This window comes from Phalacrocorax carbo, chromosome 2, assembly GCF_963921805.1.
Source record: "Phalacrocorax carbo chromosome 2, bPhaCar2.1, whole genome shotgun sequence".
In the NCBI taxonomy this organism is placed as follows: Eukaryota; Metazoa; Chordata; class Aves; order Suliformes; family Phalacrocoracidae; genus Phalacrocorax; species Phalacrocorax carbo.
The window spans coordinates 26,988,923-27,061,011 of NC_087514.1; positions in this window are offsets into that span (position 1 = coordinate 26,988,923).

Genomic DNA, 72,089 nt, shown 5'->3' on the forward strand with positions numbered 1-72,089 from the left:
TGGGAAATCTACTTTTTGCCCTTCAAAATTGTAGCTGAATTAACAGGATTTGTATTAATATAATTTATTCTGGGGGGAAAAAACCAACTTGTGTAAATATTAGGAGCTACCTGATGTCTCTGTCCCCTCTCAAAAGTGACCATAAAAACAGAGGGAGAATCAGTGCTCAGAGCAAGAGTCAGTGTTCTCAGTTGCCAAAGTGGAAATTTAGAGTAACTCGGGAATCATGCTGGGGTGTCTGAGAGGAAAATTTCAGAAGACCAGGGGAGGTCTGAATGAGATCTGAACTGTGGGAAGGAGAACTCCTAAAACTATGTCACTATCCCACTACCCTCCTGCTACTGATCACTGGTAATGAGAGAGGATGCAGGCTAAGCATAAATATCAGCTAGGAAATATGATTGCTTTGGAGAAGACATACGTGAGCCATCTTTAGTTTAGGTACAATATATATACGGCCTATATGTATCAAACAGCTGCTGAGAAGCACTCAGCTTCTGACTCAGAGAATTCACTTGCTTCGCAGAAGCTATTGAATCTTATTAATGGGGTGCAGCGTATCAGCCTGTCTAGTTCCTTTCTAGCACAGCTGCCATTGCAAAAGATTTCATGTTACAGGAATGGGAGTAATTTAGGAGCTTTGGACTGCAAAGGAAGATCTCAGAGAAAGTGGAAACAGCCTGGGACTTACTAGGGTGGATGTATAATATTTACAAATAGAGGTTGGCATGAAGGCTTGAAGGAGGTCCTATTAGCTCAAGTTGCTCAGGACCATGCCCAGTCAAGTTTTGAACAACTCCAAAGATGGAGGATCCACAATCTCTTGGGACAACCTGGTCCAGTATTTAACTGCCTTGTAGTGGAAAAGATTTTCCTAATCTGTAATGGGAATTTTGCATGTTCCAGCTTGTGTCTGCTGCCTCTGGTTGCATCACCATTCACCTCTGTATCCTCCCATCAAGTAGCTGAAGATAGCAGTAAGATGCCCCACTGAACCTTCTTTTCTCTAGGTATCCTCTCCTCATACATCTTGTGCTCCAGCCACAACCATATTGATGGCCTTTCACTGGCCTTGCTGCAGTAAGTCCATGTTTTTATTTTACCAGGAGCCCTGACTGGACTCAGTCCTTCAGATGTGATCTCACTAGTGCCAAAGAGTGGAAGAATCACTTGATTCCACCTCCTGGCTACAGTCCTGCTAGAATAGAGTAGGATGTGTTGGCCTTCTTTGCCGCAAGGCCATGCAGCTGCTGGTGTTCAATGTACTGCTCACCAAGACACCTAGGTCCTTTTTGGCAAAGCTGCTTTTTTACAGTTTTTTCTCCGCTTCTACTGTTGTATGGGATTGTTATACCTCCATTGGAAGATTTGGCATTTGGCTTCTTTGAATTTCATAAGATTTCTGCCAGCCCTTTTCTGAAACCTGTTGAAGTCTCTGCATAGCAGCTCTACCTGCAGCACATCAACCCCTCCTCTCAGTTTGATCTCACCAGTGGATTTACAGAGAGTGTCTTCTAGGTTTTTTATAAATACATCAAACAGCACTAGCCTCAGTATCAATTCCTGAGGGATGCCACTAGTAACAAGCTGCTGGTTGGGCTTTGTGCCACTGATCACAACCCTTTAAGCCTGGCAGCCCAGACAATTTTCTGTCCATCATCCACTTATCCAGACAATATCTCACCAACTTGGCCATAGAAGACCATGACACAAGCCTTGCTAAAGTCAATGTATAAATCATCCTACTGCTTTCTCCTTGCCCAGTGTGCCTTATTTCATCATACACAGATATCATGTTAGTCAGGCAGAATTTGCCTGTGGTAAATCCATGCTGGCTGTTCCTAGGCATGTTCCTGTCCTGCATGGTTTTGAACATGTGTTTACATATTTGAATTGTTTCCTTGTGTTGTCTGGAGTACTTACTAATTAAAGAATCATCTTTTCCCCCTAATTAAATGGTGAATCACTCTATAGAGGCATTAGCATAAACAACAAGAAACCATTAAGTATATTAGGAACAGCAAACCTATAAAGGAAGTGATGGCTTTTACCAGCTTTCAAAGAATAAAACAAATGGTTATTATAGATGAACAGGCTGCCAAAAACCTGAATAATTTCTTTGTATAGGTCCTCCCTTCAGAAGATGTCAGGGAGTTAGTTCACTACATTGATCTTACTTGTGTCAAATAAAGATGGAACACTGTCAGGGAACAATTTTTCAAAGGAAAAGATAAAAAAAAAGCCCAGGACTGTGTGAGAGAACACCCAGGAATTGCAAAGACACCCAGTAATGAGGACCGTGGTTAAAGCTTCCAGCACTGACACATGACTTGGATTGAAACTGCCACTGATTAAAACCACCATGCAAGGGAAGAGAATAGTAGCAAATTTGGGGATGATCCTAAGAAAGTCAATAAAACTTATATTAGATGAACTGGATGAAATGCTAGCTAGAAATAGTTATAAAGCATCCAGCTGACATACTATGACAGAACATGAATAATGCTTATGTAAAGGAAAATCTTGCATCTGTAGAGGAGGACTCCTTTAAATACTTTGACAGAAGAACAGATAAACAGAATTCATAGCCGCAATTTGCTTGGATTTTAAAAGCTATTGGTATCTATTGAAGTACTGATGAAGTAAAGAATTATTAGTGATGAGTTAGTGTGACCAGATTTAAACAATTAAAAGCTAAATTTAAATTAGTCTATAATTTATTTTAAGTCAGTAGGCTGTAGGCTAAGTAGTCTGTAGCTGGCATAAGCAAAAGCTAACATAATTTATGGTTGAACCTTCCTCCCCCTGTCCTAATGAAGAAGAGTAGCTGTGGCTGTTGCGTTATCTGAGACTCCCTAAACAAAACAGAAGGAGATCAGGAAAGCAGAAAAAAGCCTCCTTGGAAAGATAAAGAAAGGAATGCAACAGCTGAGGGAGAAAAAGTGACTGCTGAGGTAAGCAGAGACATTACCAGCCTTAAACAAAGAACTGGAAAAAAATTATAAAAGGTGACCAGAACAGAGAACTTGTGAATGCTTTGAACTTGTGAATGCTTTGAACTTAAAGGAGTTGAATCTGCATGATCTCTGCTGTAGACCATCTCCAGATTCTCAAGACTCGCAGGACATCTGGCCAACAGACTGGTGAGATTTTATTAACAGAGGCTACATATCACTGCTTAGCTCTGCATAGATGTGTATGTTCCAGTAAAGCTTGTCTGTTAGAGGGTGGACTTTTTTATCTCAGCTGTTGACTGCCCACTACCCACATTTATCACTTTGGCAACTGATTTGGCATTTCTGGGTGGGCTTGAAGCTTAAGTAAACTGAGAGAGATAACCTTCCAGGAGTAGAGGTTTGAAGGATCGCAATTTCCTTCTCTGAATGTAAGGAAGGTGCAAGTGCTAAGATAACTTTGTTTTGAAATAGGAGCAGTTATCTCCTCATACTTTACTATAAGAGCGATTGGAAGTAACTGGAAGTTAGCAATTCATGCTTCAGATGTATATCCCTCCCATCTGGTCACCTGTGGTATATCAGGGGCATAGCTGTGGCATACCTGGTGACACAGCTGTTGTCAGGGAAGGCTAATGAGGGTCATGCATCAAACCCTGGGCTAACCAAGTGGTCACTGTCTCTGCTGAACAAAGGGGTGGCAGTAGGAGGTCAGAATCTATCGCTGTCTCTGTCTTTGATTCAGTAATGGATGAAGCAAAAGCAATAGAGGACCAATGCTTCCTACTCAAACCAAAACCCCAGAAACCACTCTTTTTGGATGGGACCAAGTATTGTAAGCACAAGATCTAACCTTCTTTGATTTAGTGGAAGAGGAGGAAAGTTTGAGATGGAAAGTGGTAGGGCGTCACAAGTCTATAGACTTACATAAAAGCTAGACAGTGCCAGAACATGCACAGATGAGGTTGATAGTATGAGCTTATGCTCAGGGAAATTCGGGAATAAACAAAGCCTTGACAAGATTACACAGTAGTGCATGATGGTCTAAGATAAGAGAAGATGTAGATGTGTGTTAGGAAGAACATAACTTACATGACCAGCAGTCCACATAAAAAAGTAACAAACTCACTAGAGAATTTCTGGACTACAGAGCAGGTTGTGAGATGGACCCTTCTTATCCCAAACTTATGATGGTTTCACCAACTGACAGAAGTGTTTCCAACTTACAGCAAGAGAGCCAGCACAGCTGCTCAGACGCTGATAGGACAGATGTTTCTCTGACAGAAACTGGCTATGGCTTGGGCCTGTATGTCACAGGAAAAATTATAAATGATTGCATCTGGCATTAGGGTTTGCACAAAGGCTTTGCATTGCTGGACATCCCCAGGGAGGACTGCTGAATGCTGAAGATGGCTCTGAGACAAGTTGTAAAGCAGCAAGGAAAAGCCTGAGATATGAATCTCCCAATAATCCTAATGCTGGAATGAGGAACTGCTGCATCTCCTGGAATAGCAGAGACTTAAGGATGCTCCATTTGCGATTAGGAGCGTGGCTGCCAAATAAATTGCAACCATATGGTCCAACAGACAGATGGATTCAAGGCATGTTAAAGACAGTGTCAGCTACACACCACCAGGTAGCCAGGCGTACATTAGAAGCAAGTGTTCAAAAGATGGATAAAGTAGCATGCATGTTGCACCTGGTAGAATGAAATATTGGAGAGTGATTAACAGAGAGTCAAATGGAAAAAAACCCACATGCTGAGACTTCAGAGGATGTGACCTCTGAGAAATATTAAGTGGGCCATCCCCACCCGCTAAAAGTGAGAATGGGAAAGAAAGATCGGAAAAAATATTCAAATTTTGAAATCTAAATGCATGGCAAAAAATACTAATGAAGCTGAGGATTTGAGTTTTATTTTGCAGAAAAATGATAATGGAGCCTGACTGGTACTGAGAAAATTATAAACCTCTCAGCATCTCTGGCCTTGTTGGAGCACAAGTACTTTCAAACATGTAGTTTCAGGGTTTCCTTTGGTTGCTGGTAGATGTATAGCACTGAGTACAGAATGCACCTGACCAAACTTACACACCTGTGAGAAGTTTAGAGAGAACAGTAATAGTTCCAAGTTGAAAAGACACTCTGACAAAGGAGTCAGAGTCCAGTGCAAGTTTAAATAAAAGACAGACAAAGAGTGGCACAGATTGGCCAAGGTATGAAAATCACATGAAAAAATATTGGAAATATGAGAATAAAATCCAAAAATAGTTTAAACGTGTCCAATGTTCAACACTCAGGCTACATGACACGTCCTTTCTGTCTGCTCTACACACAGGGTAGTTGACTTGGCTTCACAACTGCTTCATATATGAAGTCTGGCTGATCCTACTTGCTAGCCATGGGATTGAGAGGAGCAGGACTGGAGAACTCTGGCAACTCAGCTACATGAATGCTGGAGCCCTTGCCAGTTAGCTGGAGGCTGCAGTGTTGTACAAGATCTCTGAGTCCTCCTAACTGAGTAATAGCCAAGTTATGGTACTGGAACAGTTGTTGGTAGATGTGTTGCCTGTCTGGAAAAAAAATTATAAAATTAAAAGATTGGGTGTTACTGAGTATATTAGAAATTAAAAAAAAAATCCCTTGTTCTTGGTTGCGTACAGTACTTGCAGTAGAATCACTGGGATGGAGACAGAGTCCTCCCAACAGAGATCAGAATGATTGTGTTGGATTCAGCTATGGATAAAGAGTGTCAAGTACAGACTTGATGGAAACTATTCACTTTTATCCAGGATCAAGTCCTCAGTTAAGTGATTGCCTGGTGTGTCGTTTTAAGATCACTCTGCAGAAGTATAAGAAAACAGCATTAGCTTATGTATGAGAAGGATATGTGTGTTTCAGAACAATGTGTGAATATGATTTAATTAATGACATTTCCAAGAAAACTGTGGTTACTGACTGCAATGTAGCTGTTACTGGATGCTATTTTTTTTTGTATAAACCACCTGTGTTTTCTAGTCGATTACTCATTAAATACTGTACCCGGTATTAAAATATAACCCCAAATGCAAGTGATACAAAAATTGTCTCCTGTAAGAGAAATATTAGAGCATGCAAATTTTCAGTAACTATGAGAAATTCTATGGAAGCAGCCAGAATGGCCTCAATAATTGTATATCACAGTGGCAATGCCGGAATGAACTGAAAGAAGGAAGAGAATGACTGGTGGGGTTTTATTTGGGTGGTCACCCACAGCCACTGGAATCTTACATGCATCATTGTCCTACTAACAGTGCTAATAATGCTAATGATGTTGCTACTGATGTAAAATGGCTCATTACTGGTTGAGGAAAGCAAAACACCAAAGTGACAGCCTGTTGGGTAGACCAAGACTGTATAGGTGCCTCCTGTCTTGGTCAAAGACAAGGCCTCTGTCTTGGCCATCAAGAAGGGTTGGCTCTGTTACTGGCCATCATTCAGTAAGCCTTAAATGGCACAGACACGTGCCATGCCAGGTCTTGATGTTGATAATGGTGTCATTTATTACAAGAGGGCCTTCAAGGAAGGTGTGACAAACAGGTGGCAGCTGACATGGGCTATAGTTAGCATAGTAACCTTTTCTTGAGCATTTTTTTCTTGAGCTTTTTTCTCTTGCAAAGTCAAGCATAGGTGCTGGCCCGTTGTTATGTGACACAGGGAACAGAACAGAAAATTTGGGGAAAATGTCCTTAGAAAGATAGAGAATGTATTTAATAGCTGAGAGAGGAAAAACAACTGCTGAACTGGGCCTCAGAGAAAGAACTGGGAAGAAAGTTAGAAGGTGTCCAGAAGAAAGAAGCAGTGAACAGTTTGAACTTAAAGGAGCTGAATCCACATGGGTCCCTGCAGGTGACCATTGCCAGGCCCCCAAGACTCCCAGAACGTTTGAGATTGGTGAGAACTGCTACAAAAGAGTGCTTGGCTTTGTATAGTTGTGGATGTATCTTATGGAATTAATGTCTCTTGTGAAATTAATCTCTCTCTATCTCAGGTGTGAAGTGCCTGCGATGCAGATATAGCACTTAAGCAACAAGGGCTGATTCTGCTCTCAAAAGCACTTGAGTCTCAGGAAAAATACAGAGTCAAAACAGAGTAAATCACATCAGAACCCGTGCTGCATCAGCTCTACTAACTTTTGTGAAATAAAGAGGATATTGAAAATGGTATGAGTTTTCAGCGTAGAATATGTTCTTTTCAATATGTTCTTTTCAATTGATGTACTGGGAACCGACAGTTTATACCAATAAAGCACTTGTTAACTTGTTGCATGTACAAATTAATTATTACACTCTCTTCTATTTAATTGTTTTCTGTCTTCTATCAGTTTTACAGTCTCTGATTTACTCTTGGGGTGATGTCCCTTCTCAAATACATTTGATATTATATCCATTAATATGTATTTTTCTCTTTAACTCACTAAGTTTCTGTTTAGACCAGTTTCTTCCTGGGATTGTTCCGGCATGGGTTTTCTGCAAGTTTCATCTTTGAAAGGTTATTTAGGGCTTTCATAGTGAAAGTTCAGTTTCATTGCTTAAAAAAGGCTTTGTTATATAAGAACAGAAAACAACTGATAAGCTAACCTCCCCGCCCCGCTCCCCGGTTATTAAACAGGTCTTCTGGGGTTTATATAAGTTCAGAGATTCTTGAACATCTGCCAGAACCATGGTACACTTCCAGTGGGTATATATAACTCTTTAATGCCTAGAATGCAGCTGGATATGTTGGGTTTACACATACCCAGAGTCTAATGCATGTTGTCTGCTCCAAAACTGATTTGCTCTTTTGCTGTAACTCTTACTAGATTGTTATACAGTAAAGAGCCAGGTGCCAACAATCTTAGCAACGATGCCCCAGCTAAATCTGCTTTAGATGAAAATGCACCTGCCAGAAGTATTTCCCAGGACATGCAGTCATTTAGGCTACAAATTCAAATAATGCTTATTCTCTTGGTTAAATTACACCTAGAAGTCTAGTCAGATACATAAAGAAAACTTGGTAGATATGCCAAAAAATTAATAAATTGCAGTCTCCGATTACTGATACAGATTTTATAGCCCTGGAGCTCCATGAATTCCAGTGGTGTTACTTCAAATTTATCCCATTTAAGCATGAAAGTCTTGGAATCACTTGTAAGAATTTTCTATTATTCTATGGAAAAATATTTAGTAAGGTGCATTCTTCTGCAAGTTTATTGAATCGTGTGCAGTAGTAATGGGTATGTGCTTCTGAGCCTGCCCTGAACCCTAGTTTTCAGATTTTGGGGCTGGATAACTTTCTAACCATTGACTATTGAATGTTGTCAGGGTATGCAGAGATGCAATGAGGAAGGCCACGCCCACTTGGAATGAAATCTGGCTGTGCATGTCAAAGATAACAAGAAGGGCTTCTTTAAATACATCAGCAGTAAAAGGAAGACTGGGGACACAGTGGGCCCACTGCTGAACAAGGAAGGGACCCTGGTGATGCGGGATGCAGAGAAGGCAGAGTTACTGAATGCCGCCTCCACCTTGGTCTTTACTGCTAAGGCTGGCCCTCAGGCATCCCTGCCCCCAGAGAAGAGAGGACAAATCTAGAGAAAGGAAGACTTACCATCGGTTGAGAAACAATGGGTCAGAGATCACCTAGGCAAACTGGATCCTCACAAATCCATGGGCCCCAATGGGATGCACCTGTGAGCGCTGAGGGAGCTGGCGGATGTTCTTGATGAGCCACTCTCCATCATCTTTGAAAGGTCATGGAGGACAGGAGAGGTGCCTGACGACTAGAGGACAGCAAATGTCACTCCCATCTTCAAAAAGGGCAAGAAGAAGGACCTGGAGAACTACAGGCCAGTCAAGCTCACCTCCATCCCTGGAAAGGTGATGGAGCAGTTCATCCTGGAGGTCATCTCCAGGCATGTAGAGGACAAGAAGGTTATCAGAAGTAGTCAACATGGATTCACCAAGGAGAGATCATGCTTGACCAACCTGATAGCCTTCTATGATGGCGTGACTGGCTGCGTCGACGAAGGGAGAGCAGTGGATGTTGTCTATCTTGACCTCAGTAAGGCATTCGACACTGTCTCCCATAGTATCCTCACAAGCAAGCTAAGGAAGTGTGGGTTGGATGAGTGGACAGTGAGGTGGACAGAGAACTGGCTCAACAACAGGACTCAGAGGGTCATGATCAATGGGGCAGAGTCTGGCTGGAGGCCTGTCACTAGCGGTGTTCCCCAGGGGTCTGTGCTGGGTCCAGTCCTGTTCAGCATATTCATCAGTGACCTGGATGATGGGATAGAGTGTACCCTCAGCAAGTTTGCTGGTGATACCAAGCTGGGAGGAGTGGCTGATAGACCAGAAGGCTGTGCTGCCATCCAACGAGACCTGGACAGGCTGGAGAGCTGGGCCAAGGGGAACCTGATGAGATTCAACAAGAACAAGTGCAAGGTCCTGCACCTGAAGAGGAACAACCCGATGCACCAGTACAGGCTGGGTGCTGAACTACTGGAAAGCTGCTCCACTGAGAATGACCTGGGAGTGCTGGTGGACAGCAAGCTGACCACGAGCCAGCAATGTGCCCTTGTGGCCAAGAAGGCCAACGGTATCCTGGGGTGCCTTAAAAGAAGTGTGGCCAGCAGGTCGAGAGAGGTTATCCTCCCCCTCTACTCTGCCCTAGTGAGACCACATTTGGAGTCCTGTGTCCAGTTTTGGAACCCCCAGTTTAAGAAGGATGTGGAACTGCTTGAGCAAGTCCAGTGGAGAGCTACCAAGATTGTCAGAGGGCTGGAGCATCTCCCTTATGAGGAAAGGCTGAGAGACTTGAGTTTGTTCAGCCTGGAGAAAAGAAGACTGAGGGGGGATTTAATAAATACCTATAAAAGTCTAAAGGGTGGGTGTCAGGATGATGGTACTAGGTTTTTTTCATTAGTGCCCCGTGATGGGACAAGGGGCAATGAGCACAAGTTGGAACACAGGGAGTTCCACCTCAATATGAGAAAAAACTTCTTTCCTGTGACAGAGCAGTGGCACAGGCTGCCCAGGGAGGCTGTGGAGTCTCCTTCCCTGGAGACATTCAAAACCCGTCTGGACACATTCCTGTGCCCCCTGCTCTGGGTGTGCCTGCTCAAGCAGGGGATTGGGCAAGATGATCTTCAGAGGTCCCTTCCAACCCCCACCATTCTGTGATTCTGTGACTGTTTCAAAGCTCACTGACTGAAAGGCTGTGTGCACTGCAGGGGGAACTTATTGCCTTTAATGGGTGCAGAATTTCCCCACTGACTTGCTGTGTAATAATGTGGGGTACCAAGTCACCAAAGGTAGTCTGCCTTTTGTTAGAGCTTTTGTTGAACAGTTACAACTTGGGTCTGGAATATAGTATTCAAAGCCTAAATGCTTCTTTCTGTAAACTGGTGTAAATCATATGTTATTCATCAGAAATCACCCTTCTGAAGAGCCTGTTTACTTCCACTGAATATAATAGGAGTTCACCTTAATTTAGGTGGCAAAAGTACACACTGTTAAAACTGGCTGGGACAGTAGATGCCTTACAGAATTAAGGAGTACAGAGAACTTTGCAGATCTGTTCAAATCTGGATTCTGGATGACTGAAAGTTGTTATTGTCACATAGCCATGGAACATTAGATCATCTTACGTAATTTCCTGCACAGGCTTAAGCTAACCAGAGTTGTCTAAATTAGGACGCCTGCTGGGATGTCCAGAAGGGAAGGACTGGCTGGCAGACAGACTGGTTTAACTTCTCAAGCCTTATTGCCATCATAATGTTTGCGATTGAAAGTACATTTGTAGACTACTGTGGGGAACCCTTCTCTGCTTTTGCCCACACTGCAGAGGAAGGCTGTGCCCCTCACGCAGAACAGTCCTTTTCTGTCTGAATTTGACGGTTTTGCTTGTCAGCTGAAAGCCAGTTTTATGCCGTCTGCACAGTGTGTGCACACATGGTCTTAAGTTATCTAATGGCATAATTAGGAATTCTAAATACAGAGGTTATCCCAGTTCAAACTTCAGATAATTTTAACATTTCATTTTTCAAACCATTACAGAGGCTTCAGAAGTCTTTGCTTCTGAATGAAATAACAACATATTTTCAGAAGCTGTGAACACAGCTTTTTGAATAAGGGATAATATAGGTATAATAGTAAATGTTTCCATGATCATAAAAAACTAATTAAAAAATTAATAAATGGGTTTTCTCACATAAGTTTAAGTAAGTGGAGCGTTGCTTGCTGTGATAGCCAGCAGTGGCTGTGCTCTAGGTACACGCAGAATTTTCTGCTGAGGAGTTGGACCAGTCTGCCTTCTAATTAGTCTTATCTTGGGTTCTTCTCGCTTCCAACATCTGCCTAAGTGAAACACAACTGTTGATTTTCATCTGCAGACAAAAGAATGAAAAGTAATTAGTTAAATGGTTTCTGGCACATGGCTCAGGGCCTCCAGGCTATGTTTAGTATCTCTGATACATAGAAATGAGTTGAACAGTGAAAACTGTGGACACCCTCATGGTCTGTGAAAAGCTTTGAGGGGTGACCATGCTCTGTGGATGCCAAAGCATGGAAGCTACTGCACTAGCTCGTGTCTGTACAACATTGGTTAGTGACTTCTCCTTTCAGCTATCCTCTGTAACCCATCTCATGGACTGCCTTTATGTCCAGAGGAGAGCTTGGGGTGGGTTCCTTCACCTGGGTCTGGGTACCTTGTTTTGCCCCAGCAGCACAGAAAGCCTGGCCCTCACCTGAGGTGGTGTTAGTGTTAGAAGTGTAGGATCAGCATACCTGATTTCAGGCCAAGCTCCTTCCCCTCCCAGAGACAGGATTATGGGACCTTTGTGAATGAGGAGGTTCTGCTATGCGGGGGTTGCCCTTGACTAGCAGATGTTCCCTGAGGTCTTAGGCCAGCAAATGTAAAATCTGAGTGGCCCTAAGTGTCTTTTAATGGAGCTGGAACTGAGAGTGGGGTAGAAATAGAACCAGATTCAGGGGGTCAAAACTGATTTCTTTGCAGCAGCTTTTCCTTAGCTGTACCCAGCGTATCCTGTGCACAGCTGAGAATATAAAAAGCTATAAACATGTTAATGCTGGTAATATTGCCTGTTCTTTTGGCCCTTGGCTTCCCTCTTGGAGGAAAGCCAGCTCATCTTTTGATTTTTTATGTGCTATAGATTCTCCTGAGATGCTACAGGCTTCAGGTCAGGCTTTGTGATTTGTGTTGAAGTGGTGTAACTGAGAGTAATCTATTAATTCATTTCGATGTAGCAAGTAAGAATCGTAACCCTTACTGCTATTGCTGAATCAGTAAACAGTGGTTAATAAATTGTGCCACTCTGTAGGCTTTTTCTGCAGACAGGAACCCAGGAAAAACTTAAAGGTACTTGTGTGACATTAAGTATGAGTGGGTTCAATGTAATTTTAAAGTTGCAGTCTTTCAGGTAACAGTGTGGAAGATAACAGATATTATAGTTTTTTTTTTTTTTACTGTAATTCTGAAGATGGGGACATGAAACCATCTTTGAGGGACTAAGTTTTGTTGTGAAACCCAACAGGTATCTATTGCAGATTAGGGTGATTTTGCAAAACAAGCTTAGCAATGACACAAAAGTTATATCTAAAAGTTATAAAAAATACATAATCTACAGGAGACCAGAAGTAAAACATCACAAAGGTGAGAAAGAAATGACTAAGCCAGGAATGAAAAAGGGTATAGTTTGCCGGGAAAGTAAGTGTTGAGTGGTCTAGGCATCTGCGCAGTGCAGATGGACTGATGTGCTTTAAGCCGTCGTACATATTGAGAGATATTTAAGATTGCAAAGGTTGCTGCTATATAATTTTTTTTTTCTGGGAGTACTGTTACAAAATGAAAATTCACAGCTGGATTGGAGACATAAGTAGATTTGTTTAGAGAGGTAGATGTATGATGTTGGTGGGCTGCAAATTGTCTTGGTAAGGAAAAAAATGGAAGGAGAGGGAGCTTACTGAGTGGCACGGTGTGGCAGGAGACTAATAATTGGAAGGGTGTCAGTGACCAAGAGTTAAAAGAATGAAGCTAAACACAGTATAACTTTTTGGCAAAACCTGTAGTGCCACCAATCCAGATCTGGGTTTGGGAGACTTCAGCACTGTAGGTCAGAACAAGTGCTAGTTAACAGATCCTGCCTTCCACTAATGGGAGCAATGTAGTATTCACCCTTGTTGCCTGAGCCCGAACACCAAACAGGTGTCTGCAGTCATTTTTGTTATTAGCTCTTACAGTTGGTACAGGATTTAGACAGTGGTTCTGGTGTATACGGTGAATAATAAGGGTGATATGTAAAAGAGAGGTGACGGTGGCAAGCAACTGGGTACTGTTATACAACCAACCATTTCCCTACATAAAATAAAGCTGATATGAGTGCAATCTATTTAACTGAAGACATAATCTGAGTCTTGTACAATTTGACTTAGAGAGCAGAAAAGGAAGAAGAAATTGTACAAGAAGAGAAAAAATTAAAGGGGAAGGAGCATGAACAACTCGATATATGGGTCTAGTAATTTTAGTGCAAAAGGAAGCAAATGGAATGTCAGTTTGGCTTTCTGAAGTGTTTTAGAGACTCCCAGAGTTACAGAAAGGTAGGGTTTTGATTAAAGTAATAGGATTCATTATGGTGTGGTTGTTGGGAAACATTGCTGACTTCGCTAAAGTGCAGAATAGATAGAGAAGACGTATATAAAAGCTAAAAGAGATCAATATTTAAGCAGTGGCATGGGGCGGGGGGGAATTTGGCTATCAAAATTTGTTAGGATTGTCCAGCTTTTCCAAATCGTATCTATGACAAGAAGAAAAACAAGTTGGAAAAATATTTTACGTACAAATGTTTTATACAGATACCAGACTCTTATTAGTAAGATCACTGAAACTAGAAGCATCTGTTTCAAATGGGAAATATATTTGGAATGACAGAGTTGTGTTTTATTAAGATGTCAGTTAGAAGATAGAATTATGGCTGAGGGTCAGGAAAGGAAAGTCAAAACAAAAGAAAAGGAAGATGGCAATTCTACATCAATATGGTGCAATAGGGTGCTATTTAAATAAAAAAAAAACCCTAGGCAACCCACAGGTCACTTTCATATCTTGGCTTATTTCAGAATTCTGTTACCAAAACCAAACAAAAGAATTTAATTTAATAACTCACTTGTCCAAAGCAGAATGCAACTGCAACAACTAACTTAATACAGCCAAAAAGGGGACTTCTTTTATGCAGGAACACAATTTATATTTATTTCTTTGCTACTAATAACTTAAGTATATGACAAGGTGTCACTATCAAAAACTGCTAAGAGAATTAGGAGGTTATGGGTCTGTTTCTGTACACAAATCTGTCTCTTTGGCTATCACCATGCTTTAGGACAGCCTAGACACAACAGAAACCATTTGGCTCCCAAACAGAAAAGGCAAATGCTTTTACACCCTAGCTCGTTCTATCATTCTTTGGCAGTTGCAAGGATAGAATTCCTGCTGTTTGGACAGAGAAATACTTTTGTAATGACAGAGACATGTTCTATTAAGACATCAGCTAGAAGGTGGAAACTTCCTGGACCTCCATCCTTGCCTTGTCTAGGAAACATATAGCAGGTTGGATGGAAAACACAAATGGACTGGACCTGAGACACAGGCTGCTAGTTGGACTTCAGGTCTGGATTACTGAGAACAGCATGTGAAGTGAAGATTATAGGTAAGTTCAGGAGACTGTTTGGTGGCACAGAGGAAAGTTAAATCTCATGGTGAAGGTGTACTGATGGTAAGCAAATACGGTGTGTGAGATATTGGGAAGGTACCTGGTGTTCTTATGATTAGAAAGGCAACATCTTCTGAAGTGTTGTCACTCAGACTGGGTGTTTAGTAAGTATGGTGTGTGCAGCTTGAGAAGTGCACCAAAAGAATTGCTACTTTTCTACTTCATAAACTCATTTCCGTTGTCATCATTACAGGCTCCAGCCCCAGCCCCTCATTAATCACAATCAAAGAACTTTGTAGTTCTCACACCAGGAGAGGAAACCAGGTTTTTATTTCCCAGTGATCTTCTCTTGTTCTTAAATATTTTTGTTAGTTTTGTGGGGGAAAAAAGTTATCTTTCTGCTCCTCTATCCTTGACCAAACATTACTTCCAAAGGAGTGCAGATACTATTAGTGATAATGCTTGAATCTAAGCGGGCAAAGAAACCTCAATAATCATGTTTTTCAATTTTCTTTTGTAAGCAACAAGACGACAATGCATGCTTTCAAGACAGACAAGTACAAAATTGCTAAAAAGTCTTCAATGATGAGACAAAGTAACATGGAGAACTGGGTACATTCTGCTCCCAGCTGCTCTGAAGTCCTGAAGGATGAAACTAATTTCAGGTTAGTCTAGATTTTCACCAGAAATAGCAAAATCTTGCACATTTTTAAAAGCTTTTGCCAGGCTTATGAAATAAAAATTTTCAGAGAAAAATGCTCCATTGTCAGGTCTTAGAAAATCCTGATCATGCAGAACTCTGCAAACAGAGCTGGAGCTTAAAGCATGACAGGTGCACATTTATACATCTAGTAATATTGGGACCTTAGATTTAGTTTTTGCTGTTGATTGAACTAAATAATATTAAAATATTGTATAATTGTGTAGAGTAATTTTTCTTTTATTTTTTCTGTTTCTATTACATATTCTATTTCTATTATATTTTTTCTAATTATTTTAAACAACTGAGATGTACCTAGCATTTCAAAGCAACAGTATTATTTTACAAACCTGTTTAAATAAAACTGGGATATAAACAGAAGATAAAATAAAACGCGTATTTTTCTTGAAATGTCTGCATCTCTTAAGCTCAGATCTGTAACTTTCCTAGAAAGACCTTTCCAAAACCGGTGGTAAATCAAGGATATTCTGTCTTATAAGAGGTCAGTTCTTTCAGTTGCATAATTCTTCCTCCAGAAATTTTTAAAAGTTTCACAATAAACTCAGTCAAGAGGCTTTTCTATTCAAATCTAATGCTTTCTGGCACATATTTTGCCCGAAGACTGAGGACTTGGCCAGCCATACCCGGAGGCAGGGCAGCAGAAAATATGCACAGTGACTGTAAGTGGAAGCGAATGACTGGTGACTACCCAGCACGGGACAAGCAGGAGGGCTCAGCCTAGGCTGAGGCATGCTCGCAGGGTTGCCTTGTTGTTCCCTGAAGAAGTCCTTTGTGACCCCTCTCCTCTCCCTTTTCCTGGGGCGAGGGGCCCTGGCAGGCAGGAGCAAGGGCAGGGGAACACGGCAGAACCGGAGGCGGGGGCTGAAACAGGGCTGTCTGCGCTCTCCCGGCAGCGACTGGGGATGGAGCAAAAGCCTTGTCTTGCACCTGCTCTTGAAGGGGGGCTGCTTTTGGGGCACCCTTGTGCACGCTGAGGTGAAAAGGAATGTCCTCACATGCAGATGAGGATGGCAGAGAGCGCTTCTGCCGTGGTGCCCGGATGCTCTGGCAGTCTGCACAAACAATGGCAATTTATCTGCTCTCCAGACACTTTTATTGAGTGGGGAGGAGGGCTGAGCACTTGCAGGACAGCAAAGTAGAGGAATTAATAAGAGGCTTAGAGAATTAATAATGTAATGTGTAACTATTCCTTATTTAGTTACCAGATGAAAGGTGGCTCAATCAACTAAACAGCCATCAAACTGTCCAGTGGTTGGCTGGCCTCAGTGAAAGTAGTTTGTGTGAAATCCAATTTTGAGTGTACAGACATCACTCCCATTAAGATAATTTACCCTGTTAGTGGAGACTGGGACTCCTGTTTTCCCTCTCAAGGATCAGACTAGTAACGAAATAGCACCAACGAGCAACTTTTCTACCCAGGCATCATTGTGTTAGTTCAGTTTTTGGACTTAGGACCTGTCTAAAAATTCTGGGAGATGCCTATATTTTAATACAATAAAGTTATTGCAGAAAGGAGAGATGGGGATTTGCAGGTGCACACAATGTATGCGTTAGCGAGAGAGACGGCCGGTTCTTCATGTAGATGTCCGTGCAATACAGCAAACCTCTGAAGTTGGTGGAATCAAATGACATCTAGCATTGTGCAGTGCAAGCGAGCTTTTTTTTTTGTGTGTACATAATTATTTAAATGAGATTTTTTTGGACATCAGACCAAAAGGCTGTGTGAGTGCAGGCTGAACAGGGCATGTGAGGCACAGGCAGCAGCTGCAGCTGTTCTGCTGTCATTGCTCAGCCTTTCACCTTGCGTGAGCTTACTGTATTGTAAAGGTAATTGTAAAACAATAACAATTTCTCCCCTCACTCTTTCTTCTCCTGTAAAATACTGAGTGACAAAGTAGTGTCTGAAGAACAGACATTTTTGAGATTGGGAAGCAAGAAAAGAAGGTACGATTGGTAAAAGTGAGAAAACTCATGGTTAAGATAAAGACAGTTTAAGAATTAAAAAAAAAGGCAAAAAATAAACAAGGAAAAAAAGAGGGGGAAAAAAAAGCTCAAGAAAAACAACTGATGCAAAAGAAAACAATTTTGCACCACCAACCAACTGGTGCCCTGAGCAACGGCAGCCCCCACCAACTTCTACTACCCCCAGTTTTATTGCTGAGCACAAAGTCATGTGGTATGGGATATCCCTTTGGTCAGCTGGGGTCAGCTGTCCCTGCTGTGTCCCCTCCCAACTCCTTGTGCACCCCCAGCCTCCTCGCTGGTGGGGTGGGCTGAGAAACGAGAAACACCTTGACTCTGTGTAAGCGCTGCTCATCAGTAACTGAAACATCCCTGTGTCATCAACACTGTTTGCAGCACAAATCCAAAACACAGCCCCATATCATATGAAGAAAATTAACCCTGTCCCAGCCAAAACCAGTGCAAATGGTTAGGGATGCTGAACCACTGCGTTGGCCCCAATCAGCGTTCCTGTGTTCAAGGAATAGGTTTGAGGTGCTGCTGTTGCACAGAAGAAAGTATGCCTCAGTGCTTGCTCTGACGCTGGTCCTGATCCTTCAGCCAAGGCTTCCATAAATCTCGCCCCCAGGCTGGTGAAATTTTTTGATGTATACAGGCAGGGGGAGGGGAGCCAGTGTAATTAGAAGAAAAAAAAAAAAGCTGAAGGAGATCTAATTACTGCAGTTATTTTTTTCTGGCTTTGTTAATGAGGAAATGGAATTGGGAAACAGAGATACTGTATATGAAACACTTTGACAGTTTAAAAACTGTTAGCCATATCTAGTGAGACTGCTTAATTTTTAGTACTAATAGCAGAGCCATTCCCAGAACAACAGTTCTCTGAGCTGCAGTGGTACTCTGGGGATGCTGCTGCTATTTGTAACAATATTACTCCGCTTCTTTTTTTTTTTTTTTTTTTTTTTAAAACATCATCACTCCCCTTTTATTGTGGTACTTGCTGTGTGTGATGAGAACAAGGGAGCTTTGCACATTTGGAGCAGCTCCTACGAGTCTCAGCACATCTTATTTGGCTCTCCTGAGGGTCCGGGGAACAGGCAGCTGCCTTCTTCAATCCCCCTTGTGCGGATACTTCAGCAGTCACCAACTTTCACCCAGCTTCAAAGTCAGGTGAGGGGCAGTTCACTGCTGACTCTTCGTGCAATGAAAACCACCTAACAAAGAAATGTGTGTAAATGACTATCCTTTCCCAGGATTTCGCACAATGTTCAATACAATAGTTGATAAGATCATGTGAAAGTAACACACTTGTAAAGGGAAACATATTGCTTTGTAGCATTGACCTTTTTGCTGCAATACAGTTTTCTTAGCAACTTGGTTGAAAAAGCCATGTATCTGCCGCTTACCCTGAAACACACAAAAATTAAAAGAGAGAAGATTTGGTGAACTGTTTTATTTTTACCTTTATACTTTCTTCTCAAAAGTAATCCCAGCATTTCTATCTTACAATACGGCATCCACTTACACTTTTTAGTGCAGGCATTTGGCATAGATCCATTTGTAAACATTGCTTGGGAATGCCAAGCTCATGTTGAAGGCAATGGGATTTGAGATGTATAGGATTAAGCCCACTCCACTGTTCTGTAGATTTGCTGATTTACATGAAAACTCACATTAATTTGTTCCTGTGTCCAGCCACTCCCTTTTTTTTGCATAAAAATAAATTGTTTCTTAAGCATGTATGTTATTTTTTCCTCATAAATCTACAGCTGTTGAAATCCAGGCTGCACCCGAATGTGGTCCTTACTACCTCATTTTTGCTTCTGAAATGGAGGTTGTGTTGTATAGACTAATATGTTTGTAAGTATCCACAGTGGAAGAAAACAAAGAATTTTCCATTTGGGAGAATGTGAGAGAATGTGAGAACCTTTACTTGCTACAATAGAGTATTTACTCCAAAGGGCATCGCACTGGCCAGCTTTCATTATAAACATGAACATTTGACTCTGCTCCATGACGGGCCAAGTTCAGAACTGGTATTAGCTCCAGTTTGTCTATAAGGGTTGGGAAGGAGGTGATTTCTTGCTTTACTAGAGATAAAGGGATTTGCTTTCAGTGTAAAAATATGCAGTGAACACAACCATCTCTTGAGCTGTGCTTTCTGCAACAGGTCAGAATTTGGCCTAGTGTGCAAATACAGTTTTCACAAATTTGGGACTGAAAGGGTAATCCTGGATTACAGTGTGCAGCCCCCTCTTCTTAGATGAAACAGGTTATGGAATTTCTTTATCAAGCTCCAATTTACCCCAATGATGTATTTTTTTGCTCCACTGTAATATTAGAGGGCTGTTAAAGAAACCTACTCCTCCAAAGGCTCAAAACCTTATTCTAAATCCTGCCTTACATATTCAGGAACAATTTATACCCATTTGTTCTCATACCAGCAGTTTTCTTTAGCTCAAATAGCTCTTTCTTCTCTGTGTGTTTACCTCCCCCCAACGTATTTATAGGCAGCAATCATAACCCCCATTGTTTATCACATCTCTATTTACTATTTTAATTAGAAATAGCAGCCCTAATTTCTTCCTTTTTCTTTTCTTTATAAAATAAAAGATTGATTATCAGATATTTGATGCCGCCAATTTTCCTTCTTTTTTTTGTGTTAATTTTAAATGGCATCAATTTATTTAACTTGCTGCTCATACTGAAAAAGAATGTTATGCCTAATTGGCTGCATTTTCGTAGCTACACAAAGGGGACATTGCATAAAGGCAAAGCAATTGGATTCTCTGTCAAAACAAATTAGAAAGTATATTTTGGTTCTTATTAGGGTAACAAAAAATACTTGGTTCCTCTGCAAGCTGCATAATCATTTGACCTATTTATGACCTCAGGTGCTCTTGGTTCACCTCCAAAGACCAAATGAAGTGATAACTGTAGCTAGTCAATAATCCAGGACTTAGCTGGCCCAAGAGACATTAGTGTTAGTGTCCTATGGGTGATGTCTAAATTAGATGGCAGCCAGGTATGTGTACACTAGAGTGGTCATTAGAGTGGGCAGATGTGCTCAACTAATGGGTTACAGTGGGGATTGCTGCAGGGGGAATTCCTTGAGAAAAAAGTGAGTTAATATGAGACAATAGGCTATACAAAAGGGTGCTTTTTGGTGAGCTGTGATGAATATTTTCAACATACAGACTTGTTATGGTTACTTGACGGACAAAATATGTGAATTATTAATTTAACATGAAAGATGAAACTAATCTGGGTGCATAAACACTGGCCAGTAATACCATTCAAAGTAAGCTTTTCATTCTAAATATGTAAAAACACTGGACTAAACCAGGAATGCAACATAGAGCCCTATGCACAATGGAATAAAGCTCTACACGTGTAAGCAAAAAATGTCTATGATCTCATTACAGCACTGAGAGCTAACCATCATTACTCCCAGATCACAAAGAAAACTAAGTGCACAAGTGACCTATGTACCAGCATCTATGCAAATCTCAGGCAGATGCAGAGATTTATACACACTTTACACACCCCTGAGGAAATACCCATTTTATATCACTGATGGAGCAGATGCATTTTCCTCTGTGAAATGTGCATAGAATCTAATCAGAACAAAGTGTTTAATGTATTCAAAACAAGCACACACCATCCCTTAACTTTACAAGTAAACTGGAATAGTGAGCAATGTCATATCTGAACTAATTAGAGGTTTTATTGTATGCTATGACTACACATTTGCATGAGTGCATTAGCAGAATCTTGTGCTATTCCAACTGCACTACAAATTCTTACTCAGGCAGAAATAGCTTTTATTCTGATTATAATTGGCAGTGTGATGAAAAAGCTGCCAATGACAGATATTATGATCCCTTGAAAATTTTGATTTAGATTTCCAGTACTTTCTCCTGCCCCCCAAACCTTTTAACTTTGTGGATATGGAAGAAAGAAAAGTGAGAAAGGTCTGGGCAAAAGTTGTCCCAAACAGAGCCTTCCAGAGCGCTCAGCCCACTCCTGCAGCTGTACGTTTTGCAACAGGAAAGTGAGTATTGTGCTGCAAAATTTGAACTTGTAGGCTCTTAACTGTTTTCATGTCATACCATCAGAATAAAAGAACATGGTGAAGTTAATGTCTGTGTAATCCTAAACAGTATGAAATGAGATGTATATTTGAAGTGTCAAGGCATTTGAATGTATCATCTTGTGCAATGGTCATGGACAATTATGTAAGGATCCATGAATAAAATATTTTTAGTACATAAACAGAGTAGAAACATAGGAAAAAGAAACAAAACATGCAGTAATGATTCAAGAAGGAAATTAATCCTTCAGTCTTTTTCAGACTTTGGATCATAGCACTCCAAGTAAAGCAGAATTACTCATAGTAATGTCCAGAGGAATACGTAATTTATAATCTATGCACTGCAAAGATTTTAATCCTCCTTTTTTTTCTTTTTTTCTTTTTGCGAGCCCTGCAGATGGAGAAATTATTGTTAGCGTTTCTAAGCCTTTGGTACATCAGTGAGGAGATCCAAAAAGGAGTGCGTTAGTGTCCGTAGATTTAAACACAGGATTAGCAAGATGTTAGTGTTGAATTCAGGACAATGAAAGCCAGCTTCACAAAGCAAACAAATCACTCATCCTGCTTCTGGCATCAGCTGGCAATAACATTGCAAGGAAGACTGCTTGTTCTGAGGAACTTGTAGCTCACGTAGTGACACAGATATTTGTCAGTCTAGGAAAGCCTAGGAGAAGGGAAGATATAATTTGGAAATGATTTAGGTAGCTGAGTTATTGAGGGGTTAAATATAATACAATTATTTCAACATGTCAGATGATATGGCAGCCAATTTTGAGATGTGACTTTTTAATGATAAATGTGTTCCTGAGATTATTCAGGATGTTATTGCTGAATGCTAGTGAGATAGGTTTTGGCGTGCGTTAGCTGAAAACCCAAGATCTGTCAGAAGCAGAGTACTAAAGAGATCATTTATACTGACTAATAAAAATGAAGTGTTCTGGCTCTAGAACTGATTCTTATTAATATCATTTTGTAACTGGTGAAGTGATACAAGGAAGATCTAAAATAATGAACAAACAGAACATCAAGGCCCTTCTCAAAGTGCAAACCTTTCTGTTTGTGAATTAAAAATTAAGCTTTATTTTGCTGATTGGGCTTTATTTGGATGATCATCTGGAGGTGCAGTAACTACGGGCTAGATTTTCCTCTGGTTCATAGATTGGCATTGGTCCAGCGCGTGAGCGGAGCTACAGTGAGCCCCAAAGCTGAGAATCCTCATTCAATGCTGTATCCGACCGAGTTTAAATAGTTTTAAAGTTTTAAGAGCTTATGATTCTCCAAACTTTTTCATGGATTTAATGCAGGCTTGCTAAATGTAACTCCCTGGACACAAGCGTGAGTTCAGTGCTGTAGAATCGTGACTGATGGTAAAGCAGGGAAGGGTTAATTCATTGATCAGATTTGTTGAAGATATTTGTCATCTTTGAGAAATTCCAGGGTCTGGAAAAATAGCTAAGTTGGTTTGGGGAGTACAAAGAGGGAATCTGAGTGTTTCCCACTTAAGAGAAGTTCTGAAGAGTTTTGTTGAGAAAGAATAAAAATATTTTATTTAAAAAATTGGAAATCTTGGTTCGACCATAGTTGGGTACAGGTCTATTAAAAGGCTTGGTGGCTCCGTACTGGTAAGAAGCCAGTTTTGAAAGACTCTTGAGGCCTGTGCATTTACATGGACTGTTTTTCTACATTTCCTGATGGTGATTGAGAACTACTGACTGGTCTCAGAATGGGCATAGCACTAAGGATAGTCAAAGAAACAGGACTGGTGGCACAGAGTCCCCATGTGCAGAGCCCCTGTGGTGAAAAGGTGGAAGAGAGAACTGATAATGGATTGGAAGAAAGAAAAACTGGCAGAAGCAAGATGAGAGTTTTGAGAAATCAAATTTTCTAATAGAAGAGGAGATGTAGTTTAAAAGCTTAAGCATGGCCAGAGAAGCATTATTCATTTTTACCCTCTTCTTCATTTAAAATGACATTTTTTGGCAGTTAAATTTTGCTTGTTTCCAAAAGCCCATCAGTCTGTATTTTACTTTATCTATTATTTGACTGGAGAAACAATACTGACTGAACATTTGCCTACCTTCGCAGTAAGAACAAGGTCAATCCTACATACTGCTGTTTCTGCTGAAAATAGTCTTATTTTATCACCAACCATTTCTAAGTTGCAGCAACATTTTAATATCACTCTTCCTGAAAACCCTTCAGATTCCTTGCACCTGTGTGACAATCAGGAGAGAGACAGCACCCAAGAGAAAAGTGTGAACCAAGGCTGAGGGGAGTAGCTGGGGCTGAGTGGATGAGGATGCTGCTCAGCTCTGGTCTTTTGGAGATGGAGAGAGCTGTGGCAGAGGTGCAGGGCAGAGAAGGGCTCCTTTCTCCAGCAGGGCTGGTTGCTAGTAGCCCAGGGGCAGTGGTGATGCCCATCCTCCCCTTCCCCCTCTAGGGTTGCAGCTGATGGAAACATCAAATGGCAAGAAGGAAAAGCATCGGTATGAAAAGAACATGTTAGAAAGAAGATACAGGCATGCCAAAAGAGGCAGGATGCCCTGGTGGAGCTGGAGGTGAGAGGGGAAGCCCCTGTATGCGAGCTCCTTGGAAGTCTTCCTTGGCCTGCAAGACCTCTGCAGATGAAAGGAGCCTGCTGTTCTGGGCTGGATGCAACAAAAACTTTTCAAAGGTTTTTTTTTTCTTCTAGAAAAAATAAAAGAGACATATGTGTATGCCTGTGAAATGTGTTTAAGGTGCTGTGTCTGGCTGGAAGAAGCTCACCTTTGTCCGTCTGCAGTGCCAGGCTGCCAGCTGAGAGCTTCACCCATGGGGCTGCTGCTCCTGTGCTGGTTCAAGGAATGTTTCAAACTTCTGAATATTCAGCTTTTTTACAGAGATTGAAACATCTTCAGTGAGGCATGCAGAGATTCTCAATCCCCGCGGCCACTCCTGGGGCATGAGAATTTCAGCTCTAAGGCTCTTTCAAGTGCCTGCCTTTCTTTTGAGTCAGGCAGAGCAGGTCTGGAAGTGGGGGTTTTGCACAATTCCAGGTGTCCCTGCTACAAGCTCAGATACAACATTCTTTTCTTGGTTTGTCCAGAAATTATATCCTGCTGATGAAAAGGATTTGCTGGCAGAAATTTTGGTGAGACTCAGACAAAGCCCATGAAAGTTTTTGTGTAGATGAAGTAGTGTTTTCCAACTGCTTTTCCAGAAAACTTCCAGTTAACCCCTATTTTGTAGCAATGCACCTTGTATTGGAGACTTACAGGGAATGCCTGCAGATTTGTACACATGAAGCAATAGCTAAGGCTGGATTCAGAGCCTATGAAAGCCGATGAGGATTTTCCCTTCAATCCATCTTCCCCTTGGTGGGTCTTTCCATGTACTCATGCAGCACCGGTTTGGTGGGAACCCAGACATTCCCAGTTGCTCTTTAAATTCTCCTTCGCACAACACACATAGTTTACTTGGAATGAGTCAATTATATTAGCAGTTTATCTTAGCTAACTCACTTTTAAACTCCTCAACTGTATTTGCAGTCCCTAGGGCAGCTTCACAGATGCTGATCACACTGGACAGGAGATAGCAAGGTTGGGGTGATGGGCAGCCCATGCTGAAACAGAGCACCTAGCTCAACTTGTCAGCATTTTCAGCCTTGAGGATGAAAATTATTGCTGCAAGTGCAGCAGCTCCTGTGGGAAGAGTTTTCTTCTCACATTATCCACCAGAGGCTCTTTTAAAATTAAAATTTGTTCTCCAGGGAGACTCCAACAACCCACAAGGATACCGAGGAGGAGAAACACTATAAAGAAGTGCAATTGCCCTGAGAGGGACTATTTCACTAATGCACACTCCTTTTTCACTTCTGTGGCTGCAGCCTGGACTCGCCATGCCGGTACTGGCAGACACTGACGATGGGGTTGCAGGGTCTGACGCTGTGCTTGACCACACTGACCAAGGGGGGATCAGCCAGGAGCTCGGCAGCCGCCAGCCGTATCTACAGCTGGCTTTCCGTACAGCACAGACTTCAGCACATGGCCTCTACAGGCACTGCTGTCTGCTTTGACACCAAATGAGACGTGGTGTTTGGCGTACGAGCCTGGCTTTACTGCCTGCTTTGGCCTGTCTTTGCGTGAGGAATAGGAATGAAAGAATCAAGCTCTCCGACTTGGGCTTGAGTTTCTGTTCTAACACTAGCTTATTCTCTGTTTCTTTTGTAATTAGTCTCACTGAGAGGTGCTGGAATTGTTGAGAAGGTCTTGGAGGAGATAACAGTGTTCATATGCCTTTTGCCCAAAGCACAAGGGGGAAAAAACCCTCCTGTGTTGGCATTCCTGGAAATGTTGCCCAAATAATTATTTTATTCATGTTTGAACACAAATGATTTTTTGAAGCTTAGAACACATGGGGATACAGCTACTTATTTTCTTTGGGGGCTGTGGACAAAGAATGACAGGGTAACTAAAGAGAGGGCATTTCGAGTTGAATGTAGTCCTGAGACCCTGAAAGCACGTTGATACTCAGAGCTTTTCCCATGGTGGTTCTACAGCTTTTATCTGTTTTGAGGCCAATTACAGTGGATTTGCGGAGATGTTGAAATTCCCCTTTAGGCTTGATTTGGGGAGCCGTCTGATTACTGAATTGATTTCTGCCTTTCTGAAAATTCTTGCTGATCATACCGTTAGCTGAAGTGACTGGAGAATGTGAAACAAGATGGTGCAGAAAGCTAGGTAAGCCATGTTTATCTTTCGCTCCCTCTGATGGCCCGTCTGTACCAGATTACCCTCTATGTGCACAGAGCCTTTATGCTGGTCATTTACAATCTTAAAAGCGACAATAATAATTCAGGCCTGGGCCTAACAAAGCATCTATAAACATTCATATCTTCTGGCATGTGAGTAGCCCCTGTGAACATTAGGAGTTTTATTACCCTTCTGGTTTTGTGAATAAGAGAGTTTCCATGTGTCTCAACAGGTATGAGCGATCAAAGAAAAGAATCAAGGAAGTGAAAACCAGTTTTGAAACGGTTTTTGTTTTTCCAAGTGGGTGAAAGATACGTGTATCCGTTTGATTTTGATTCTCTTAAACGGTTAGGCATCAATATAGAATATTAGATATATTTATACTAAATGTATTTATTTACACACTTTAAACATAAACCTAAAGGGAGTGTTTTGATCAATATTTCTGTATTTATTTCATTAGTCATGGAAACCAATTAGTTTTCCTAGCAGTATCTGTGATACAGATGCTATCCACTGGGAACTTTGATGAAACTAAGCTCATTTCTCATCGGTCACTCGATGCCCAGGAGAACAGCAATATCTTTCAGGACCACTACTGACCCGGAGTGGCAAGACCATGATGAAAGGTGCCACGTCCCACTTTGTCCTGTCTTTGCCTTGTGAAGAGGAACGAAGGAATAAAGATTGAAACCTCTGGATTTGTCAGTCTCTGGAAATGTCCTGTTTTCCCGCTATGAAGGGCTGTAAATGAAACACAATTTACTAAGACAAAAAGGTATTAGATGTAAATATATATATTTCAGCCAGGGTTTTCTCACAAGCCTGGTTTCTTGGAAAGGATGATTGACTGACTACCTTGCTTATTTCCTGTAGTGCTATTTGAGCTTCTTTTTTAGCAATTGTATGTTTTTATTTGAACTACAAGTAATTTCTTGCCAATTATGCTGATGAAGTGTGAAGCTCATTCACAATTCCTTTTTTCAGATTCCAGTTCAGTGCACAATAATGTTCAAACTACCTACGGCTGGATTGTCAAGGTAGAAGTAGGTTATTTGCTGCTGACATGATTTGACCTACATTAGAAGGAGGAAAGAACAGCCTCTCCCCTCTTTGTTGGTTCCATAATCTGTATCTACAAAAATGTAAAAAGTCCAACTTCAAGGAAAGAATTGGTATCCCAGGCCAAAGCGTGTCATCGTAACTCCAGCTAACTGATATTGAAGTGACTTCACTGCAGATGTAAGAGAAAATAATTTAGTCTAGTATTGGCAAAAACATGTTTTAATTTGAAATCTGTGTGCACATATGTCCTGCAGAGGAGCTGATTCAAAAGAAATAGGTGAAGACTAGTCATAGCCTGAAGGATAGGGAATTCCCTTGGGGTGGTAGCAGTCACAGTTTGAATACTGCAGACTGGAAAAGGACTCAAACACAATTCTCTTGCTATTCAAGTGAATGCTTTAACATGCCTAAGCTGACTGCTGCTGGCACTTTTTACCCCAGCATGTTTTTCAGTGACTGGCAAGGGCTGGTGCATTCAGGGATGAACCCAGCGCTGCTGCTGTGCGTTACGTGTGGTCTGTTTGCCTGATGGAGAGGAATCTCTTGTACCACCTCTCCAAATTACAAGATTAACCAGGATGTGGGAGTGAGTCTGTGCAGACCTTGTGCTTCTGAGTGAGATCAAGCATCTGTGTTTAGGGGTCTGGGTAATGGTATAGTTCAAAAAGATTTTTTTTTTTTTGAAGCATGACCAGGGCTAGAAAGCACTGGAAAGAAAGTCTTGTTAATCACCCTCCCAGTCTTATGGCTGCCTGGGTCCCAAGCTTAGCTGAGCATTTTATCTTTCATATCTACACTCTATAACTGAAAGTTATTGTACTTGGCTTTGTGTAGTTATGTTTTCAGACCAGATTATGTTTACATTATGAACTGCCTGAGAATAACCTTCTGATAAAAGGCTGTTCTCACTACCAGCAAAATTACTCCGGATGGACAATGGCATGACAGAGGTCAAAATTTATCTTATGGGAATTTAGTAGCAGACTTGTTTTGCAGAGAAAATCAGTTTGTACTCTGGAAGCTCAGCAGCTGATGTAGAGTAGGTGCTTTAGCAATCAGTTTTTTTGTGGCTGGTACCTAGCCGGTTACTTAGCCAGCCTTAGTGCTAATAGACCCATGTGAAACAGTTTTTACAGAAGTTCAGGTTACAATCATCTTACTTGGAATAGTATTTGACTCCAAAGACAAGCCCACTGCAAGCAGTCAGGCTGTTTGCAGACTAAGGTACTCCTCAGCATCTGTGTGAGAAACTTGGCCTATACTATCACACTGAATGTGATTCTGAGACAGGAATAATTCAAGAAGAAAAAGAAATAAAACTCCTAAGATTGCACTACCACTTTCTCAGTCATATAACTGTACCTCGTATGTTTTTTGTGGACTTTCACCTGGCAAATGAAGCTGCATGATCTGCTAAGGGGTTAATCAGTTTGGTTTACTTAAAAATTCTTAGCCACGATGAAAATATTTTAGCACCTAAGAGGAGAGATTGTGGGTGAAAAACTGAAGATACATGATTTATCACTCTCCTCACAAATAAAATTTATTCATTGCATCCACCAGCCATCACACAGATGGTCAGAAAATTGGCTTTGTGTAGGGATGTGGATTCAGGCATGAATATTAATATGAGACAGATGTAAACGCATATTAATATGCATTTGCTTTGCATGGACTGACATTACAATATTTTCATTAAAGAAACCGCATTTGAAATGGAAAGTATAGGTCACCTTTTAAAGACACAGAATAGTAGGGTACAATGTATTTACACTTTCCTGGAAAAACAGAAACAACTGAATAAATAAATATATTAAAAAAAGGTGTGTGTGACAGTTCTTGTAGCAAAATCTGTTGGATGAAACATAATAATTAATAAATCAGGAAGACATCTCTCACTTTGCAGTTAAAACACATTTCCTCCTTTTTGCCTGCCTTGTTACGCTGGCAGTAATGCACCCCATAACGTTCAGGTGATAGATACAGGGCTGCAGATCGGCATGCGGTAAAGTTAAACTAAGTTAGGTTGACTTACTACACTCATCCTGTCTCAAAATGCACCATTCAATATGTTGTTGTTTTTCCAATGGCAGCAATGCATAAAACCTGTAAGATTTATGAAGATACAGTTCTTCATATGTTGTTTTTTTTCTTTTTTGTAGGGGACAGCATTTATGTTCACAGCAGCGTTCACATCTGTGCATTGTTAGTATTTGCTCATGGTAACATCATGCATTTGCCCAAAGAGAAACACGGTGTCATTCTATATGTCATATTACAAAAGACAATTTCACAGATATTTGCTAACCATTTTTTGCAAAGGCTCGGTAACAGAAATATAATTTCAAGGGGGAAATGAAGTCAATTTTGTTCTTATAGAAAGCATTCAGGTGCTTTCTAGCTGGTAGCCATAATGCTTGAGTGTCTGAATAAACAGTTTTATAATTATAAATATTCCACAAGGAGAGGTTGTTGAAGTTCAGATGAAAGGTGTCAGCAGGCTGTCCGGTGTCTTCTCAAATCCCATGCATCTTTTGAATGTAACCGTGGGGTTATAAATCTGTGGGAGCACCTGGGCTGGCCTCTGCTTTCATTGCAAAGCAGGTAGGTAGCCCTCTGCATCCTGCACGTGCATGTGTGAACTCAGGCAGCTCACTCAGTCCTCTGCAACTGTGTAATTTAAAGATGGCACAAGTGCTGGTGTAAGCAAGACAGAGCTTTTTGTCCATGTCCTATCCCTGTGGCTAGTGGTGAAAACCCCATGTATAAGGTGGAGATAATAATTACACTGCTGTGAATTGCTTTGAGTGATGAAACCCACAGCATCCTATTGGCCAGGGACACACTGCTTGCTGCCAAGTGCGGCGTGTGGCACAGAAGTGGTAGCCCCATGGGCTCCTTGTGTGTTTCCCTGCTGTTGAGGATACTTGGAGCAGGGCAGAGGAGCCCTGTGCTCTGCTCTGGATGTGGCACATGCCTCTGGGTGGGGAAATACCTTGGGAGAGGTGCTGTAGAGGCACTTTTGGCTAGCTTTTTAGAGTAACCCACCACCCTGGCTAGTAAGGTACTGGGAAGGATCTAATGCCCAGTGTATTTTGGAAGCCTCTATGAAAATGGTAGCCTGATAGCTCTTCATGCTGCCAGATGCCAATGGAACCTTTCTGTACTTCTTGCAGCAGATGCTGGGTAAATAAATGTGTACTCTGTGACCTTTGCTCCAGCCCTCCCAGGTGCTTGAAAGACTCTGAGGCTCCTCTGCATGTGTGTGCGCGTGCGTATGTCAGTTTAATGATGGAAGGAGAGAAGGAAAGTTTATATTTGCTTTACTTTTTTTTTTTCCTTTTCAGCTTCCTAAGTTTCAGAAAGTTGCACACAGAAGACTGCTTTGTAGCTCCTGAGAGCATGCTGCCCTTGTTTTCCCCGTGGCTGACTCGCTCCAGCTCAGCTGTCAGTCAAACAGAGCATCTCCAGAAAGGTAATGCAGAGGGGACCCAGCTCCCGGCTCATTATACACTTCTGTCAATAGAATATAAGAGATCTCATTCACATAACATATTTTGTATTACAGGTAACTTCCTCAAATTCCCAGTCATAAATCTTCCTAATTCAATATTCTGTGGTCTGATTTAGCTGGTAAACCAGCAGAGGTTTCAGCAAATCTGGCAGCTCCCTGCAACACTTTTCTCTCCTGACTTCCCCCTCCAGCTTGACATCTGATGTGCCTCTTCTCTCTTTCGCTTTGGTTCCCCCCCTTCCCCCACCCCAAATCCCAGAGAATCAGTATCCTTATTCAGCAAGTTTCTTCAGGAATTATTTTCAATGGAAAAATTTGGATTAAAGAAAAAGTTGTGAGATTTCTTTTTTTTTTTCTAAATTAAAATAGTTGAGTTTGTTGAACAATCGTAGCTTATTTCTGGCCCAAATCAGCTCAGTATTCAGTCAAATCTCCTTAGGACAGCTGGGGAAATTGTTATCACGGAGTCCAGTTCCTTGCGTCTCACACATGACAAGAGTCTGGCCAGATGAATTGTCACAAAGCAAGGATGGTCACCCCTTACTGGCATCATTTGCTCTCTGAAAGTGTTCAGTATTCACGCTTCTCATCCAGATTCAGGTTAAAATAAAACACGGAAAGTGCTTAAGTTTTCACTTAAGCACAGCCAGGCCAATGGGTGGGCAGTGGAAGGTGGGAAATAGGCTTGGGTGTGACAGGTTGGAGACCTGTCCCCAGAGGAGAGCTTGCCCTCTCGTTCTTAGAAGACAGGAGACTGATACAAGCCTCGATAGCCGGCACCTCACCCCCATGCCTGCCAGCATTGCTCTTTAGTCCATTAGTAGGATCAGGGTGATCCACCAAACTCGTTTCTTTCTAAGACAGACAGACAATTTCTCTGAGTAAAAGCAGCTGCTGTTTCCCTACCAGGGAGGTGCCAAGACATCATCCCCATTGCTTAACTGATCTCTATCACTCACTGAGTCAATGAGGGTAAAACTTACCTCCCTTGCTCCTCTGCACACCCTACTAAGGAGTAATAGATAAGTTTTGACATAAAATATGGCTTCTATTCAACCTTGAGTTTTAACTCCATCTGTACTTTGTCAGCCACACTCTTACAAATGTCTAAATGGGGTGAAGCCATTTTGTGGTGAAATAGTGTTGGGATGATTTGACCCCAACACCTTTTTCTTTGATGGGTACTGAAATAACCATGTATTTCTGGTTCAAGTCAGTCAGGATTGTTTTCTGTCTGCATTGGATTTGCGAGGACAGATGGCTTCCAATGTCTAGAGCTCAATCCAAGTTAAAACTGGAGGGGGAAGTTGTTTGATTCTTTGCAGGAATTACTGTCTAAACAAAGCCTGACTTCAACAGATTTCTATGCAAAACCCTTTGATTCCCATTTTCCATCTGTGAGAAATTTGGGATGTTATTGTTGGATTTGTGTCTTTCCTTTGATAAACATATTAAAACATGGTTCAAAATAGCTTTTTATCTTCTAAAAGATATAATGTGAATGAAATCCCCTCTGACTCCTGTGGGTTTGGAAGCAGTTTTCCTGCTTTTGTTACATTTGCACCAGGTTTCTGTAATTCTTTGCTTGTGGCTCTGCTCACGTTGCTAGTGCAGAGTTTGTATTTGGCTCAGAAGGCAGCCATAAAATGCAGTCCGGTACCTGGAGATGTTAATATTTCCCTCACCTTGACATTTTGTCCAATTTTTGCTTTTGATTGCTACCTCCACCAAGAGTGAATTCAGAGCCTTGGCAGGAGGCTGTTGGGAGAGATGCTGAATACCACACTTGTGAGGTCAGGCTTGAAAGTGTTCTCACGATCCTTTTGCTTTCTCAGCAGAGGACTTAGCTCTCAGACAGCGAGAGCTCAGAGCTTTCAATCTTTAGTCTTATTATTTGTGTCTTCTCTTGTTGAGCAACCCGTAGCTGCAAAAACAGACATCACAGTTGTCAAGAGCTTTTGGTCCATATGGTGATCATAAAATCATAGTATTATTTAGGTTGGAAAAGACCTTTAAGATCATCAAGTCCAACCATTAACCTCAGACTGCCAAGGCCACCACATCTACATGTCTCTTAAATACCTCCAGGAATGGTGACTCCACCACTTCCCTGGGCAGCCTGTGCCAATGCTTTATAACCCTTTTGGTGAAGAAATTTTTCCTAATATCCAATCTAACCCTCCCCTGATGCAACTTAAGGCCATTTCCTTTTGTTCTATCACTTGTTACCTGGAAGAAGAGACCGAACCCCACCTCACTACAACCTTCTTTCAGGTAGTTGTAGAGACCAAGAATGTCTCCCCTCAGCCTCCTCATCTCCAGCCTAAACAACCCCAGTTCCCTCAGCTGCTCCTCATAAGACACGTGCTCTAGACACTTCACCAGCTTCATTGGCCTTCTTTGGACATGCTTGAGCACCTCAATGTCTCTGTTGTAGTGAGGGGCCCAAAACTGGACACAGTATTCGAGGTGTGGCCTCACCAGAACCAACTACAGGGGAATGACTGCTTCCCTACTCCTGCTGGCCACACTATTCCTGATATAAGCCAGGATGCTGTTGACCTTCTTGTCCACCCAGGCACACTGCTGGCTCACGTTCAGCCAGCTGTTGACCAATCCCCATTCATAGTATAAAAGTTACACCTTTTTTTCCAGAGTAGCTTGGATACCATAGGATGGTTACAGACAAAATAAGCAACACCTCTTCAACTCTGATCTACTCAGACTTAATCCCAGTTCTTTCCCTGTGATAATATCCTACTTTTTAACCTTCTCTTAACTGCTATTATTGTCAGTAAAGGTATCATCTTTGTTACCAGTAACAGTATTATTGTCATCTACCAACATCTGTGTAGTTGATGAGTCCAGTAATCTCTGCTGTTGGTCTGTAGCTGGCAATGATGCTGTGTTTGGCTGGGGCAGCTGTGGGCATCCAGCTTCCCACTGCAAAAGAACCCACCAGCAGTAGCAGCTGCCCCTCGCAGTGCCGCAGTGCCCTGCCAGACCTGGGCGCTGTGTCTGGGTGCCCGGGGTCTTTCGTTCCCTGAAAGCCCCTACCCATCATCAGCCTGCACTGTTACCCATGTTTTCCTATGGTTGTCTGGCTGGCTGGGGAAGGCAAAATGTGAAGAGGGTTTTCTTCTGTGTCTTCGTCCTGCTTGATATGGTTTTCTTTCAGTCTTCCTTCCCAGGCTGTGGCATTGGGGTGGTAGAGTTGAAACTGTTACTATATTCTCTTGATTTGAAGAGTGGCATTCATTGCTTCAGCAAAATTAGAATATAACCCTAAAATAACTGATTTAACAGATGATATTTTGCCTGCAAGATATTTTGTCCCATATCAAATACTGAATTGTCTGCCCTTGGGACAGGCAAATTTCTCACACATCTCCTATACTGAGAAATAGAAAGATCCCCCAGAGCAATTCCCTCTCCCTGGTGTAGGGTTGGGCTGGACGACCTCAGCATGGTAAGGATGAAACTCTCCCGATGCAGCCCCAAAATCAGCCACAGGACTGTGTCAGGCTTAGTGAGGTTACATGAATGGATCATCCTGGTTGTTTATTGCCTTGCTAAATTTGGGTTTGAGAATCAGATTCAAACCCAAGCTCAGCAGTTTTCATCTTGCTAAGCTTTTGGTTGGAGTTGACACACTGCACATTTTTGCTTCAGTTAATGGGTTATTTCTGTTGCACAGCAAGGATTAATTGTACTGTGCTTATTTTACAGTTAGAGTGTCATGATATTAATCAATCTGAGTCTGGAAAAATATGAGTATTGATCTGTGATATTTGCTAGAAGTACACTGCCACATTTTCGCCTGAGAGCTCCCTTCTGAAACGAAGCAGCAGCATTCCCACTGAAGTAATTTGGTTGTGCAAGCTTGCAATGAAAATTCAGTCACGAGAAGAGCTAATTAAAATAATTGCTTGTTACTATTTTAATATTAATTAACTTTTCTGTCATTCATATAGCTGCATGCCTTCCTGTGACGCTGTGGGCCCACAGAACGAGGTAATGGGGTGGACTGGAAGAGCATGTGGCTGAGCATGGTGCCTGAGAGCCCAGAGAAGAGGCAGGTTACTGCAGCCTGAGCACCCACCTGTGCCCACACAGCAGAAGTGTGTGGGACTCAGATTCTGAATGAGGTGTTGGGGAGTATGATGCAAATCTGCATCCTCCCTGCATCCTTCATCCCCGTAGCCTGAGGGTCCCCTCTGCTTGTCTGCCATCAAGGAGCAGCTCTGGCTCCTCTGCTGGGCACCTCTGTTGGGTGTAAGAGCTTGGGGGAGCCACTGTGGAGCCCAGGGCCCTCTGCCCTCCTGCTGAGGCTCCCCAGGACCTTCCTGCAGGTCAAAGGGAGGCATACTGTGGAAAACAACACACCAAAGATGTGACTGAGGCCACCAACTGTTGTTGTGAAGGCTAAAGTAGAGCTATGAGCTGTTGGGAACAGCTTTTGGGCAACACCAATCTGGACTGAATTTAGAAAGAAATCTGTCTCAGTGGCTTCTCTCCCTCCCTTTACATTCCTTTTTTTTTTTTTTTTTTTTTTAAATCTTAAACACTTTAGAGCCTGTTTTCTGGTCTTTGGTTTTAGACAGATGAACAGCAGGGCTTTATAAGCTGATTGTGTTCAGATGTACATCTGCAGCAATAATTGGGATACACAGGGAGTGGTGTCACTATAACGTTTTGCAATAGATGTTGGAATGAAACCACAAATAGAAACCACATTCTGTTGTTAATTGTTTGATTTAAACCCACAAACCCAGTAAAACTCAAAGACGTAAGAACAATAAAATTGCATGGTGCTGATAAAAGGCATGCAAGTTTTGGGACCAAATTCATGTCCCCAAACCAGCTGATATGCAGGTTTTGTAAAACAGGTTAGGATGTAAAGTGTTTCTTTTCAGTCTCCTCTGAGCAACACTGCAGGGGGAAACTGGCATGACCTGAATGCTTCAGGAATACAGGAACCTCCTACCCTCTCTCCTTCCCTTTCTTTCCCCCTCCATCCTCTTTCATGCCCCTTCTCCCTCCGGGCACGTCCCATGGTAGATCTTGTTTTGATTCACCCAGGCTTTTCCCTTAACCACTGCGCTGTCCCAGGGAAGCAGCATTACGCAGGTTTATAGTTCACCATGCAGCTTTGCTGTAGCTGCCTTAAACCTCAGTGGAAATCCACGTCCAGTAGGAAAGTGATTGTATTCATTTCTGAGAAAAGGTTTTGTACAGCTCCTGCCCCAAATCCCAAACCTTCAAAACTTCTTAGTTTACAGGGTTTGGAGTTTTTCAGTAAAACTTCCTAAATATCAGTCAGAAACAAATATGCCCTGTGATTAACTATTCAAATAAAAAATCCACCTTTTCACAGGAAAAAAAAGTAACTGAAAGATTTCAGTCACCCCTAGGTAACAGATTGTTCTGGTTTTCACCTTTTTTTTTTGAGAATGAAACAGAGGATTCATCTTTTGTTCAGCGTAGCCTAAAGTTGCCTGGACTTGGTCCTGTTTTTCCTATTCTGACTTTAATGGTGAAAGCAAAAGGTGCTGCTCCCAGTCAAGAGTAATGAAGCATCGTAGGAGCTGGTACCATTGCCTGCTCTGCACTGAGAAAGACTTTCTGTCAGTGTGGGCCAGGGAAGGGAGGCAAATTTGCACTGTTTTTTCCACAAATAAGAGTAAGGCTGATCTGAAGTCTGAACCAGCCTTGATTAGAAGTGATGAATCTGCTACAATAAGGACAAAACCATATGAACTTGGCCCAACCCTCATCTGAAACATTTTCTGGAGACCATGGTGTATACACACACATATATACAGGACAGCATGTGATAGAAAGTATAAAATTTGATTATGTGAACATATATTTGCATTCCATGCTAGGAAAGCAGAATAATGGAGTCAAAGCAACTCTAAATCATCTGAAAAGCAAATTAAAAATTACCATGCTGAAAGCTTGTTGAAATCAGGTCTGGTACAGCTAAATAAACCTTCTACATCTCTCAGTTTTCAGGTAAACAGTGAATATATAATAACCACAGCTTTTCTTACATAGGTTTTAGCCATTCATGTTCTGGTCAGGCCTCTGTTTGCCATTCAACTTTCTGTTTCCAAGCTTGTCTATTTTGATTTATCACCTCCTCTACTCCTCCCCAAAATCATATTCTGGTAGTTCACTATTCTGGAAAAATTTCCGTGCTGCTTCTCTAGACCTTGCTTCTAGCATTAGTTGAAAGTCTTTTTCTCCGTTGCTTATAGAGCATTGATTTTTCCGTTGTTGTTATTTGTCATTTAATTTGATGACTGCATTCTTTACTGCATTTCTGTCCCAAAGTTTCGGACGCAAGGCAAAATAAAACACAACATTAAATCCATCTCGCTGGGCTGAATTCCAACCTGATAGGACCCTTGAAGTGTGTGCAGCTACTCCTGGAAATAAGACAGCATTCTGCACCGTGGACAGCCATGGACGGTGCCCGAATGCCGCTGCTCCCAGTAACTTCTGCCTCGCCATGGCTTGGTATCAGCTGAGATGCTGTTGGGGTTTAGACACTTGTGGAGAAGCTGCAAAGCAGGCAGTGTTGACTGAATGATGAATACCAACGTAAAGTGTAATTAACACAGACAGGCATTTATTGGCAACAATAGTAGCAAACAGTTTTATTCCCTTAGTTGCTGCCAGCTCTGGCAGGTTAAAGAGCCAAGTGTCATATCAGAACATTGTTGGTATGTGGGGAGTTTGGTGCATACTTCTAAATGCAGTTAAAACAAAAAGAAAGAAAGCAAAAAGGAAGGATAGATTGGTGTCACTTTTGCTGGTGTGGGATTGTGCCGATAATATATTCCTGTGAATTGTTACAGGCTGTTTTCCATACGCTTTTACATTACTAGAGTTCCTTTTGTGTGCAAGTGAGCCTTTTATTACGAGAAATTAGCGGGGAGTAACCATTGCACCATGGCAAAATGTACAGTAAACAAAATGCTCATATGAATTTGGCTTCATTTGTTCAAGGAAGAACATGTATATGAAAATAAATAGTAAGTCAGGAAGAAAAGTATTATAAAAATTATGTTCTCTTTCCACTTAAATCATACTTCACAGGAAGAAAAGTATTATTTTAAGAGTACTATCAGCCTCCAGAAAAGATTATTATGAAAAAATGTGGCAACAGAGCACAGTGTTTTTAAGATGTGAAAAAATACACATATAAATCTGCATAGAATAACATTCATCACCTTTTTCTGAACTACACTTTTGGAAGACTACCCTTATATTTCCAGGTTTCTCACCAACATTCAGTGGACCTGAGAAACCATTCCCTAAACTTGTGTGTGGTTTTTTTTAATCTATACTTCTGGGTTTGTAGGATGGAAATTCCTAAAAGATTTCCAACCAGCTGTACTTTAAACTTGATTACGTAATTGTTGTAAATATGTAAGAATGATTTAAGTACAATAATCAAATAGAAAGGAATAACAAAAAAATTCAGGCTTTGTGCAGCTACCAGCAAGTATCTATATAGAGTTAGCTGCAAGAGTAGGGCTTGTGTAATGAACATCACTTTTTCTTTCTAAAAGAAGTAGAGGGCTGTATTTTCTTCAGAAGATGGAAGGGATGAGCAAGGTGACACACCAAACGTGAGTCCTGTTTCAAATTTTTTTGAACGACCTGAACTGAATTAGCACAGAGAGATTTCAGAAGAATTAACTTCTTTCCTTGATGCTAAATTCAGGGTGTTGGATGCCAGGCAGGCTTAGTTTTACTCTGGAAATGATGGAAGCCCATGTATTTCTAGGGTGCTTCACTCTGCTTTGCATAGGGTGGGTGCCGGAATCAGCGTCCGCCTATGAGAGTCTAGAATCATGCTTTCCAGTAAGTGAGCTACTGGCATAAAGCAGTGACACAGTGGTTCATCCACCCGGGTTCTTCCAAGCTACCACTTTTCAGAACCTGCATGACAATATTGAAAATTAAACCCAGTTAATAGAAAAAAATGTTAAATCAATGGCCATAAAATTTAATGGGTTTATAGCAGTCTTAACACAGTAGGACTGAATTATCATGTTAATTTAATTTCCATTTCTAAATGAACCAGAAGGCACAATAAAGGTCAATTAACCACTACCTTCTTTGTCTTCTTTTTTCTTTTACTGCCACTTCTAAATCACAGTCACCCCCAAAGCATTCAAACCTTTTCTGGAAGTTCATGAGTTTCTTTTAGAGACTCCATATAAACAGAATACAAACTAACAACCCATCATGTGCTCAAACACACTGATAGCTTTACTATGTTATGTCTATATCTGTCATTGCATCAGAGGTAAATAAACATTGCAGAGAATTTTACTTGCTTGTATTTGTCGTTATGTCATTATTTCTGGAAGAGCTTTGGGCTTTGGCAGATTGCCGGTAACTCCAGTCTACATCCTTACAAACAAGTGGTGTGTGTGCATCTCTCCCCTCCTGTCTCCTCTGCTCACAAAGCGCTCCCCAGCGCTGTTTGTGAAGCAGCTCCAAAGCCTTCCCTAAAATTAGTATGTACTGTGATGCCTCAAAAGAAATCCACAGCAGTTAGCCTAAAGGACCGCTTAGCGCATTGGCCGGGCTTATCTCTTTGCCATTGCTCCTCTCTACAGTCAATGATCATCTCCTGCCTTACACTTGGAGTGCAAGGTTTCCAGCTGCACAATGATGAGCTCATCTTGGTCCTTGTCCATAGAAACAGAGACTGGGCACTTAACAGGATAATAATAATTAATGCTTTATGTTTCTTCAGAGGCACCTGTGACTTCCATTGAGATGCGCATGCCAACTATGTGCTTTCTGGTATTTGGTGTCATGTCACTCTTGCTAAATTAATCCGTATGTTGTTTGTATGTGCTAGGGAGGGGCTGTGGTCCCTGGTTACAGATGCTGATAAACTGCAGGGCAGCTGAAGTGCAGAAGGTAAGGTCTCAGTAATGTTGAAGTTAATTCTGCTGTTGATTTTGATAGGGCCAAGGTTATACTGGAGATGTTTAACTTCCCAAGGCCACACAGAGTCTTAGTGATTCAGCTGGGGATGTAGTCAGATGTCTTGGTCTGCACCTAAGCTACAAAGCAAATCTTCCCTCCTTTCTGAGGAGCCAAGTCTGCACATCTCTTAAGGCTTCCTCTGGAATATATTCCTTATATGTTCTTGATAATTTCCTTTACTCAAAAGCCTATTTTAGCAAAATTATTTCTCTTTCCATGATGAAATGGAATCAAATGAATCATGGTTAGAGCAACGTATGTATTGGTGGAGTGTTTTTATTTTTTATTTATCTGTAAAGTTTGTTTGTTAAGGGGTTGGTGAACTTTCCTGCCTCATATTTAAACATTCTTGAAATAGCAATCTAAAGAGATGATCAGAAATTATAAATCTTTAGTTTTACATATTCTGCTCATTGAAATCACACAAAGCCTGGAATGACGCTATATAAAATAGTGCTATTTGTATGTGCAGTATGAGCACAAAAGTTCACGTGGCTAGAGGCAACTTTGATTTTTATATCCAAGCAGTAGTATTATTGAGGTCCACAATTTAGATGCACACACACAAACACAAAAACGTATTGTGTACTGGTGCAGAGTGGCTGTTGGGGGACCTGAAGCAAGAAATGGAGAGTAGCATCCGGCTCAGCCGGCTGGGGATGCTCAGCCCTGTCCCCTCTGGCATGTGGGCACAGAGAAGTTGCATCTCTGGTGTATTTAATAAATATACCCCAGGTCTTGCTAAGCAATATGGGTTCTGCTGGGCATTTAAGGGATGTGGCAGGTGAGTAAATTTATGTGTTACTTTGGCATTGCTCAAAAATTCAACATGGTTCCCTGAAAGTTCAAACTTTTCCTCCTTTAGGAAATTAAGTAAATCATGCCCAGTGGGTTTCTTAAAGCAAAATGCACACTGCTGTTACGGCAGTGTAAAAGAAGCGTAAAAATGAAGATAGAGAAGTAAAGTTTAAAGACATTTCTGTAATTGTTGATTTCAAACTCACCCTTAGGCAAGTGTCAGGCGAAGCTGGTAGGAGGGAAACCAAGAACAGTCTGTAGAAATAACTCCAAAATGCCTTAGAAAAATTGAAGGAATGAATCAACTATATGGAGCTTTTTAAGATGTCCATTAGAGAAAAATAATTCTCTGCTAAATGCCATAAGATGAGGCAAAAGATCTGCAGGAGTAAGTTTATTCCTATGAAATGCTAACTTGTCTTCTATAAAGACAGTAATGCTGTCTGTTGGCCTGTGTGAATTATTAAAGGTATATTTATAAAAAGTTATTCTGCTGAAATAATTCAAACCTGTATTGATGGCTTTCTAGGTAAGCTCACAGTGGAGATTTTTTTCACCTTTTTTATTTTTATTGGGTCAGATCCAGAATCACTGATCAGCTTGTGCTGGGCATGCCTTGGTTTCAATTTTAAAGGCTTGTCAGACATCTGGAAATGATAGCTTATGATCAGACATGAGCAATCATATGCCGCACCTATCAGCAAGCAGCCAGATAGCCAAGGGGAATAGCTCAGGAGCTGAACTCTGCACAAAGTGTGCTTAACTTGCTGGACAATTTTGAATAATAATCTTGCAAATTTCAAACCTGTCCTGGACTTTCCTGAGCAGAAGAAAGACATTGGGGAAGTTATTTGATGTCCACAGTTACAAGTTTTCATTCAAAAGAAGTCACAGTGGAATTGGATGAGCTAAATATGTTAAATATGTTGGGAAAACATGAGAAATTGCTCATTAATAAAATGTGTGCTGAGGAAATCTTGGATGCTAGAGCTGGGGAGCATCATGTACCACCCCTGAGTCCTTTCTATGTATAACTCTTAATTCCAGACAAAGGTCAGGGAAGTAATTATTTGGAATTTGGGGGCATTAGATAGCCCTAACTATGTATGTCAGGATTTTCAAGGTGATTTTGGATGTGCCAGCTTTGAGATATTTGATGTTTTATCCACCTTAAAAGCTGCTTGTTCTCATGAAGCACACAGAACATGTGTATCCACAGGTCTTAAATCTCTCTTTGAAGTTGATTGCATTGTCTTTTTTTTTTCATTAATTCATATGAAAATGCATGCAGTTAACTGCCTTTAATAGCCTTTGATTTAGTAAAAGTAGCCCTTTGATATTATCTGAACAGCTAAAGCTACAAAAGTGTGTTTTGCAACTTCTTTTTCTAAATGTTGCTGTCATATTTAACGCAAGAATCTCTTGGCCTAGCTTTCTGTTAGAGTTTTGTGTGAGACGAGTATAATTTTACAGAGCGTATTGATGTTCTTGTTCTGTACTTAAAAATAAACAGCCTTCAGGTTTCTTTCCCCCTTTTTTATGGATACTTGTTAGTTCATCCGTATGACCAGAATGACTTCCTATGACCAATTTAATTTGTATTACAGAACATACAGTGTGAAAGTGGTATCTATTTTCCCTGTTTTTCAGACTGAAATGGCTATTGGATTAAGCTGGTGGTGGCTTGAGATGCTTTTTGGAGGTTTGTTGTGGTGTTTCAGCCAATTAAAGGAGAAACTTAGATATTGAATGCTGTGAGAAAACAATTTTCTCTGACCAGCTTGGCCGCTGAAAGGAAACTGCCAGTAACATTATTTCTCTGAGAGGAGTGTAACCTATGTGTGCATATGTATTTGTTTTCAGCTGCGTCTGCCAGGAAAGCTGGAGAAAGATGTTACTCATTACCTACTCGGAAACATCTGTCCATTTTCAGAGTGTAGCTTTTACAAGGCATGATATTAAACATTACATTTACACATCCTGAAAAGATTTACAAGGGGAACAAAACTGTTACAAACAGTGAAGGGAATGTGGTTAGGCTTAGCAGACAGAAATGAATGAACGTGTGTTTGTGGAGGAACGCCCTGCAAAGCTGCTGCTGGAGTGCGGGGGGGGGGGGGGGGGGGCAACCCCAACCAGGGTCTCCTGTCTCTTTCCCTGATGCTTTCCCCCTCTTTTTTTCCAACCAGATTGAGTACTGCCCACATGGCACAGCTGTCCTGGTTGTCAAAAGTACAAAAGAAGCCCAAGACTGCTATTGCATGGACACAAACCTACCTACCTCTGCCTCAATAGTGTGTTTGGAGCCTGATGGGCTCCTGTTTGCAGCACGGGGACCTAGGTCAGTCACTGGAAACTTCTAGAGGAGGATTAAGATAAGACCTGAAGTTCAGCTACCAAATTTATCAATTACTCTCAACTGTTATTGTTCCTTTCATAGTTAAGCACTCTTTTATTTTCTGCTCTTTTAGTCATGAAAATTGAACTAAAATACTGACTCAGTGTCCATTTTACCAGCCAGTGTCAGAAGGCACGGAGGAGTAAGAAGCCTTACTATTGACTGAAAACCAGATGGTATAATATCATAATATACTTTTGTGCAGAGAGGCGAGCCAGTTCAATGCATCTCTCCCTTGCCTCGCATCCCCTGCACAGACATATAGAGGAGGGACACAGATGACATCTCTGGGCCTAATGGCCCTTCTTCTATTTTTATTTCTCAGTTGGGGGTTGACTGCTTACATTTTTACAGTCACTTGTCCTTTTCAACTGATAGAAGGGCTTCTTTTTCTTCTTTTGCTTTCCTTTTTTTTTTTTTCTTAAGGCTAGCTGTCTTTCTCTAGAAAGCTTTGTCCTTTCAGAAAATCTTTAACAGGATTACACGCATTGTCTCTGTTGATAGTGCTGCTTTTAGTGTAACACAACTGCATTGTCTAACGGAGATATTTATTAAATGCAGATACACATTACTGAAGTAGAAGTTTCATGCTACAATTTTGACCATAGCATCCTGCAATCCACTAGGGCATGATTTGAGAGAAAAATTATGACTGTTTTATGAACTCTGGAAGTCCACATGTGTTACTCAATGCATAGCCCAGTTCTCCAGAGATTCCCCACAGGTTTACACAATGCCAGAATCAGATGTCTTTTTTAAAGATTTAAATTAGGCTCTAAAACAGCGAGATCCTTTAAAATTATCTGCACTAAAAATATTTGTAAGTCTGTAAGTCTGTATCTAAGCAGCTTTTAGTACAGTAAGTTGCAGGAAACTGTTTCCAGGATTTTAATTTTTGTTTAATGCATCCAAATATTATGTGGGAGCATGAAATAAATAGCAATAATGTTTATAATTTGTAAGTTAACAAGATTATTATTATTAGTGTAATAATGTTTTAGTGTCCTTATTTGATGACAAATGTAATCATTCTTAAAATCAGTATAGACAAATTTTAAGCGGAATTAGTCTTAAATCTCTAATATGTTATAGAGAAATTTAAGTCTATTTAATTTAGCTGAAGTTTTAAATTAACAAAATTACGCAAAGCAGTCAGCCTGCTTGTTTACTCTTTACTTTAAATATTAATATTTAGATTTTTATTCAGACTGACATTTATTTTGTAAGTTTGAAATTACAATGGTAGCATGCTTTTGGAAATAACTTATGTACAAGCAGATGGATACCTGGGTACCTGTGTCAGAGTGATGGGAAAAAAAATGCTAACTGACTTTACAGTTTACCCAATGTGGAGAATGTGGCACAGGTCTTTGTTGCAATCTAATCGAATTGTCTATAAATTTTTGGCTCCTGTAACACCAGTCATGCTAGTAAGTAAATGCTTATTACTACAGAGCTCCACCGGGCCTGGAAATAAAATTGGGCTTTGTTTGAGCTTGTAAATTTCCACTCAGCTGGGACTCTTACCCAAGTCGTAAAATAACTCAATATGCTGAAATTTGTGCTTTTACTGGGTCCCAAACATCCGAGTGGCATAAACTCAACATCTCCATCTGTGCTAGTACATACTTTTTGGGTGCACATTTTTTAAGATGAATCACGTGCTCAGGAGACAAGCTGCCCATTGGTTCCACTGCCTGTGTAGTCTATCACTGGTGGCGGATTTTGGATATACATCTTGTTTTCTTTTCAAGTGTGGCATTTGTCTAAGGGAATCCATGGTTCACCACTTAAAATAAAGACTATGCTCTCCTCCAGGCATTTAATGAGGACATATTAAATGCTTTTTTACTAGTGTTGTTTCCATTTTAGATGGATTCTAGTGTATGATAACATTCTGGATGACTAGAGTGCTTCTTTTTCCAGTTTCCGTGCTGACTGTTTATTACACAGGCTTGCTATCCACCATGGTATCTGGATGTTATTTAGAAACTGAAATTCAATATGAGGCCAAAAACATAACAGGCAGCCTGGTTCCTATCTTCTTCACCTGTCAGCAAACAGAATCTATGAAATAAGAAATGTACAATTGGGAAAGTCATATTTAAGAGATCTCACTCTGCAGCTCAAAGCTGGGCAGATATGGACCTTGTGAGGTCTCAGCAGAAACATGTTCTAAAGATAAGGCTGTTGTACATAACCTCCCTGATTTCATATCCCATGAATTAATGTCTGTGTGTTGGTAATAGAAACATCTCAGCATATTCCAGCTACCATACTTGACGCAAGGAAGCACCTGGGTATTATATTAAGTGATCTAGAAATAGCTAAGCTGGACAGCAGAGGTATAAAAGTGGGTGAGGGAAACTAGTTTCTAAGATGCTTATTCATCTGGTGTTCAGTAATAGTATCCAAAGAGATTTTCACCCTGAAGGATCTGAGGATGCCTTACAGATGACATACTGTCTTGAAAATCCATGTGTCCTGTTCTGGAGCACATCGGCTCTGGAATGAGACTTGGGAGCTGCTTCCTTCCTTACACTGCATTTGTACTGACATTTTTTAATAGAACAGAGATTACGCTGATGGCTTGTCTGATCTCCAAAAGCCTTTGGGGCACATTTAAGTGCTGATGACCACTTTTATACAGAACCTGATGTCTCCAGAGCATTACCCTTCAGAAATGGGGTGGACTCTGGTCTGCTGAATCCAGTTACTGAGGAATTTCAACCACTGACCACAGTGGATTATGCTACATCTTATAAAAGAGGCCTTACAAAACTAGAGATTTTATTTGCAAGGTGCGTTATTGACTGTTAGCACAAAGCCTAGTAGATTTTTAAATGCTGCTTTCCTGTTAAGGCCGACAGGATTTTCACACTGCATATCAGTCCTCAGCTTTGCCAATCAATCAGTTGTGTGTCTGCTGAGAAATTCTCCTGTGATAAGATGTAATAAAAAGGCTATATGTATTTTTACTGTACATGTACTGGTCCCATCCTGTGGAGTTACTTTGGTCCTGTGGTTGCACAGCACTGCACTGAACAAATAAAATAATTTTGCTCTGTCAAGGTGCTGTATAAACTGAAGTTGTTAAATGGAAACAACCATGTTAATTTGACCTTTGAAGAAAACACAAAGGAAAAAAAGTCAGTGATTGCCAAATAGAAAAGAACAAAATGGATAGGGAGAAAAATAATGTTTGCCAGCAACCAAAACAGATCGTTGCAAAAAAATATATAGGAAAAAGTCCCCCAAAGCAGTTAAAGCAGAACAGAAAAGCACAGTCAAAATATTTGTTTCTCCTCTGAAAAAAAGGAATATTTTAAAAATTGTAGCTGCCCTTCCTTCTCTTCTAATCTAACATGATCATGATTGAAAAGGTATTCTTGGATAAATTAACACTGTATGGTATTAAACACACCTTGTTCCTCATGGAGGGAGTTGTACTCTTCTACTGCAAATTGCATCGTAAGACAGCTAATGTTAGGCACTGCATCTGGGTAATGACTTGATAAATTGCTTGACTCAGTGGTTGCTGACCTCGAGTTTATAATGTGATTTCATAAAAACCTGCGTAAAAACCTAATGGAGATAGACATGATGTTCTTCTAAATATAGCAACAACTTAGAGAACAGTAAAATAGATAAGTACAAAATTTATCCAGCACAATTCCTGAGTTTCTCGTCGACTCTAAGACGCCTGGTTGTGACAAGGTTCTGCTGCTACTATTGACAACTGTTTTAATGAGCTGGAATATTTTAAAGTACTGGCCTGTGAAGGTACACTGATAATAATTAGGATAACAGTATGGGCCAAATCATGTAACATCTACCTTGTGTAGATATTATGTACTCATATACTTTACCACACCATATATGGTGTTATATACTGTTGTATATATCATCACATACATATGTAATGACACATAAGTGATGTTACATACTTAACCACATCATTATGTAGATATGATGGTATCTCCTATTAAATGGCTTAATAAAGCTGTGATCTCTTCCTTATGAGCTGATACATAGGCTGATAGTACACGTATGACTTGTTTGCCAGCTGTTTGGTTCTTACGTTTTGAAGGCCTGATTTTTTCCCCTGCCTTTGTTTCTGAAGGAAAAAGAAAGAAAAGTATAGGAATTCATAAGGTAGTATACAAAAGATATTTGAAAAAGAAAAGAGACCTCCCTTTACACTTTGTTCATTAATACTGACATTGCCTGCTATCTGAGGCAATGCTGTAGAGGCTTGCTGTAACTTGGCTGCTCTTGCAGTGAAGCCACCAGTCTATTTCTGGGACGTTTTATGGAGCCAGACAAGATGGTGTGTGGATCCCATGAGACAGCATGTAAAGTTTACAGAGTACTGGAAGGGGAAGGGGAGATGTGCTGTCACAGCCACAAGCAAGAGTGTCCCTAGTCTTGGCTGTATGTCCCTGCAGTCGTGACAGTAACCAGAGCTGGTTATAACAAACCCTGGCCCTGGAGATCCTGCACTGAGTTACCACAAATTAAGATTTAGTGAATCACATATCTAGGCTCTAGTCTGAAACTGGCTTGCCTCCATCGAGGAGGAATGCAGGGCAAGTTAGACATGCTCCTGGGGACAGCTTGTTGCGGGATCTTCAGGTCCCCAGCCCTGCAAGCTACTGAGAGCAGTTGCTGAAGTGGCTGAAGTAAGGGAGGGAGAAAGGAAAAGCAGTGATAGGACTAAAGAACGGCAGGGTCTGAGGATTGGGGTGAACCCCCATGTAAATCCAGTGGAAACAATCCATCACCTGTGAGATATTTCAGGAAGAGACGGCAAGAAATTAGGAAGGGGTCAATAGCCCTTATTACCAAGATTTAAATTTGATGTTAGATGGAGTGGTGGCAGGCTCCTTGGGTTCAGGCATATACAATCAGTTTATTTCTCAAGGCAGCTAAATACATAAAGTGTCTTCTTTATTTTTAGGGATTTTCAAATGTTTGGATTGCATGTTGTGGAACAGTCATCCAATGAATATTTTCTGCCAAAAATGAGATAGATTTCTTAGAAAGGCATGAGCCTTCAACAAACATGTTGTAAGGCTGAAGAAATGTGGAATTTTAATACTGAGTCCAAACTTACCGGTTTTTAACTTAATATGATTCCTCTTTAATTAAAATAATTTCTAAATGCCTCTCCTTGTCTTTTTGGCCTGTTGTCTCTCGACCTATCTAGTAACAGGTAGGTATCTATATTTCTAAATCAGGCCAAATGTTGACGTGTTTGTGGATTTGGAATCTGAGTGTTCCATCACTGAAGTTGACATGTCTGTAGGAAGGCTGAGGAAATTTGCTTTGCCACTGTAGAGTAAAATCTAGCCTGTTTCTTGATCTTTGGTAGTGACAAATTTCAAGTCTACAACTTTTGTTGTTTTTATAAAAACTTGAAACTTCAAAAAATCTGGAAGTTATCTCTACTGCCAAAACCAAAACATTCTGCCAGCTCCTGCTGGATGCACATAGCTACTGCACTCCACTAACAATGGCCAATCAGTGGTGAAATTGAAAACAATGGCAAGAAATCTGAAAATCTGAAAATATTTCCTTAGTATAAATCCAGTCTCACACCGGCTTATATTTGATATTGTACAGAACGGATTTAAAATTCTATTAAATTAGAATAGATGTCAATACAGATTAAAAAATGTTTGTATTTATATTCTTAGGGTATTAATGATGTTATTCTAAGAGAATGTATATAATTGACACCAGTACTAGTTATGTTTTTGTTTTTTCCTCTGGTGAATCAATTGTCAAGCTTTAAATATCCTCAGGTCTCTCTTAAATAAAGATAGATATCTGGTCTTACACTGTAAGCATATTTTAATTAAGAGTTTTGCTTTTTCTAATTTCTGATGGACATTGCAGTGAAATTTTTACATAGCAGCTGGATGCAGCCTTGGCACACCAGACCTGCTCAGATGAACTCGTAACACTTGAAAGATGCAATTATTGTTACCACTGTCAAACTTCCTGACTATCAAACTTTTATTTTGAGATCTGATTTATATAGGCCAAATGTAATATTTTTTTAAAAAAACAATGCCCAAACTCAATAATCCTCTGCACTTCTTTACTCCTTTCTAAGAGTTCGTTATTGAAGTTAATGAATTATAGCTCACAGCACCATTATGGGAAATGTTACTGATGGTATCTTACACCTGAGGAAACAGGTGTGGAGAGAATTTGAGATAGATCTGTAGAAGAACCATGGCTTAGTCCAGATCTGACTTTCAGCAGTGTCCTTCTTTCAGTCTCAAAGGGATTGTTAGACACCTCCACCCACTAAGGGGAGTATAAAAAGGTTTATTTGGTTAACACTTTCCGCGACATTATAAGGAGAAAAAAGGGACCCAGCCACCTTACAGCATGAATCTATTGACATCTAATCTTTTCTTTGTACTACTGCTCTCCATCAGTAAAACCTGGACTGGTTTGGTGCTGCCTGTGCCTTCAGCTCCTTTAAAGCTCTGCAGGCTTTGAAGCGCAACCATGCTAAATATGACTAAATTTAGCAGATTTGATTCTTTGTGGAGGGTCCTTGATAGCAGTGCAGGAGAAGCATTTTCTAATGCTGTGGGCCCTCTGCAGAGTAACCAGTGCATCATCAGAGCACGTACAGGGGTCTCCAATTGCTTTGGCATTTCCCTCAGCCAGACTTCAAGTACAACTTAAAACCAACATCTGCATCACTTCTGGAAACTCTTTAGTGTACTTTAAACTTTATTGGGTCTTGTCTGATTGTGGTCATCTCTCCATAGTTCCCCAATCATTCACAAAAGCCATTAGCTGTGGCCTTCAGTCCTTCTTCCCGGCTGTGGGCCAAGGGAGGGAGCTGAAGTCCATTCTGAGCTCCGAGATGCCACCTGAGTCCCGCAGCCAGCTTACAGATGTGCTCCAAGGGCAAACACGCCATAATGCCCTTCCATTCACTTCACAGTTCCTTTTTTCCTCGAAAACAACTGATCTGTAGGCAGGAAAACCATTTACTCAAAAATAAAGAGTAAAATGTTTTTCCTCTTCGATAATGTTCCCTGTTCTTTCAGTAGGTATTATGTTCTGTAATGTGCTGTGTGTGCACCCATTTTGTCATCGCTTTGGGTCATCCTTGCTCACAATTGGTTATTTACTCAGGGGCTTTTGAAATTATTGAGTTGACACATCTGTCAGACGGCAAAAGCAGAAATGCTAAAAGGTCACTTGGAGAGAAACCAGCTGCTTCAGACAAACCTTTCTGCCTTCAAATAGCACAATCATTATAGTCTAACAGATGGGGCCTCTGCTTTCATTTCTGTTTTTCTCCTTCACTTCAGGTATTTAGATACACTACCTCATTGCCAGGTCAACACAGGCCTTCTTGTAATTACCTACACAATAGGCAGCTCACCGCTTAAGAAAAAACAGCTCCATTTTCTGTAAATGAGGAACCTGTTTCCTCACAGATATGAGTTACAGAATGCTTGCCACAAACTTTCCTATTAACAGATTAATTTTGACAGCGGTAAGTACGTTTTTATTACTCCTGCTCCAGTCATTACACTATGAAGCATGCATTTCGTACTGATCTAAAGCTTTGGAGAGCCTGGGGGCTTTTGGCAGAGATGGTGATAAGTAGAAGTGAGTGAATAATTCTTAACAAATAATTTATTCAACAAATTTGGACTCCCTCCCTCTTTGGTGAACATTAACCAGGCAATTGTGATTTCCTCTGATTTATTCAATATCCATGTTTTTGGAAAAGTGTCCATCCATATGATTTATTTTGCAGCTGGTGAGTAATTGCAATTCTGAATCGAGGTGTTGGGCTGCTGTAAGTCATAAATCACATGATATTGTTTCTGTGCTATGATTGGGTGAAGGGGAATTGCTTCTGACATAATTGCTCTCCTGTTTTAAAGTTCTCTTTTGGGGAAAAAACTGTCAAAAACATGATTGCTTATCTGTATGTGGAAAAAGAACAATGAGAGGCTGGGGAAGTGTTCAGGTGAATGGAAAAGAAAGGCACTCACCAAGTTTCTTTTGTTAAAGATCTACTTTTCAGAAACATCACCTGTATCTACACAAATCCTTGGACAAGAAGAAGCCTCATTTTCAACAGGAAAAAACCCACAACAAAATAAAAAACATTAAAATTACAGTCATTGTTTCAAAGAATCCAACTTGTTTTCAAATCACATTAATGTCCAAGATGAATGTTATGTATTTGTACAGAGAGTGCACATTTGAACTTTGTGAAAATCCTTGATTTTCAATAGACATAGTGGAACATTTTCTTTAATAAAATTCTTGTATTGTGGGAAAGAACAGAAAACTGAAAAACTGTAGTTTGGGAAGGTCATTCCTGTATAAATTAAGCAGGTTTGGAAGTGGCAGTTTCAAAGTCAGTATGTACCTGTTATGCATTCCATCTCAGAGAGGTTTTAACACCAAGTGGCACCAGGACAGAGAAATTTGAAAACAACAAAACTGAACCCATTGTAAAACTGTGATTCTTTGGAAACATGGAAGGAGGTGGAGGAAGATCTTTACTCTGCAGGGCTGATCAGCTGGTAGAGAGAAAGAAAGAACAATTCAGAAGGTATCTTTTGGTTTTGGTGGTGGTTGGTTTTAATGCACTGGCTCAGTTTAGTTATTTTCAGGTAACTGTGGTAGGATAGGCTCACCCTCAAGGCATGGTTAATAAATTTGAGGAATACTGCAAACTGTATGAAAATGAGGTACAGAAAGGGAATGTTTTAGTCAGAAGGATTGTGATGAAACAGGTCATAAAATCCTCCATAATGCGAAATCACAAAAACCCATCTTGCAATTTTGAGAGGCTGACTGTCTGGTAAGAGAAAGGACCAGGACTGCAATCTGAGTCAAGACATTTAGGAAATTGTGTGATATCTAGATTTTCTCTTGACAGAGCTGTTGAACTTGCAAAAAAGCAGAAACAGCTCAGTCCAGGATGAAACTTTGCAAAGGGGAAGACAGTGCTTCCCAGCATGCTTGTGTAATACTAAATGCCGCAAGAACAGGGATGTCATATGTGAAGACCTGCAAAACTCAATAACTGAGTCAGGCAAAAATACCCGAGGAACTGCTGTGTATCCTGTTGCAGCTAATCTAAACTGGGATAATCTCTGACAAATGGAAAAGTTGCAGAAAAGCGGTGACACATTTTTATTCTTTTTTCAAGAATTTGCAAGGGCTGACACCACAGCATAGGGTACAACACAGTAAACCAACATACCCAGCTCAGATGGACTTCTCCTAAGAAAAATGGACACTGAATCGTGGTAACAATTTATGTTGAGAAAAATCCACGCAAGTGTATCATAACAGCAAAGTGAAACGTGCATTACTCAACAGGTAACACATAAGTTGCAGATTCCTTAGAAAAATAAATTACAAAGGAATTCATAGCATTCCTTTGACGTGAATAGGATTTACTACTGTCACTTAAATGGCTCATACGTAACAAGCATTGACATTCCCTGTGGTCAAAGAGAGCAATTTTATGGCAAGCCAGTGTTTGGTGAGACTTGACCAGGTATCACTTACCATAATACCTTTGCCAAAGTGAACAACAAACATAATATTGAAATAGTAACAATTGAATTATTTCATTGAGGTTTTGTGACCAGAAAGTGAAACGCAGATGAGCGAGTGTGGAGTGACAGCATGCCCTCAGGACTACTTGCTGGCACTATAGTAGAAACGGGTCCAGAACAGGGTACCTTAAGCTTGTCCAGATCCATGTAAAGTCTGGACAGAGACTGAATGATTTCTGCAGAAACCAAAGACACTAGCACAGGGCGGTCAAGATCCTATCCTCCAGGCTCACTTTTCACAAGTTGAGGAACCTGTAGGTCTAGAAGTACCAGGATGTCACTCCCTAAAATGGTGCTGAAAAATATATCTGCATGAATACACAAGAGTTATTCATGAACTGAAAGATCCAAGGAAGGGCCAGCACTTGTCCCAGATGAATGGTGACACTGAGGAAGTTGTCAAGGCTTGGAACCTATCCCAAAAATGTAGGCCAAGTCAAGCAAAAGAGTCCATGTTGGCACAGGAAAAATTGTTCTCCTGGAGCAAAGTATGCACAGAATTGTTTAGAATGACTGGAAAACATTGTGTACTTGTCCTAGACTATTATTCTCATGTCAGTAAGATAGCTTTACTAGAAGATACTAGAGCTAAACTGTGATTATGCTTGTCAAATGTGTTTACACTAGACATGGAATACCTGGCATAGCAATGCTTGGCAATGAAGTGCAGCTTACTAGGCATGAGTGCTGGCTGCTAGTGGTAAATTTGGGGTTTAGATATGTAATCTGCTATCTTTTATTTACACCAGTCCAATAGGCAGGTTGAAAACACTGTCAGTGTAATAAATCTTCTCTGAAAAAGAGACTGTGAAGTCAGACTCTAATCCATAGTGAGGATAAACTGGTAAATTGCTCCAAGAAAATGATGTAGCCCTGAGCAGAACCAGGGGTTGAAAATGGCAGCGATGTCCTGGGAATCACGAGTGTGATGACATTTTCATCACGCTGAAGGGGCATACACAGTCCCACAGCTTTACATCTTGCAAGGCAAGGGACAGTGTCTTAAATATTTTTTTTTCCCAGAAAAGGTGTTATGTGGGTAATATTTGTGGAAGGTTAAAATAGAAAGTTATGAGGACATTGTATTTTCAGACAAAAGCAGCCTGTGTGGTAGCTGCTGCTGTTAGGGAGTTGGTGGAGCGCTCTGTGCGGCAGCGAGAGGGCTGCACCTCTGAGCCGTCCTTCCTCTGTGGCAGATCTGGTGAAGGGTGTCCTCTTGCACCGGAACACAAATGAGCACCTAAAACAATGTGTCATGATGATTCCTGCGTGCACGTCTCAGGCCCAGGGATGTACTGAGGCCAGCAGAGCCTTTTGTATTTGAATTTTAGGCTTGAATCAGGACTATGCAAGTCACTGAAAGTCATTACCAGCCTAAGGTTGTTCTATGTCCAATGTGAAATGAATTGGTTGTGCTTGACAGCTGGGATAGGGCTTAGACACTTATATGCAGAGCATATTGCCATCAGGTTTTTTCACAGTACATAGCAGAGATTCTCCTTTTTTTCAATTCCCTTCTTACCATCAAATGTTCTGTAAGACTTGCTGGGAGCTGGATTGTCAGTGTTCAGCCTGGAAACTATTTTCTGTGCTGCCTGGGAGTCCCTGGTCAGGGGTAAGCCTGTGAGATCTGATAAAAGCAGGTTGAGATGCTTTGAGGAACAGTGGCAACCTGAAATCACTAAAAACCCTGAGGTTAAGGAATTTACACCAACAGAAGCAGAGTGTAGCTTGGGTTAACATTATTTAATGTCAGCTTCAGCTGGCCTCTTTTAAGAAATATCTAAAATAAAAATTGCTTAAAATTTATACCTCCTAACTTGAATCCTAGGTGTTTCGTGATGTGAAGAGGTAACATTATTATCATCCATCATTAAATCCACTGAGTGTCAAACTTATCACCTTGACACTTTAATGATCCTTAAGATGTCCTTGTAAAAGCTGAGTACCATGGCAACCACTCAAACACAGGACCTTGGCACTGCTGAACTTCTCTTAATAAATCAGGCATAATTGGCATCTATGTATTATAATAAATTAAAAGTTATTCAACTGGAATGATTTTATATTGTACAATATTAAGTCATTAAGTTTGCTGTTCTGATCTCTCCTTTGTGTTATAATTCCTGCATGTGCTTTTTAACACAGAAAATTTTATCTCTTGCAAGATATAACTGGGGGGGTCGAAGGTGCAGCAAATTAGTGTATAGCCTGTCACCCTCAGCCACGTGGGTTCATTTACTGGTTAAACCAGGACCCCACTGTATTGATTTATTCCCAAGGACCAAAGTAATTAAATTAAGCAGATAAAAATTACCCACACATGTACTCAAGGCACTGCATGATCCTTCCGAGGTGATCTGTCCTTCTTCCCCTTGTCCTTGGCTTTGTCCCCCTGCTCAGCCTGTAGGCCTGCACAGCAGCTGGGGTGGATTGACTTGGCAAGGGGTGGGGTGAGGTTTCCCTACGTAGCCCCCAGGTAGTACCTGGCAGGGTGAGAGGTGATGTGTCATCCCCGTGCTGCTGATGTGGTGCCAGTGGTGCCCAGCTCTGTGCCTGCTCCATCTCCACTCCATCCTGCCCTGTCCACTCCAGGTCACCCATTGTAAAAGGCCTGGAAAGGAATTACAAGCCCTTGAAGATAGGAGTCTGCAGTCACTGGAAAGCAGAGAGTACATGCAAGGAAAATTGCCATATACCCAAGCTTTTCCTATCTGTTTTGTCCATTATGGCAACACCAGCTGCAGACGACAGGGTGTGAATTCATTGGTTTAGGGCTGCAAAAGGTCACCGTGCTATCTGCATTGCATTTTCTGGGAACAAACTGCCTGAATGGAATATCAAATATTGGGTGTAAAACTTGTAAAGCATATTAAAAATGTTCCCATGACAGAATGAATAGGGCTGATTTTTAAACTTCATCTCTTTTCTTTCTTTAAAGTTTTTTTATTTCATTGATTTTCTGAATGGTTCCTTCATGTCACTGAGTTGTAAGATCTTTCAAAAATTAATTACATGGCCAATAGGATGTCTACAGTGGGTACCATAGGAAATTTTCACTTGCTTTCTTCAGATTAGGATTTTTAAATGTCTAGATTTTAAAGTATAAATCCACTCTAGTAAGGAGACTGTGAAACAGAAAAAGAGGACTTTTTATTGTACTGTGTCATTGTTCCTTAGCATCCAGTTGTGTTCCCACAAGTAGCTGGAAGCATCACTGAACCCCAGCAAGTTGAGGATACCAATACTCCCTCATGGCTGGGAGTGCTAGCTGACTTTGCAGAACTATTGTCTAGAAAGGGAGCTTTTCATGGACTCAGGCATGAGGAACCCAGAGATAAACTGGATGGATCCTGGCCCAGTGCTCCTTGTCTTGAAGCTACTTTTGTGACATAGAAGGATGGAGAAATCCCTGTAGCTGGGCTTTTTCTAAGGTACTGCAACCTTCACTTTCCCAGCCAGGAGACAGTCAGCTCCTAGGTACTCCAAGGACTTGAGATAAAAGAAATGTGGTGGCAAGCTACGGAAAAAGACCAAGAGAGTAAGTTCACCATGATAATACCAGCTATGTTGGGAAGAACTGCCTGAAAGCTCATTCATTAACTTGTGTGACCAGATTTTGTGACTCTGTGTACTCATTTGTTTGGCATGTTCAGTTTTTACTTGATGCCACAGTGGTGGCTTTCTGACCTTCCTCTGATTTGATACTGAAAATCAATAAAGTCAAAATAATTGGTCCTTTAGAAATGTTTGTTAGTCCGTTCACTTGGAAGCAAATCATCTGTGAATGCTCTTTTTGCAGGCACAAGGTCTCTTTGTACGCTTTAACAGTGCTGGCATACTAGACAACAACATGCTTCTGGATAGGTCTGTGCTAGGCATGCCTAAGATGTTCTCAAAACAGCAGAGTGTTTGTGCATATACTTAATTTGAAGCCTGTTTCAATATTTCACTGATAGAAAAATTCTGCAAATACTTAAGCAGGTGTTTATCTGGACTGCTGGGCCATTTAAGACTGGTCATCTAGAGAGTGAAGTTAAGTCAAAACATAAACATCTACCTGTGTGTCATCGTGATTTTAACTATTGCCCTGATTGCCCTTCATGTCCAATTGTTTCTTTGGCTTTTCAATGGTGTTTTACATTCATGTATCGGCTCTCAAGGACAAAGAGAGGGTCTGAGTTTTTGGTGACAAACAGCTTTAGCACACCTGAAGATGCTCAGAAGGAATGTGAATCATTAAAGAGATGTTAATAAGTCCCCTCCTTTCATGTCTACTGTGCACTTATATCAGACAGTACATCCAATAGCTGAGAGAAATAAAATAAAAACATATCCTTGATCACAATAACATTACCAATACGCGATATTTCTTTATGTAAAAAGTTTATTGTTGAAATATGTTGTTTATCAACAAATTTATTTTTAAAAGCTTCTAAAACTACATTGAATCAAAGTCAAAAGAAAGTTGAGTTTGTTCCTGAAATTTATGTATTTTTAACAGAGAGCCAAGGTTCAATTTCTTTGATATCTCAAAAAGCTTATTTATCATTCCAAATTCAAAAGTCACAGAATTAAAAAAGTATATTCATGAAATAATTTCCTCAGTCTTACATAAAATTTTATTTAAAGTATTTTGTACAGTGATACACAAAGAGTAATATTTGCCTCTAGCGAAATATGAAGATCCCGAAGAAAAATGCAGTGTCCTAAAAGTTGTTACAGTACAGTTAGCCATGCTAAGGCCTACCACGCTGGTAGGTATTTTAAAAATAAACTTCTGAGAGGTGTTGCTTACAAATAATTTCAGGATGATTTTAGGATATTTTTCCATGTGCTCTTACAACTCACTGCTTTCCCAATTCCTTTGGCTACTGATGAACTTTGCTTGTGGAGCCCGTGTGAAAGTGCCGTGCAATATGCAAAAGGACATTGTGGGATGGTGGAGGAGAAAGACCAAAGTAGAATAGAAGTCTGTACAAGATAGAGATCCTTAAAGTTTAAGTGGTGGCTTGGGACTGGAACAATGGCACTTTGACTGTAAAATTATCATTATTGGGCTCCTTGTTTCTGAAATAAACTTCTTATTTGTTTGGCTATATGAATGTATTTGTTATCACATGTGAAGTGCCTTAGCTGGACTCAAACTTTTCTGCTATCCTATCAAGGGTTTCCAAATAGCATCTTTTTTTAAATTTTCTTTTTTCCTAAAGAGAAGTTGCTGCTTTAGATGTGCCAGGAATTCTTATGTTCAGCAATTACACAATAAAATGTTAATTTACACATTAAAATGTTCATTTTGATCTAATGTATCTAATGGAAAAATTATTATTATGTTGGTATGTGAGATCATTTATAAAAAACTAGTACTTTCCCATCATAGCCACCACTTAGGAACCTTAGGCAAGCCTGTAGTATCTGGTGATGCTCTACTCCAGGCTTGCTACTTGTGACTGTTTTCAGGGTGCTAGTTTGGTTCTTTAGAAATAGGGCTTTTATTAAAAAGAAATGAAGGTAAGGGAAAGCCTTACAAATATGAAATAGGTGCCCACTGATGCAGTTGAAGTCAGTAATGCTGATGCTGAGAAATATGGCCTGCCTGCTCATCAGTGGATGTTACATTCAGATGCTAATGATTTAAATGCCTACTTTATTAGAAACTTCAGTGGTTACATAAAAATGGAAGAAATGAGTGAGAAAATAGCATGTGATGGGTTGCAGCACTTCACTCTTGAGCTTTCACCTACACCAGTGTTTCTGTTCACGATTTCCTTTCCAACCAACCTTTTTCTTTTTAACAGATATAGAAAATCTGATGTCTGGCCAAGGAAGCTCTGGCAGCCTCTGTATTTGCCTGTGCTTTAATTCAGTGTGCACCAGCAGGTGTCCAGTACTCACTTCTTGATGCTTATATATTGTGTTTCATCCACTGTCATCCTCAGAGCTAAAAAGTGCTGGTTCCTGAATTCATGTTTTATATCTGTGTGGGAGAGCAGAAGTGCGAACTGTGACTACAGCTAGTACAGACCCATGTGACATAGGTTTGATCTGGTTAGTTTCCAGTCCCAGCTTCCAGCACCAGTTGCAGCCTCCCAGTATGAGGCATGGCTAATGTAACCCATGTAGAAGGGGGCTGCACTGTGCCTGAACTCAGTTCAGTCTCTTCCCCACAAGTTGAGGTCTGGTTGCATCAAAAGAACAGGCCTGATTAATTTTCCCAAGAGCTGCACAGTCTGAGTGGCTTCTCATCTAGGTGCTAATGGCATCCTGAGGCAGCACAAAATGGCTGTCAGGTAAGGCTGTGCGGAAGACAATGTTACTTTTTTCATTGTTTGTTTGTTTCCTCTGTCCATTATGAGATCTGACTCATAGGTTGTCAACATTTCTCTTGTACAGTGTGTGGGTAACAGTGTGAGTGTGACAAGGCTGGCTATGAATAATTTTATACCTAATCGTGTTGTGATGCATGCGGACTGTGTCTTTGATATCTGTCATTTCTGGGTTGTGTGCTTTTAACTGAAGGAAATGTCTTCTCTCCAGGACAGAGAGGTGACTGCTTTGCCCTCCAGACTCTGAGGACTACCCTGCCACCCCTGAGGGCAATGTTGCCTGCCATGCTTTCTTCCTCTTTTCCATAGTCTAAAATGAATTATTTTAAGGAAAGAATAGTTTTATTTTGGTTTTCTGCATGGGAGTACCACATGCATAATTAGCTGCGGACATGTTAGAATTGTTTCATGCTGGTCTGTCCCTAAAAAGCAGTCCAGCAGATTGACTCTTGGGATGAATAACAGAAGAGAAATAAGATACTTTGAGTCAAAAATACTTCTAAATCAAGTTTTTATGGTTGCTTTTGTAAGCATATTTGTTCACCACCACTTATCTGGATTTGTTGAGCTCATTGGAAATTAGTAGTTGTTGAGTAATGGTGAAAAGGTGTCTTTCTGCTTTAACAATAAGACCAGTAGCAGATATTTAGAATATCCTCATCCCCTCACCAGGCTGCAATGCCATTGTCACTTTTATGCCATTGTCACTTTTATCATAGAAGAATTATGTATCTCTGTATATGAAAAATGCATTCTAGAACTACTCTGAATTAGTTTTTAATGTACTGTGACCTTGAATTGCCCCAGGATATTAATGCTAAATGATTACTTCTGAATGCTTTTTGAATAGCTGCACAGAGCAATTAAATGCACCATACATCACACATGACATAGTTAAACGCCTCTTCTGGTCAAGGAACCTAAACAGTTCTTTCAAATGACGGTAATTCCATATTACTAAAGATGAAAAAAAGAAGTCACTTGTTAGTATTAAGATAAGCATAACCTGGAAGAGGTTATAACCTTTGCCTGAGTTGGAACAAAATAAAAAGGTTTTCTTTATGGTGATCTACAAGGAAGATCTCTACAAAATCAATGCCCCATCACACTGCATTTTCTCTCTGTACAAAGGGAGAAATAGCAAGGAATCCCTCACCTTCTGACAAGTTGCCGATCTTTTTTCCTGTAAAATAAAAGAATAAAGAATACGGCTCATAAAGTGGGTATAAAATGTGGACACTGCTTTTATGTATGTTATATTGCACAACGGTTTATTTTAGAATGTGGAACAGCATAAATCTGATGTCTGCAGAAGCTTCTTATAAAATTAGTGGAGTTCAGAAGTGATCACAAGGACCAAGATTACTCTGGTAATTGTAAGAAAAAGCCTTCTGCTTGGGTTACTGATTCAAATCTGATCTGGTTTGGTTTCCTTAAAATTTTGTAACTACTTGAAAGTATGTGCTATTTCAGATGCAGTGGCAGTTTTGGCCCAGGCCATAGCAGACATAACACCTCTCTTAATATTCATTGGCTATAGGTGTTGAGCTTGATTTTTTTGGTGTGTTCCCAATAAAAATCATCACAATTGCTTATATTACACACCAGACACTGGTGACAAGTGCCTGATAAACTCAACTTTCAGACTGCTCCCCAGCCCATTGCTGCAGACCATTTCCTCGCTTCTAGCCTGGCTCCTGGCAGCAACTCCCACTCTGTGCTGGAGCTGCAGCATCCCTGTTCCTGTCCCTGTTCCCCTTCCCAGCACCCTCCAGGCTCTGCTGAGGTTGAGACATCATCATGTGTCAGGCAAACTGTCTAAACCACAAAAATGTTAATGGCAAATACATATTGACCTTGAAAATATCTCCTGAGTAATTCCAAGGAACTGAGCAAGGTCCTGGAAAAAAAAACAACTAATATAAAGCGTGCATAGGGCATGCTTCATATGAGATTTCCAGCTTTTGCTGGTGTTCTTTCTCAGGTTTTGGAGTGGAAAGAATTTTGTGCGTTGGTGCCCACTGGATGAACGGGGTTAGGGAAGTGGGGCTGCGAAGGTCTGGCAAACAGGGCAGATTTTGGAACCTGGCTTTTTTAGCTGTGTGCTGCAATGTTCCAGGGCATCACTGGGGGCAGGTGGGCAGCGGGCAGGCAGAAGAGGTGATTGCTAGAGGCAGCAGTTCATTATGGCAGTCCTGCAGCAGGAGAGAAGCCAGAAAGAATACATCAGATAAAGAATCCATTTCTCTCCACGTGTGCTTTAAATTCTATACACCGAGAAGAAACGACCCAACAACTTCCAGAAGCACATGCTGGTGGAGAGTAGGGAGTGAGAGCCACCTTTCGTAGGGGAATTGGTTATTCAGCTCTAAGATAGTTTCCACTGCATGTTTTCAGTGTGAAGCAGCACACTGTTGTACGACTGGATTAGAGTGTGAAGACAAGCTGTATGCGCTTTACAAAAGGAGCAAAAGGATTTTATGATGAAACAGATTTGATGCTATAGCCTCTAAAATCAGCTGCTATGCAATGAAATCTGCTTTATGGCTGCCCCATGTCAGCCAGTGAGGATGCAGGTGTAAAAATATTTGAAAAGCTAGAGCATGAGTTAGACTAGCCCAAGGCAAGCAGAACATGCATGACTGGTACTTGCATGGCAGGTAATCTAAGCAGACACTGACCTTACCAACATTACATGACAATATCTTTATTAGAGTAAACTGACCTTGAATTTCCCAGCAGCATTAGGTTCCAGCAGGCGTCCCTGCAGCATGAGGACAGCATGGTCCCGTTCTGTTTATTGCAGAGTTTGGAAACATTTGACACGGTCGGTGCAATTACCTCTCCTCATCCCATCCCTGGTCTTTGATTTGCTCTTGGCTTCAGACATTGTATCACAATCTCAAATTATATAGATTACTTATCATCTCATGGCCTTCATGGCATCTGTTAAATTGTAACCTGTCTTTGTACATATATGTGGATAAGAAAGCGTCCTGGGGAACATTTCTTGCTGACTGGCCTGGGGAAGGGTCACTGGCCATCATAGGCTATATATGCAAAATACTTTGTCAGTAAATTTTCCAAAATCAGAGGGGTGGAGGAGGCAGGACTGAAGCCCTTCATCTTTCTCTGCTTCACTGGAAGGGGATAATCTGTGCCATTCAGCTGGCGCAGTCTGTGCACCCCCGTCTGCTGCAGCCTCCTTCAGAACAAAACTCCCTTGTAGGGACTCCTGTGGGATTGGTTTTATGCTCAACTTCATTTGCTATGACAAAGGTTTACTAAAACTGGACTGTATTTTATAGCTTTGCCTTAACTTCTCCACACCCCAGTTTGATGTTAAACCTTTTGCTTTGTTAATATGAAGAAACCCCACCCAAAACCCAACAACAAGCATTTTTTTTAACATAAATGATGAAGATATCAACGATGAAGATGCAATTTCATTATTGGTTGCTTCTTTGGAAACTTTAAAGCTTCATGAAATGTGATTCCATAAATTAAGAACAAGGAAAAGAATAAACAAAAGATAGAAATTACTAGAAGCCGTTTTTATGGGACAGAATCAGATTATAGGTTAACTTTGTCAGCCTTAAACGGGAGTAATAGCTTTTGAGAGGGCAGGTCTCTTTTGTCTGAGGGATCTAAGAAGCTTTTGCTGTAATGAACTCCAGGTACTGTGGAAAGGGAGGGTGCTTTTTGGCTCTTTTTGAGGAAATAAGTAAGTTAATCAGTCTTTTTCTTCTCACATTTGTATTCACTGTATGCATTCTTCCATGAAGGCTGTGTGGTCTAAAGGATGGAGACCACAGCAGCAATCTGCATGGCCAACTGGGAATCTCTTTCCCGTTGTGTATCTGGCAGAACTGACAAAATCAGTCCTCTCATCTTTCTTCATTAATTTATCTCTCTATCCCATAATGGTGTGTAGAATAATTAGTTAATGGGACTAATTCTGTTTTCATTTACACTAATGTCATTATGTGCGATACCTGATGAGATCAATGAAATCAAATAAACCTGAAGAAACTGCTGAGGCCAGAATCACAGACAGTATTTGAAAAAACCAATAAATATGATCTTTCAGCCAGGATCTAGAGTCTTGTGGTTTTTTGTATTCCCTATGCATTCCTAGCGACCTCATTTTTTTTTCCTCCAGTTATGCGCAGCACTGCTCAATGTCATTATCTCAGTTTTGTCATTGCTCAATGACATTATCACACTGTTCAATGACATTATCCTAGAAATGCAGCCACTTCAAAAAATGGATGGCCAGTTATGATGCTTAACTGTACCACAACACTAACATCACCCAGACCAAAGTAAAATTGTTCTTTTTGCTGTTCTGCAACTATGGGGTAATTCTGAAATGCAGGCATAGGACACAGTTCTGCAGCTATGGGTTGAAGCTTTCTAAGGTAAGGGGACCAATGGTTTCACCTGTAGGAACTCTATTGAAGTAGATTTGTCCAATTATTTCCAATTTAATTTTGATATCTTTCCTATTTCTAGGTAGATGACTTTGATGTAATATTTAATTAAAATCAAATCTAGCTTTCTTGTGTTTTAAAGTTAACACAATTCAAATAAAACCCCCATTTACTCATTTTTTTTTCTCGGACAGAGTGTATTTTTCTAAAACTATTTTCAGCCTCAAGCATATTTTTAATGCTGGTATTGGCTTCACTTCTTCATATCATTTTTATCTCTTAAACTATTACAACTTTATTATTATCATTACAGTAATGTGGTGACCAGAACTGAACACAAAACTCTAAACTCCCTGCCAGAACCTTATATACAGGAGAACAATGGATGAATGTTGTTAATTTTAAATGCAAAATTATAAATCAATTACAGTGATGGCAAAAGCCCTTCGTGACATGCCACAATTTACTTTCAAAGACATTTAAACCTATTTCACATGCTGAACAATCTGTAATAAATTATGATTTTTTTTCTCCTGAAATGAAGCTATAATTATGACAGTTGAATTCTTGTTCTGAGAAATAAGGTGGCATTTAATTCCTTGAGAACAAATGACACTCACAAAAGAACAGTTAATTATTCTCAGCTGCAAAAAAAAAAAGGGGGGGTAGGGAGAGAAAAAAAATATGAAAGAGAAAGTGGTAGCGCTTTATGTGAAGTGTCTATTAATGAATCCTTAACGAAAGCTGTGCTGCAATTGAACTTTGCTTGCTGTCCATGTGATTGAGTGACAATCTTTAAGTCCAACCCTTCCCATAAAATCAAAACCGCATTCAGAGTAAGAGTACAATGAAGGGATGCATCTTCAGGAAATATTACATCTTTGTCACCACATCGTCAATATTCAAAGAACAAAATGTAGAAAAACTCTGATGCCAATCAGGTGTCTTAGACCTCAGACAAGTGTCTAAGTTAACTCTGCAGTTTCAGGTTGCGCCGCAATGTTACCAGGGTACAATTAGTCCCAGTAGTTCTTGATTTCCTTGCTTACTATTACAATAAGATGAATGATTCTGACTTCTGCTAGTATTAATAGGGCAGTAAAGAGGAATGCTAACCAGTCAGTTCCTTTACATGTGACCATGTGCTTAACTCTCCTTGCATGCATGACTCGTACCATGCCCAGTGGGACCACACAACTGCTACAGGATAAGGGACTTGCCAGATCTGGACTTTCTTCCCTGAAAGAACTGATCATCCTTCTGTACCTCTGTAGCCTTTCAGCAACCAATGCACAGACGAATGTGTTAGCACAGCTCATGTTGTACCTCACATTTTCAGTTCTAGCTGGTTGGTGAAGAGGTGCCAGTCTTGCTAATCTGCCTCCCTTCCTTAGGGGAGAGAGATGATTCAGAAGGGCCATACTAAGTGGAATACCCTCATCCTTCTTGGTTCAATTATGATTTGTGAATTGGCTAATTTGGGGGCTCTCTGAAATGTGGTCGGAACAACATAGTTGCATGTAAAACAAGGCCTAATGCACTGAGTTACATTAATGTTAAATCAAAGATGATTGGATTAATTGCTGTTTCATTTTATCTTCCGTGCACGTGTGGTGCTGGCACAATTTCAGAGCTTTTAGAAAAATTAATTGAGAACTATGGGGAAATAATACAGGCAAAAAGACTTTTGCATCGGGTCCTTCAGCTAGTTGTTAAGGGGTGTACAGCCTGAAACTGGGAGGTTATAATGTATTTCTTAATATTTGTATTTTTTATATAGTGCATAAAGGGTAGGGAAATGAATTGATCAGACAGTATGTGAGGTGCTGGATATTTTAACTGCTGATTACACCTCGGGGAGAAAACACACTTTCCATAAGACTTTCACCTCAACAATACGTCTGAGAAAAAATGGTTAATTTCTAATGTGCAAAAGGAGATACTGTTAAAAATGTAAAAGTATACACTTTAAAATAGCGTTCACGTATTTTTCATTTTGCCACATTTGTTTTCAAATCTGGTTAAATCCCTTGGTAGAATGACATAATAGAACAGTGTTGGACCCATATGGAAACTCACACTATTGGGTAATTTATTTTATTTGTCCACTCAGTTCTGATAGCAAACAGAAGATTTATTAATGCAATGTAAAATACTCGCTGGCAGGTAAAAGTAATTCTGTTAATGAACATGATTAGAACAGCAGCTGGAATACAGAAAATGCAGCGTTTGCAAGATCCGTGGAATTAATAGACCTTAAAATACTTGGGAAATCAATTAAAATACATCTTCAAGATTACAAAAATGACTGTGCATGTGCTTAACTTGAAAATGAACAATAAAAGAAAAAAATCCATACTTCCTCAGCAGGAACATTTCAAAGTACCTTTTCCTGACCAGTAGCAGAGCTTGCCAAAAGATTTTGGGAGCAGATATTTTTCCATGCGTTTTAATTAGGAAGGTACAATGCCAGTGAGAGCTTGAGCTAGTTGGAGGTTTGCACTTCTCCCTTGTCCTCCCTTAAGGCATACTCACACTGACTATGTATTTTCTGTATTTAAAAGATTATTTATATCCTTGTGTGTGGGATAAATGCACATTAGAGTTGCTTTGCTGCTACTGCAGCTGAACTTGTTGGTGAGAGCTGGCTGCTCCTGGGGGGGAGAGCTAAGGGTGGTGGCATGACCGCTGGGTGATGTCCCCGCCACCTCGGGCCCCATCGTACCACCCACAAGAGAGGTGAGCAGGGCGGATCAGTGATGGGACCACATTTGTGGAGAGCATGAGCTGTGGTCCTGTTCGGCTGCTGGTGATTCCATTGCCCTGCCACTGAGCTGCTGGGGCAATGTCCACACCTGGGGACCACCAGCCTTCCTGATTGCACCAACAGGCAGGCAAGCCTCGGCACCAGAGGCTGGCTGGGAGAAGGTAGGAGCTGGAAGAAACACCAGATTATGTTGGTGTGTTGTACAGCCAATTTCCGTGTCAGGTTTGGAGTGTGGGGACCAGCTTTTTGGTGAGCGGGCTCTGGGCTCCGGGGTGCGTGGGGACATGGTGTGTGCGGGTACTCCCCTGGCCACGCAGCCTGACCCGCCAATTCAGGCACGACCGGTGACCGGCTGAGCCTGCCACTGGTGCCGTTCAGCCAAAAGAAGTTGTTCTTTGAGAGGGCCACTTGGTTTCCCTCTGCTTACCTGAGGCTGGCTGCCTCACAAGTGTAGGAAACATTTTCCCAGACTATCAAACGTGGTGGGATTTTTTTTAACTAAATGTAATAGCAGATATTTTTTACTCTAGATTTTTAGTGCCATTTTTGGTTCTTGGGTTATATATTACTGTAGAACTCTATCCCTGTGAAATAGGAAACTGGTCTGTGCTGTTCTTTCTCATGTAGTCAGTACAGAAAAGTTATGGATGTGATTGTGGTTCATTTCCAATTTTTAAGGTTTTTAGTCTTTCTTGGCTCCTGCAGGAGTGAACTTAGTGCTCTGGAAAAGTGAGCATGCAAGGTGATATCCTCTGCTTGGTGACATTTCTGGCCCAGCACGAAAACCAACAGGCATCCCTGTGCCAACCTGTTTGTTTGCTTACCTAAAGGTACCATCTCTTGGGAAAAAACAATGAAACAAATAATATGCATCCCACTTTTCAATCACCTATGGACCTCAAAAGATAATCACCTTCCCTGGAGACATGCTCCAGCTTTTGGGGTTTTATTTACCTGAATATATCACTGATGATCTAAACTTGGTAAATCTGGTTTGGATTTAGGATATTTCTCTGCTATGGCAATGTCAGATGCAATCTTGTTTTATTCTCTAGAATTTGGATCTGCATTAGTGATGAAAGTGTTTGATACAGTAACACAGGTGACGTAATTGAAGGCCAATGATCACAGAAGAATAGAGAACTGAAACAGCCTAGGATGAATCCCATCATAAATGATATGGTGTATTTATATCTACATAGACACTCCAATGAATAAGAACCAGTCTGCTGCTTTGTACTCCAGCCCATGCCAAACCAATACAAAGCATGATATGCGGAGAGTATTTTGGGACAGTAACATCGCATATGAGGAGGTAGCAGTGTTCAGGTGGAAAGAGAGTTTGCGAAGTTGATTTACAGATTTTTTTTTCTCTTTAAAGAACAATACATTTACATATATTTCCCGAAGATATGAGAATTCAAGGATCTTGTCCAGACCATGAACAATTAGCACATGCCTGGTTGGGAAGAAATTCACAGAATTTCCTGAGAAAAGCAATGACAGAAAGGCTATAAGTACAAGGAGAGCGTTATACAAATCACTGTTGTTGCAAATCACCAAAGGAACACAAAGAGCTGCAGATAATTTTAAGCACATTTATCATTCAAGTAATTAGATTTCAGCCTGAAAGAGATGTCTTCGTATATTATGCATTAATTAATGTCTGGTTATTGATATAAGACATTACAATATCTACTTTATGCCAATAGCAAGAGTTAGGATTGTTTGGAGTGCAACAGGATCTGAAAGATGCCACCAAGTAGTTTGCTTAAGAGATTTGAAGGTCTAGTATTGCAGGTGCCAAAAATGCAATGTTCAAACAACATTTACTCTTCCAGGGAAATCTGTTTCAAATCAGCATTCTGGTCCTTTTCTGTAAGAGACCCCAATTAAAGGAGACTCTTATTTTTTTTCTGTTCGGAAAAAAAAATCCATGTAATTTTATCCTTTTAATGTTTTTTACATACGGTGAATTCCTTATTTCTGCAAACATGATGAAAAGGAGTTAGAGGGAGACAGAGTGTGCACCGCCTAATGAGTTTCACAATATATCGTGTTCTTCTTATGCAAGTGAATGAGGAAGGTGAATATACAGAAGGCCCAAGAGCTGCTGAAGTCCTCCAATTCCTCTGAAGGGAAAATTTTCCATGAGATTTCTTTCCATTTGTCCTTTCTCTCCCAAAGATTTGCAGAGGGGCAGAGCTGCAGTCAAATCATGGAAAAAAAAATCCTTGATTCAATGAGGAAGGAAGCCCTGGTGAGCAAACCCTCAGCGGACCAGGGTAAAGCCTAGGCTACCTCCTTCCAGCACATACTGTAGGGGACCTCCTCTTTCCCCTTGAACTTTCCCTAAGGTGGGAAGTCTTTAACGTTATAAGCTGAGAAATGCTGCTATCCATATGCATCATCATTCAGTCTTAGAATCATATAATCATAGAAACACAGAGTGATTTTGGTAGGAAGGGACCTCTGGAAATCATCTTGTCCAAGCTCTCTCAGGTCAGATTGCTCAGTGCTGTGTCCTCTGAACACCTTCTAGGGTGGAGGCTCACAGCACCTCTGGGCAGCCTGGTCCAGTGTTCAACCACCATTATGGTAAAAAAAAAAATTCTCCTAATATTGAATCAGAATTTCCCATGTTTTGGCTTGTGTTCTTTGCTGCTCATCTCATCACCATGCACCTCTGAGTCTGGCTCCCATCTTCTCTCCAATACAGAGAGCAGTAAGGTCTCCCCTGAGCCCTCTCCTCTTGCAAATACTGCTGTTATCAGAAAACACTGTTTCTTGGGTAGTGTGTGACAGCATTTTTCTAAGAATGAAAGTGGGTTTTCTGTCTGCTGCCCATAGTCTGTCTTCAATATCTATTCTACACTGCTGTGAAAGAACTTAAAATCTTGTTTACAACCATAGGCTACCTTTTTTAACTGGCTTAAAAATGCTCTCATCCAGGTTGATTTCTAAATGTTTCTGTTTAATGTAGGCCATGAGTATAGCATGAATGTTAATGATTTTTCAGGTTGGGGGTGGAAACAGAAAATACGAGGAAGAGTAATAATTTTGGGTTGAACAAAATATTTTACTTAACTGAAAGAGCCCTTGTTCATGTCATTAATCAGGGGAAGTATTAAAAAAAGCTGAAAAGATAAAAGAAGAAAAGAAGCAGTGATTGGTCTTATGTAGCCCTGGGATAGTGCTGTTGAAATTTTTCATTGAGAAGATGCCATCCTAGAATACTTCAACATTTTCCAACTTTTAAAACTGAAGCTACAACTGTATTTGCCACAAATGTATACCGTGTTTTGTCTGACCCTACCTTGCATTTTTCAGCCAATAAATCGTTTGCCTGGATGATTTCAGCCAACTCCATTCACAATCTTTGGGGAAGCCCCAGCTCATGTACCAACATCAGCGCATGGCTGCACGGCTCCAGAGGAGTCGCACATGAACTGTCTTTGGAGCCCTTTTTTGCCGTTGTCATGTCTGCTTTTGAGTTTTGGGCCAAGAGGGCACCTCAGAGTTTCTAGGAAAGCACTGAAATACTGAAAAAAGGAATGACTTTTAGAGTAGAGATGCAACAGTAGTGAATATTTGTAAATGATTCCGGCAGCATTCTTGGCATCTGGCTGGCAATTTCATGTAATCAGATTTCTCCTTTAGTTCCTGTTATGTTAATTTATTGGTTTGTGGATCTGAAAAATTGCAGCTCACACTCTGCTCAGGTTCCAGGTTTAGGCTCATCGTTTTAAAAACTGCACTGTGCAATATGGAAATCTGGGCTTTTTCATGAAGGTTTTAACAATTGCGGTTAAACTATTTGGGGTGGGGGGAAAGACATATGCAAGGATAACACCTGTTTTCACGCAATTAAAGCCCTACAGCAGTGTATGGATAAAATACTTTTAGAAAACCTTGCTCTGTAGAGTTTAAAATTATTACAGGACCAAAGGGGATGTGAGTAGTTAGTCCCCGGAAAATAGATTGGCAATGATGGAAACAAATTGATTTGAACTAACTATTGCCCAGGTGCAATGAAAGGTGTATGATGGTGGCATTTAAAGCCATAGAAGAGTAATTGGAGAGACAGGTGCTGCTTATGCTGAAACTAGCCTGTTGTGGTGTACACAAATAGAGGTAAAACTGCTGGTGCAGTGCAGTGGCTCTAAAACAGGATCAATTAAGTTATTTTATTTAAAAAAAAAAAGATAAAGTATGTCATTGGTTCTGCTGTCCTTTCCTGCACTAGTGTCCCTTAGCAACTGTCTTTGTGAAAGTCAGAAATTCTGAATAAATCAAATACAACACAACTCTCCCAAAGCAAACTAAGCCTCCCATTTATTTCTTTGCCAAGTGCTCTCCTGCAGCAAACAAGTGCAGTTCTTAAACCTTTACAAACTCAGCCTGATATTTTCCTACAGAGAACGTGGGGAAAATGTAGGTCCTTGCTTACAGTAAGATTTTGTTCCCTTCCTTTCTAGGCTGGCTTGGCATTGACTCTGAATCTGGCTTAAAACATAATATTGAGTACCCCAGGCTTGGGCTATAGTGTATCCTCTTTCTTTCCTCTCCCCACACTCCAGATATGTCATGTCCTCTCTGTTTGCTCCCAGGCTTCAGTCCAGGTAGACAGGGAGGAGCCTGCGTGGGGAGGAGATTTGAAGCAAAGGACGGGATAAAAAGAGGAATATGGGACATGAACCCAGTATGGGGGAAAGGGAGGCGCTGACAGTGCTCCAGGATAGGAGTGGTTTCAGTGCAGCAGGGAGAGGTGTCCCCACCGAGGCTGCAGGGACAAGGGTACCTGAGCTCTGGACTGGGAACTCAGTTCTGGGACCCTCTCATGCAAGGAGGTTTTGTTTCCAGTTGCTGTGCTGTCTCGCCTGCATCCTCGCTGGGGCCCCGTCCTCTCCCTCCACTCCACCTGGGTGTAGGCACTGCAGGATGCGCTCCTGGAGCCCTTGGCTTTGCTGCACAGCACCTCGGACCTGCCTGCTTCTGGCATTCCCAAGGCATTTCTTTGCAGAGTGCAGCCCCCTCTTCCAAGACACTTTGAGAGATCTATGTAAAAGTAGCTACGCAGGTTCTGTACTCCCTCTATCTGTAGCCAGGTACGCCTCTTGCTACTCAATGTTTATTTCCATAAAGAACCCTGTTAGGAGTTTCTTACTGATTTAATTTTGAAAATTTGTTGAAGACATTTATGAAACCACTAATACCACTGTGTTCTTCAGCCCTTAATACTGTAATGGATTATTATAATAAACGTGAAGTTTTTGGTAAATATTATATCAACAGAATATCCTAAGAAACAACAGAAACCAACTAATCAAAAAGAAAAAAGCCTTCCAGAAAAGCCCCACCAAACCCCTGCTTGGATGTAATTTGCTCCAACCATACAGAGAAAGTGTCTAATCTTTGTGTTAAACCCAACCACTGCAAACAGCCCATTGTATAATTTGACAGTGCAGGAGAAACAGGGAGAAGCATGTGCTGAGAGCTACCTGCTCCTCAGTTTAATTTTGGGTCATTTCGTGATTCATTTGCCCTGACCCCGGCTGTTCACTTGGCTTTGTTATTCTTCAGTTGCCTTAACAGTGCATAAAGGCATGACTAAGGTATTGTCTCTCCAATTATAAAAACCCTGGGTAGAAAAACGTGTAACGACTCTGCTGTTACGTGGGGTGGAGGGGTCACTGACCAGATTAAGACAGAGTGAGCTAAATTCATCTGTGATAATACTGGATTGGTTCTGCTGGAGTTAGGGCAGGAATTGTTTTGCCCCAGTATGTGTTGTTTCCTCCTACCTTTAATGAACTAGAGGGATCTGTCAGGGTTTAATCCCATTACTGATGACATTGGAGAAAACAGCGGCAGAAGTGGGCTGGATGGAAGAAATGTATTAACAGAAAAACCTTATCTTGCCACAAAGAAGCGGGCT